Source organism: Sipha flava, unplaced genomic scaffold (genome assembly GCF_003268045.1).
Source record: "Sipha flava isolate LNK unplaced genomic scaffold, YSA_version1 258_pilon_pilon, whole genome shotgun sequence".
In the NCBI taxonomy this organism is placed as follows: Eukaryota; Metazoa; Arthropoda; class Insecta; order Hemiptera; family Aphididae; genus Sipha; species Sipha flava.
The window spans coordinates 111,790-183,878 of NW_020272917.1; the positions used below are offsets into that span (position 1 = coordinate 111,790).

The window sequence follows — 72,089 nt, forward strand, 5'->3', positions numbered from 1 at the left end:
TGTTTTTTTTTTTTTGTACCCGAACGAATTATCAAAGTGTTGTAACCGTTGGCCGACCGCAACACGTACTTTTAACAAATATTGTTTACAAGTACGTTGTGTGCCCCGCGACGACGACACTTTCTACACCTGCGACGAAAATGAGGGGGGGGGAAATGATTAGTGGTTAGAAGACTACTGGATCGCACGCGTATCCTTGCGTCAGAAGATAAGGATATCGGTACGGCTAAAACGGAGACAAACATACGTGCCTACATTTAACGACGGGTGCGAGTATTTCGCAACAGCATCCTTGAGCGTACGCAGTGACCAGTGTGTTTTTGCACGTGCAGGTCAGACGCTGTCCCGTTAAACAGTCGAGTGCATCGCGGGTACGACTCGTTAAAAGTTCGACGTCGCGTACACGTTTCGAGAAACAACATTTCCCCGTGCCGTTCGAAACTCCCGAGTGATGTGTTGCGCCCGAGCTGATCGCAATGTCGAGAATATTGCGCCATCGAATTACCGACTAAAGATCTACATGAATAATTAATTATTCGATAGTAAATGTTTCCATATATATGTATTTTTGAAAGCAGACAATAGACTTTGTGGCAAATGTTGTTGTATATGCTATTGAAAATATTTATTATCTTCGTGCAACAGCAAATAAAGTTATTTTTTTTAGGAAAAATAATAAACGATCACAGGCGTTTTACTTCACCGTGTGGATCGTTAGTAAAAAATTGTCCTACCCATTACACCCTGCACTACAATTCTCGATGAATACTAACGTAATTACGGTGCCCATAAAAATTTATCGTACGCGGTACCGAACAACTCCGCTTCCTGTTGTGCACTGGTGTACATGATATTATAATAATAATTGTGTTTATTTTTTTCCATTTGTACAACGACTGCAATCCCAATACGTCTCAGCGATCACCACATGTGTGCCACGTACAAAAATAATGACTGAACGGTTTAATTAGAAGCCCTCATACGCCGGTTACGTTTATAATTTATTCTTGAATAAAAGGTTTATGAGTGTAATATTTTTTACTTCGGCACCGCGGTAGAGAAAAACCCGTTTTTAAGAATCATAAATCATTTTTCGGCGACTACGCATAAGATTATAACCCTGCTGCTAAGATGACCAGAAAATGTACCCAAATATTATTGACAAAGAAACACGACGAAAGTGGAGATTAACAATATTGCAAAACGTTATTGTTTTAACCTCTGCGGATCACCAGCGAACGGATAACTAGTTATAAATGGCACAACGGGAAGCACGTGAACGTGTTTTATTTACAAATAAGTAGTTTTTTATGCATCGTTTTGTGATCAATTATCCGTATCGAGCTTAGGCTCTTGACGGAATGTGGAAAGTTTTGTTCTGATAATGTTTAGAAGCTTATTAAAATTGGATCAGTTATATTTTGAATCTTTGAGATGTGACATTTCTCGAATTTAAATTTTATGTGTATTGGAAAGAAGAGTTGGAGACTTTTAATTTCAAGTTTTCTGTTCATTCGAGTATCTATTTATTTGCGGGTAGGATCAATGTGGTTATACATTTTCAAATTTTCAAATCGCTAACAAACTATTCGGTAGGTACGTACCAGTTTTGAATATTTTTTATCGAACAATTTCTAGTTTGTTTATTTATTGAAGTTTCGGTGATGTTTAGTGACCCATATTGGTGACGCGTAAAGGAATATCGAGTGGCGGATATAGATTTTATAAATATAAAAAGGTTTTTTTTTTTTTTAATTATTATCAATACATATAATCCTGTAATGACGCGATTTACTGTTTGTTAAACAAATCATAATAAAACGCGTGAGGCATTTTTGTTATTGATCGGGTTAAACCATCATCAGATGAACCCGATGGAACGATGGCACAATATTATATCGTAATAGGCGTACGTTATTATCGGCGTATGGCAATGTGCGTACAAGTAAACTTGCATAAGAACATTCGTTTCCGGCGGTTTTTCAAGAATCCGCAATGTAAATGTACCTATTGTACGTACTAAATAGGTATACGACACGCGTATATATACGATATAGGTTTAATGTACGAGACAAACGTCGTTTCAAAACAATCGTGTTTACATATTATTCCGATTGCGTAGACACGTATAAATATACATACGTATTTATATAGATCCGTTTTTTAATTTTTTTTTACGTCATCTTTGCGGTTCTTCCGAAAGAACAATACGGTTTTTTTTTTCGGCCGTGCATATTATTATTATTGTTGTACACACACGTACGGATATTATTGTTTCAAGTGACTTTTGAAAGGCGGTGAAAGCGACCGCGCGTACCTTGCAGACACACATTATATGTATATATTGTATTATTGTTGTGTACTCCGTGCCGCAGAGACGTCTCCGCGCGGACGCGGAGGAAGAGCCGTGCGATTTATCCAACCTCAAATCCTGCGGCCGAGCACGCGACACGTTGAGCTTACGACCCATTTACTGTATTTGTTTTCTACCTCTCCGCATGCACATATATGCTATTGTCAGAGGTGGAACTAGGAATTCTTACGCACGGGGTAAACGTTAAAATTACGCCCTATCATAGACCAATAATCGAATACCCTTCTCGAGGATTTTTTTTCTAATCATTAATATACTTATAATAATTAATATACTTTGTAATCGTGCTTAATGAGTTTTAACCTAATATCAGTAGTATTTAACAAAGTTAAAAATATCAAATTAGCTGCTAATAATTACAAGAATTGTACGACCGGAGATGAACCCCCGTCGTCTTCCACCCTCTAGTTCCACCCCTTCCTTATTGTAATGCACGCGCGTCTTCTACGGTAAAGATCGTAAACCTCGTCCGTATAAACTTCTCCGGGCGAGTACCGCACCACAGTGCAACAGTTATGTTTCCTCGTAAAACTTACTGCGGATTATGTAACGGCACGCTCGTTGCAAAATTCAACGGAAGGTAAAATGCACTCGTCGTCATCCAACCACGGCTGATGTGTTACAGGGTTCTTCTATTGTACCAGAAAAATGTTAGAAGAAAGTCCTGCGTAATGTACGATTTACATGGTGCAGATCTGCAGAGATTACGAAGCGGGCGATAGCCGAACAATAAGTGCGTGGACGTAATGGTATTTAACCTTTATTCGGTCATTGTGTTTCCGCCTACCGTATGGATGTTAAGCTTTTGAAATGCAATTTTCGAGACACACGCGGATCCGTTACAATTCGTACATACGTACACGGTTTCGCTTGCGTTAAAATACTGTGGAAAACCAATTCTGCTACAGTTCTAATCCGCGGTTTCGTGCCGATGTAAAAAGTCGCGCATAACCCCTCTGCGAGTGTTACGTGCAGCCGTCAAATAAAACGAATGATCGAAAAACTCGAAGCGACTCCAACGCTGTTAACAGATCTGCGCTTGTGCGCGTGTCGTGCGCGAGCGAGAACGCGGTCGTCACCGGGGTCCAGGGCAAAAGAGTGGCTCGCACATCGAATCCGTTCAGAATTTGTTACGAAACCGTACAGGAAGTTATTCTTCAACACGAGCGTTTATCGTCCACCGCGCGCGTATAATAATGTCTTTGATTCGTAGCTCTCCGCGCGCGGTTCTCGGGTGTGCGTTTCGTGCACCTATACACGAATGAAACGCGCGCGTGTTTTATATTCGTTTACATTATACACCTTGTACACAGCGTGCGCAGGCCCAGGGGAAGGTCCTATTGTTCACGTGTGCATATAGACCACATGCATCGGTCTCGCGCGTGCGCGTGTGTGTCGATACACGCGTACACGCACGTCAAGTAGAATATAACAACGGAAAGAATAAAAACGAAATTAAAAAAAAAAAAAACAACAACACGACACCGTACAGCGACCGCGAAAAGAGCGTAGAAAAACAACAACAACAACGAACTCTATAATATTATTATGTGTACGACGCGCGTGCACAATGAAAGCTGAAACGCCCGTGTAAAGCACTCGGCCCGCAACAATGGTACGTGTTAATTAAATGTATCGCGCGCGCTTTTGTTTCAACGCGCGCGGTCGCTCCGGGTAAACCGCTCGAAAACGTACTACACGTAGTCCAGTACCCACTCGTCGTCGTCGTCGTCCTCGTCGGCGTATATTATATGGTAATTCAGTGTATTGTTATCATTAAATGTCCAGTCGAAAAGAAAACATCACGGCTCGCTGCTCTCCGCCGGTGTAGTAATATTTCGATTCGAAGACATGTAACACTGTACACAGTCGTGTTCATTCGAAACGCGCAACATTTTCTGCGGCCAAGATTCTCCGTCGAATTTTTCATTTCGGTTTTCGCGGTACCATTAAACCGTTCGGCCTTCTTCCACCACTACTGTCACCGAGTACACCCGACCGTACGTAAAATGTTTTTTTTTTTTTTTTCCGAGAGAGAGAAAGAACGTTATAACGTAATATTATGCAACATTTTTCCGTTTGGATTTCAGAGCTGTTAAAACGTGAACTCTCGAATCTCGACCTTTGTCGAATATTATTCGATGTTTTCAACCGACGTGCAGACACATGTCATGTTATGCGTGTACCGCCGAACGGCCGATAATTAATAACATCAGTACCGGTCCGGGCTCAGGCGGACGTATCGAAAACTGACATTATTACGTCCTGTGCAGGACGTCGTTTGACGTTATCGTAGCCGTGTCGGTTGAGGATTTCGTGTACGACCGTCGTCGTCATCGTTGCTCGCGCATTGCGTGCGTCGTCGCAACATACGTACATAACATAATAATAATAATAATATCATCGATCGAGGTCAAAGAATATTACACAGACACGCGCCGCCGACACACGGGAACAGAAAAAACAAATGAATATTCAATCGGAGGGTTCGCGCGCGTCGTTCGAATAATCGGATCGACGCGAACGCCGCGCGTGATTGGTTACGTGACGGACCGGCCGGCAGCGGAATCCGTCGCGGCGGCGGCACGTATCTACGTGTACGTAACATTGTAATTTACACCGTATCGGCTGTTGCTGCTGCATAACATTATGTGCCGTACGTACACGTCCGAGGCGTGGGCGAGTAGACTGTCGACGAAATAAGACGTTACGTTATGCGCGAGTGGAAACGACCGAACCATCGGCATTCTAGTCGTGCAACGATAAAGTTTAGTTCGACATCGCCGAAAACGGTGAAAACATGAGCTTTTTTCAACGCGGTGTACATCGTCATAGGTGAGGAACAACACGTACATATTTACACGGAGACCAGGGGCGATCGTCCACCCGTCCACCCTCCTGATACTCCTGATACCGTATTTAAGAAATAAACTACATGTCGGACACACGTTTCAGATTTTTTTTAACGTGCATAGTTTTATAACGAAATCGAATTACGCGTGGCTGCGAACACTGAATTGGGCTGTTTGTCGGGTCCATACTCAGTGAAAAATCAAATAAAACACAACCGTAACTTTCAAAACGCAGACTGGTGAAGAACTACACAAAAGTCGGCTCCAAGTCAACGTTTCCCAAACTCTTCTTTAGGCTGGTCCGGTAATTAACATTTTTCCCCTTCGTGACCTACCAAAATATTTTACATTTATCATTGTGTAAAAACTTTTTGTTTTATGTGTTGATATTATTATAATCTATTATAATTACTATAACCTATAACTTTTTTTATACATATCTAAGTTGAATGCTAATTATCGTACCTATTTATTTATTTGTTTAATTTTACTGATTTTATCTATACTTTTCTCGTGCCGAATATGTCAATATGCAAATAAATTGTGTAAAAAAAGCCAACAGAAAACACATTTGAATGTCCTCCACATAGAATTTTATAATAAAATTGAAGCGTTAATTTGTCACTATTATATTGTATTTATAGATACGACGTATGCCATACTATACGGGTTTTTCGTGAAGTCTAATTGATAATCTCAATAACTATTATTTATATTGTAAACAATAGTTATTTCGTATTAATTAATTTATTTTTACTAAAAAGTTCAAACTACCGAACGAAATGATAAATAACAAATTTAATATGAAAATTTTTTGTTAAATTCTGCGACCCGGTATTATATTTTCGTGGCTCGGTAATGGATCACGACCCACTATTTGGGAAACGCTGTTATAAGTGGATCCGGCATTAGATTAAAAAAAAAACTACAAATATTAAGGATTCACGAGATTCAAATATTACCAAAAATTTCACTTTTAAATTTTGATCCTGAATTAAAGAAACAATTTAAGTCCCCCCCCCCCCCCCCCTAGAAGTAAGTCTAAATACGCCTTTGACGAAGGCGTGTAGAAATGTACCCGAAGCAGTCGTATATCCATCACACATTACACGCACAAAGAGCGTATGTTGTACGGGCAAACTAGACAAATCTCGTACGTCGTCTGAAGGTAGGCGCATACATGTTTTTCATCGATTATCTGAAATCGTACACATTAAAATTATAATGTGGGTACTTTACCGATTACCGGGGATAACCGAACACGTATTATTTATTCGGGGGTATTGTAAAAGGAAGACAATGAACAATTTTCGGAGAGAAAAAAAAAATCAGTCATCTGTGTGCATATTATAACTGCTGTGTGCGTTAGATGCCCGCAGTCTTGAGCGTCTACAATTATTGACGTGCGTCGTCTGTCCCGGCTATCCTTGTCTCTTTTCGGGCTACACAACATCATACGTGCGCTCTACCTGCGACCGAATGCCGTATGCGGTACGAATCTGCGAGCTCGGAGACCCTTTCGTGTCGGGACGTCAAGAGTTCTCCAGTCGGAGAGGGCCGGGGATGGTTCACATTCAGTGCGTGCGCGAATGCTCGCGAAAACCTCTACGCTCTAGAGGTTCATACAAAACAATAACACGACGAGGAAGCCGTACACTTATAATGCACTGTGCTACCTGTTTACAGGGCACGTTTGTGTTTGTGCGCACTAGCGTGTGTGTTTTCGTTGCAGGTACAATAATAATTCTTCTTGAAATTATTTCTTTATCTTCGGTCGTATTTACAAAATGTGTACAACAACAAAAAAAAACCATCGGTATAAGCATTGAAACCAATGTACACAAAAACGTACGTTACAATATTGTTGAAACTACATTATATTCGGACTGCGAACCCACTTTTAGCGAATGATCCCTGGACACACATTAGTACTATCCTATGCGCAGTACCGCCGATGGTAATCGTACAAAAATCGTTGTGCACATCAACGCGTTATTCGACGGAACGTATACGAACTGGGATAACATCTAACCTACCGTGATGTATGGCAAAGAGAAGCGATGGGAATTGGTTTTGAGAAAAGGAAAAAAACCGTTTCCAAAAATTGACGATACTAACCTACGCGTAGTAACTAATTAGACTAGAAGCGTAGAACGATGTGCGTGCGTGAGTAATGGATACTAATAAGATATTGGCGATAACGATCGTTGACGAACATAATCAGGTTTACGGGCTCGCAGGACGCAGTGGTCCTCTTATCCGTAGAATTTTAGTGTACACTCCACAGTCTCCACGGGTGTACGTAATTTAATGTCGTAATGCTCTCCGTTTCGAATTAACGATACATGTACTTGAGGCGGTTTTTTTTTCTTTACTTTTTTACGTAAAATATCCGTACACGGTGTGTGATTACGACGGCATGCCGAAGCTCGTTACCATTACTACTAGGTCTCCCGGCTGCATTAGGCCTGCGAGGCGATCTTGATATAATAACGTGTATTATTGCGATAAGTTATCACTCCGCCGTAAAACGTGCGATAACCACTATATTACGTGATATCGTATAAAATTATGTTCGAGGAAATGCGGTGAAATTTCGTGTCCAAACGGTTCGAGTACACGTATACGCACGTAATATTCATAGGCGTGCGCAGAGTTTCAAGTCGGTGGCAGCGAATATTTTTACCAGCCCGTGAATGAGTATTAAGTTAACATTTTTAAGCTCAAATCTAAGCTTCAAAGCCTATTTAAAGTTTAAACACAGAAAAGATTAGGTTGGTAGCAATACACTTTTTGGATGATCAACTTATTTTGTATTAATCATTACCAGTGTGACGGCCCAACTTGGACCAGTTCGGCCCTTACAAATATATTCAAACCGTCCAGGGGCAGCAAGAGTACACCTTGCTGCCCCTGTGCGCACGCCTACGGTAATATTATGTGTATTACGCGCATCCGCATTATTTTATGTTGCGCGAACGGATAGAATGCGGTCAGACTTGCGCTTGTGACGATCGCGACGGTGACAAATTCCTACGCGGGATAAGGCGTTGCGCGCACGTCATGACGGTGTGTTGCGTACAACAGCGCTGCGGGTGAACCCTAATTTCAATGTGTCCAAACGGCGGCCGGATGTAGCAGGAGCGTAAAACACGATGTGCTCATAACGGGACGGCAGAGAAACCCCTCCGCAGACACACGGTGCACGTAGTATACCCCCCGCGACGGACACGTGTATATGACTTTATGGTCGTTCGGTACACGTCAAAGTCATCGTTCCCCCCCTCCCTACCTGTTGTTGTTATTATCGTTTCCGATGTAATGTATTATTCGTTTGTGTAGCACGCGGGCGCAACAAACATTCGTATAAAATATAATATTGTCCCGTAGCGATTTTAACGAACGCGTCCAAAACACGTCCGAAGCACCACATCGAAGGGCGGCCCAACGAGTTGATTAAAACGTTTGCGGACGACAGGTTGTCACCGGCGAGGACAAAGGTTCGCGAAAACACTGTACGTTACGTTTTACCGCTGCCATCGCAACGCGACAGAAATGCTAGCGGAGGGTTGTCTAGTAATAATCCAAAAAGTTATTTTCGAAAAATCGAAAAAAAGTAAAACAGATAAGAAGAAAAAAAAAGCTTCGTTTCGGGTTACGGTAGCATTACGTGCGTGCGTCGTTGAAATATGGTTATTTTCCCCCGACGACGATTGTTCTGATGACTATTTGTACGTCTGCAGCAGTCATGTATAGAAACGTCTTTTCACACGACCGCTTATTTATTTTTTTACCCCTCTTTTATATAAAAACCGAAACAGAAATATATTACACGCACACACAAATAAATGCGATTGGAACGGGGTGACACGCGGTAAACAACGAAACAGGATTACTATACTTGGAATCCGTGCATCCTGCTTAAAAAAACCAAATAAAAAGGTAAAGAATTATGGTCTTAAATTTCTTTTCGGTTCGTCTTCCGAATACACGCGCTTCGTCGTCGCCATCACCTGGCCGGCAGCGCACGCACGCACACGGGCCCCGTGCCGACTTCTTTACACGCATTGTGTACTATTTATGTAAATATTCGTATTTGTTTTCTTACTGTGTTCGCATCAAACATAAGTCATAACTGTCGCGTTTGTGCTGCAACGTACGCGAAGAGATGCATTACCGACTACCGTCGTGCGTGTGTGCAGTTCGCGTTGCTTGTGTTATCCTTGTGCACTTCACAGTAATACGAACCATATTATGGGCTGCCGCGTTAAATCTAATTACGCGGCCGGGGCAATCCGCCGAGCGATTCGCATCGTTGGATCCGAACAAAAAGCGTTTAATTGAAAACGTGACCGAACGCGCACCGATCGCCGACCGACTCATACGTTTTGTATGGTACTGCTACGCGTTACAGGTACAGCCGAGGTGCGTGTCGCGCTGTGTAGCTATGTTACGCGCGCGGTACGAAAAATGAAGGAAAAAATTTAATAATATTCAAAAAAAAAAATTGCACTGTGAAAATGTTAAATCTTTCAACTGGTACGTGTAACATGCGTGGTCTCCGTATTCGAACCAATAGAATGCAGGATAAATGTATAGACTTTTTTTTATTTTTTTTTTGTTTGGCTGCAGCACACGCTCGTACGTGCGAATATTGCAATCAGGTTAACGTGTTGTGCGCGTGTACTGAGTACAAGTGACGTTATACGTAACGGTAGGGCTGAGCGGGATTGAACTGCGGACTACCTCGTATCATGTATATCTTTGATCTTATACATAATGCGGACTCGTAGCAACAGTCATGATGGTATCCGTAACGGAGGACAACCGTTACCGAGACAATTCCTTCGTGTTTCTATAAAGGAAATAGCTGGAGTACATTTCGTTCCCCGATTTTCAAAGTTGTATTTCTCAGGAAGGAGTTGAGCACAAACGATTGGCATAATTTTGGATTTTAATTTCCAACATGGGGGGGGGGGGGGGGGGGGGGCGGGGACATGGAGTCCGATTAATATGTTCTTGTAAAATCGATTTTTTTTCAAAACCATAGCGGACGATTGTCATGAGTAATGGTTCAAATCACCTTCTTAAAACACCGTGTGCTCACTTTGAACCTACATACACTTACATACATACGTTAAACACGGCGGCGTTATTTTATACTTAACTATTATTTACGCGCAGATGTGTATTTATAGTAATGATGCGTTTCGTAGCATCAAACTATTACACCAACTCACGCGGGCAAAGGAAGCGTCGTTCTTCGGGAGACTAAAGGGTTCCTTTTGGCGGTCTACCAAGCCTATTTCGAGGTGTGTATTTGCACGACTCTTTCGACCTCAACTGCACGTAAAAAAATAAAAGTACAAACAGAAATTGACTGTCTGAAAACAACTGTTCGAGTGCCTATTAATATAATGTTTATTCTACCCTTATTCGTTCAAAAAAGACAGCATTAATGAAAATATATGAATTCAATCGACTAAAAATAAATAATACTCACATACAGCAGTATTATGATTCACAGAACGGTGTGTAAGCGCAGCAGGTGTGCAAGCTTTGGCGACGTGACTCATCCGTACGGAAACCATAATCTATGCCGCCGGGTTAACCGAGGCCTAATATTTTATATTTTGTGTATTAAACATTATATTTTAAATAAACCTTTGCAGGCTTTAAGCCGATGCGCACACGGTTGGACTACCTTTCTGAAATCAGTTTTCCTGTTTATTATCTATAAACTAATTTGTTGTTGATAAACGACCGTTTTCGTAATTCCGGTAAATAATGCATTTTGAACACACATTTTTATATACATATCTACTTGGTATATTCATCGAAACGTAAAACGCTTATTCGGACCAGCTAAACCCTAGGTGACTTCCATTCAATATATTTCGATAGTACCGGAATATGATTCCGAGTGGCATAGTGCGCGCTTCACTTTGTGTAGTTGCACACGAGCACACTCCGTTTTAGGCCCTGCGTTATAGCTGTGAGGAGGGGGGGAGAAGAATTTTCGGAAATTACCGCGCGAGACGGGGTACGTTGAGCGCTGGCGAACCGTCGTGACGCGGAAACGCGGACGAAAACGTTGTTTTAACGTTATTCTTATTATCGACAGCGGTACCAGGAAGAGCGATTGAAAAACAAAAATCAACAGTATAATTAACGCAGTACGCGTATAAGAAAAATAGGGGAACGGCGTAACGACGATTTCTGGAGAATCGCGGACGATCCGTATTGGAGTGAAAAAACGCGCGCGGGCGTGTTGTGACAGCGACTACCGGTACCGCGTGCTCGCTAGGCGATGTGCAATAAGGCGCGTGATTTCACGGCCGCGAGGTATATATTTTCAGGCGCGTGTTTCAGTTCATTTGGCGTTCGGACGTGTGCAACCGTTACAATCGTCGTCACACCGTACGCGACGGGTAGACGATGGCCGAGGTTAGGCGTTCGGAAAACGCATCGTCTCCGGGATAACCTTAAACCGTTTAGAAGCCTTTTACTGATGATGAATTTATAAAAGAGTGCATGGAGGTGGCCTCTGGAATTTTATGTCCACCACAAAAACAAATTTTTTCCAAATTAAGTTTATCAGGAGTAACTGTAGCAAGACGTATAGTAGAACTAGGAACTGATGTCGAGAGTACCCTAAGAGAACGAGTTTCTACATTTATTTTTTATTCGCTGGCTCTCGGCAAAAGTACAGATTTTTCGGATACTGCTCAGTTAGCACTAAAAATCAGACTAATCACATAAAAAATAAAAAAAATTGTAATTTATAATATAATTATAAGAATTGTAATAATAAAACTGAATTTTTGTATAAAATACATGTTTTTACAACGAACGCGGCCAGCAAGATTTTTAAAAAAACAATAAAAAGGTTGAAGACCCGTGGTTTATGAAACGGAGGAACGATTTGTCCCGCGACAAGAGGAGATCGAATACGACTGAACCTACGTACAATAATCACTACGAACCGATGCGGACATGGTGTCCCCACGAAATTTCTCGCCGCGTTCGCCGCGAGTTCGACGCAGATTTGCCTTGTTGACTTGTACCGTAACGAAACAACGCATGCGGGTGCAGCGACTAGATCGTATAATTTTACCCGCATGTGCATACCATATTAATACGTATGTACACATCGTGTCGGAAACGTTCGCTAATTATACCGAGCGACTATGACGGTTGTTCGGTGACCGCGAAAATCGGTCAAGTCCACAAGCGTTATTACTGCGGTCATCGTGCAAAACCAAGATATACCGTACATCTAGATATGTAGGTTTGTGCGGTAACCAGTGGCGGATCGAGAGATTTTTTTTTTTTTTGTGGGGAGCGTAATCCAAAACGCATTGATCGTTTTGGGGAGTTATTATGCGGAAATAATAATTGTTCGATTTAAACTTTGTTTATGGTTTTTATGTTTGTTTTAAAAACCTTTCAGCTTGCACATCACATGGATGAAGACTTCATTCGCTCGGTTACGCACTCGATTACTTTCTGCATGCACTGTTGAATTTTTTAAAACCTTATTTAGGGGGCCAACGAGGAACCTCGGGAACCTGTTAAATCCGCCACCGGTGGTAGTATGTTTAAGACCGCGTATACGTAATACATCGTATTCGACCCATTCTATAATTTAGAAAACCGAGAAGCAATACCTTAACATTTATTGATTTCGTATCGTCACCGAATCAGCTTATGTGTACATTTACCCGACTGCGAGTGCTATATAGACGACGATTTTTTTCGGTTGTTTTTTGCTCGTCCGTCCGTACCTCAATGCCGGTGGTTTCTAAAGGTAAACACAACCAATGCTTTTGTTCAAGATCGGTAAATTCGCGTTTGGATACGGCGGCAACGTTTTACACGCTCCGAACTCGATTCGCGCGACTGTCGCGACCGGACGTACCGTGACAACGACGACGACGCGTTTTAATTATAACATCACTGTTGTACATTAGGTGTTTACGCATTATAGGCACAAGTATGTTGTCTCTATCGGACGGTACGAGCGTCGAACGGATGACGGTAAAATGGTTGTTTTTTTTTTTTTTTAATTTTCATCCGCGAAATCCTATGTGCGGACGAGCAGTGATTTTTTTTCTTCCTTATTTCCCTTTTTTTCGAACCAATACCACCGGACGTGTATATATATATTGCTATATTTTTTTTATCACAAGCCAAGCGTTCAGCGCGTGCGCGCACGCATAGAATCTTCGAGCGGCTAATGACCGCTACTCGAGGCGACAGTAATAATAATAATAGTCGTCATCGTCGTCTCGACCGGTTACGACGAAAATAACAAGAACAATATTATATTATCACGAAGTCGCATGGTTAGGTGTAGTTAGTCGATGGTCGGTGCAACGTCGTAGCATCAACACGGATGACGAACAGACCAGCAGCAGACGGACAGAGACAATAATATTCGATCACCGGTGGTGTAATTACACATTTGCGGCTACGACTCGATAAACGATTGGCAGAGGTTTTCGAACCGCTTTTGTACACTCGTATGATACAATAAAAATTTGTAAAACGTCGAGATCGACCGACTTTTCTAGGAGAGCAATATTTCCCGGACATTCGCGTATCGCGTTTCGTCGTATCGTCGGCCTCGGAAACGCACACCCATCCGGCACTGTGTTTCCTATCTGCGTAATAATATAACGCAGGAAACCCTATAAAATGATTGAGATTCGCGCGTGCCCCTCTACGACGTACGTTGTAACGATATCAGAGAAAACCGATAAACCCTAATTAATGTACGGTAGTATCGAAATAGTAAATAGTTACGACAAAAAATAAATAAATAATAATACCGGTGACCTAAGTTTTGCTGCTCGCGCAAAACATAAAATAAAATAGTTCAATGTGTGATACCGGGTACATACGAGTGGCTCTGTTGAAAACTCTCGAGACAATCCATCAAAACGTGACCCTTTGCGGTGTTCGAAAAAAAAATTTCATAAATATATTTACACAGACGCACTTTAATGAGCAACACAACATGTTTGTTCGGCGGGAAGTCGTTTTCGTCCCTTTCCAAGGGTTATGAAAAGTCAATGGCACTAATGACTGTTCAAGAACCACGCGACGCGTATTGTTCGCTTAATGGAAAAAATATGTCCCCGCTTTATCGTTTTTACGCACTCGTGTACAAAAATCGTACACGATTTCAACTTGTCGGGGAATGATGACAACAAGAACGTTCGATAAAATACGTCGAGGAGAAAAAATAACAGAAAAAATGTAGCCGGGCTTGACCCAATTCTTCCACGTGCCGGTTTTACAAGCGAAATATGTGTACGATAAAATGATGCGATAATTGTTCTGGACCCTCAAATCGGTATAACAAACTTGTGCGTTGTATTTAGATACATTATCGTAACAATATTGCATTATAAATTGTTTTACGTTATAAATAGTGCGTGTATTGTTCACTTCAGTCGCCCAATAAAATGTTACACATTTCAATAATAATTGGAGTGCGTGAAATAATCGATTTAATTCGGCAATCGTTTCGTTATTTTTTCAACATACATAATGCGTTGATATATTAGATATTATTTATATACACATATATATATATATATTTGGTAAATACTGGTATAATATATATAAATGCGTATGTAATTATGGACAGTGTTTAGTTTCGCCAATAACATGAATTTCCTAAGGTTATCATAATTTTTAGTATTTTTGTTTTTTGTTTTTCGACAAAACCCGTATAGACTAATTATTAGGGTAATTTTATTAGATTTTAATTCGAGTCATCTTGTATTTTTGAAATAGCAGTAACAAAATAACATGTTACCTTTCACATACACCGTTGTACAAAAACGTATTGCAAAACGATAAGTACAAAACTATTTTATCTATATTATAAATGTGTTCGTTCTAGGAATGCAGTTGAATATTCACGCGACAACAGCGACGAAAAACTCCACGAAAAATAGTCAAGAAAAATATGTATATTATACATGTGAATTATCGAGACATTAAAATACATTATAATATTTCGTAAAACATTTCCTAAAAAAGTGCACGTTTTATTGTAATTTATTTTTTTGTTTCAAAATGTAAACCGTGTTAGCACACACGTAATAAAAAACGAGAACGTTTTTCGCCAAACGTAAGTGACGCGTTGTTTAAATGACAATCATTAACACGGATAATTCGTATAAATTATTGGAAATATTGTTGCAGCAAAGAGGTAAACCGTGCGGCCGAAAAAACCGCGAGATAATAATGAAAATCGTGATTACTGGGAAACACGCGTTGATAATGGCCTTGCGGATTGGAATCGATTAATAAAGAAATTCGGTCAACCATACCACAGCAGCTTACTACAATTACTACTACTACTTAAACAGGCATGTACTGCCCAAGAATCGGGTTTGTCGACCATAATCCGAGACGAAGCGTTTTTAATAATCGTGCCACACATGAAAATAAAGCGCACATGTAAATAATCTTTGTGCCGGGACTCGGTAAATTAGTGAATTGTTTAAACCCAATAACGCGTAGGACGGTTAACGAGCAATATTCATACGCGTCGAAAGTCAATGTTTGAATTCTGTAGCGCACGCGGCAAGCGTTAACGAACGTATTGAACCAAATGTATCGCGGGAGGCCGCGTAAAATCGAACTGGATGTAAAAACAAAAAGGAAAAAACAATCTGAATCACATATGCGTCTCGTACAGCTATCGAACGAAAATGTTTCGATGAACGATGTTTTTGCATTGGAACGTTTGATTTTGGATTTTCGAAACCGACACGTTTCGGTAACATCATGTTGTAGCGGGAAATCGGAATGGTAGAACCGCGGATTTTTGGGGTGGGCTGCGGGCCAAAGGTCGGCGGGCAAACCATTAACCGCTGCGTACGTGATTCCACCGACCGCGGGCACAGGGATAGGCGCATTAGGGGCTTTAGCACTTCTGAGTTCAATCTCGTAGCACTCCTGTTTTTTCCTGATCTATATAATCTACAGTAATTACAGTGAAATACCGTTCAATTTTATTTATTCAGCTCTAGTTGCGCCTGTGGGTACGGGTCGTACAAATCGACTTCGGCGGCGGTGTGGTCGTCGTGACAATAATAACAACAACAACAACAACAACGCCGGACCGGAGAGACAATGAAAAACGAACAGAAATAACGACAACAGTGTACCGCGTTACATCGCTGCACCGGTGTGGCGACGAAACACAACGCGAACACAACACCGCCAGCGCTACCTGTCGTCGGTTGTCGGAACCCGCGCGCGTGTACCTGTCTCTCGGAAGCGCGCACTCGCAATCGGCCGTTCAGTTTAGTTGTCACACTTGACCTGTGTGCACGTCTGTCGTCTCTTTGCTGTTGTTGTCGTCGTCGTGCAACTGTCGTCCGATGTAAATATCCGTCGCCGCTCGAGTGGATAATTTTTTTGGTTTTTATTCGTTTCCGTGTGCGACTTATCGAATGCGACGTGCGACATTTTAATATACTCGTATATTTTTTTTTTTTCTTATCGATATAATTTTTTCAACCCCCCGCGGCCGTTACCATTGACAACTCGGGTAGTTTTTTTTTTCACTCGTCTAAACATAACCGTCTTCGGACACGCTAACCTTTGAGTCTATGTTTATGTCGTGATGTCGTAAACGTATTCCTCCGACTCCGTTTTGACGAACAGTGACACCTAGCGGATTTCCGAGTACGCGTTTCGAAACTTAAGTGTTCCGCGCGCCCGGGAACAGAAATTTAAATCTTACATCAAAAATGAGAACATTTGTGCTTTTTGCGACGACGCTTGTATGCGTCGTTGCGTCCGTCGTGGGCTCCGCCGTCTTCCAGTCAGGCGCCTACGACAACGTAGTCGTATCTATCAAGGATTCCGTTTCGGCGGAAAACTGCAAAACCATCATTAATAACGTAGAGGTAAGTCCAAAGATCCACTGTATTATAACGTATAATTTGCGTGCAACTGATTCTCAATAAATTAAAGTACAATACGCGTTCTGCAGCAATACTTATATATCACTTTTAACGATTGTAATCGAAAATATCGTCCGGTGACTTCCGTGCATTTTTCGTGACATGACTTTTATATATCCACTTCAAATTTAAGAAAAATATCTCTGTTCTACCAATTTTTTTTTAAAACGATCATCCCAAGGATTATCCTCAAATCAATACAATATTAATTAGGTACCTTTGTAAATGCAGCGACGACGGAAGGCAGCTGTCTAAGGTCCCGCGTCTTTCATGGAATTTAATCATTTTTAAGCCTATAATTTTTTTTTTAAATTAAATAACAAGTGCTCCTTATCATATGAATTTGTGTATGGTGTTTTAATCTTGAACTTCAATATTATGTTCGGTATATACCTACATATATTGTGGTATAAATAGTATGATTATAATAAATTAATAACTTATTAATAATAAGCAAATACTTTGTAGTATATTTCTAACATTTTGATGATAAAATATAATATCCAACACTAAAGAATAATGTTTTTACATAAGTTATGTAAAATAACAAATAAGTCATTCGGGTACTAGGACGTCCAAGAATATTTTTTTTAAATTCTCGAAAAAAAATGTTAAGGCCCCGTGAAAAAATCTGACCTGGTATCAACTAAATCTCCCGCTGGCCCTGGCGTAAGTGATACTTAATATTAATTCACCTATTTATATACTCCCAATATGGTTTTTTTTTTGTTAATATTTTACTACTGGCAAGAGAAATAGGTTCCCTTGATTTTTTTTTTTTTCGTCTTTCTTGTAAACGGTGAAAATCTATCGTGTGCGCATAGTAATCGTCCTATCTATATAAATGTACAGAATATTATAAAACAGGTACAATGAAAAATCGAGGAGTGCGATAGTCTTGCGTAATAACAATTTTACCGCCCGTCCGTGACTTTGGTCGGCATACGTGCAATTATTACTGTTATTGTTGTTGCAGTGTTTATTATTTTATCTTCTTTTAACTGCAGCGGTGATTCCGTCGAGCAATTTATAGAATAATTTTACTGTAGGCCTCTGGGTAATTTTTTTTACGCTTATTTTTACTGTCTATTGTATTGAGATGTGCACGTTAGTGTACGCGAGGTGTGCCGTGTGCATTTTATTAGTTTGTATGCGTGTATATATATATATATATAAATGAAATGGTGGGGTAGGTTTACCTTCGTCAACGACACGCGATTATAATATCAATAAGACCCTTGGATGGAAATAATAATGTATAATATAAAATCATGTAGGTCACCACCACAGTGAATTTTAATTTTCATTCCACTAGTCTCTTAATTTTAATTATTAATCTTCAAAATTTTTTTAGCGGAATTTTCTGTCTGCCGGTAAACACGATGTTATATTTTATGTTGTTCAAACCGATTAACCTCCTATGGCGGTTGTGCCCGCGTTCATTCCGTTTTGGTCTGATTTCGATATTAAACGCCACCGCAGCACTCTCAGGTGAAATAAAAAATATAATAAATTATTCGCGTTGTTTGCGCGGCAATCGGACCGCGTACTGGGATTGCACCGCCCTCGTAATTCATAATTTTATCATATTTTTAAACGTATATCTGCATAAACGATAGTAGTAATATTGAATGGTGATGGCGTTTAAATTTATTTTGTTTTTATTTTTAATGTCGAAGTTGTATATCATAATTTACCGGTAACGTTTTTATGGTGTTCCTCTTCGTGCAACGACTAGCGTTTCATAAAAATGTCAATAGTAATGAAAATCGAACTGACTGAAAACTGGATTTTCATCGAGAATTTTCGCTTTCACTATTTCGTAGCTATATCGATTCTTAGCAAAATTTCGTTTGTTGGTCGGTCAAACCGCGAGCCTCCGCCGCCACCACCACGTGCTACGGCGTAGGTATTGCAATCGATTATTGTCACAGACAAAAACATTCACTCACATAAACACACACCAAATATTGTATCTTATATTTCCTTCTCTGAAATCGTTCATTTAGATAACTACCTAATGGTTGGGTACGAGACCGGAACAATCTACAATTTTTATATGCATATGATACATGCTGAATGAAGTATAGCACACAAATAATTTTTTTCTTTTTTGTTATAAATACTTAAATGTTTTCATTGTAAGTATAGGTACTATAAAATATTTTTTATCGTTAAGTATATTATTGTTTTTATTTGAATAATGTCGTCTTGTCATAAGAGGAATCACATACGGGTCGTTGGTCAAAACTTGTTGAAAATATCATATTATTAAAAATAATTATAGTTGTAAATCAGCCGAACATAGTCCATTGAATATATTCATCGTAGTCGTATACGATTAGCAAGAGGTCCCGCTTACTTTTTAACAACCGGCACACGTGTAATGGTTTGATAAAAATGATTTGTCGTTTTTTATTTTTATATGTTGGTATTATTAAACTGGAGAGTTCTAACTCTGGGAAAGTGTAGTATAAAATAAAGTTTTCTATTCGTTTTAACACATGCGCGGGTAGAAAATTAAATCAAATTTATATGTATTATGAATGAAATTAAATTTTACGATTGCTATGTGTGGAGATTATTAAATAATCTAAATGCACTAAAATGTTCGAAAAAAAAACCTTTGGTTGTTAGATGCTTAAACGCACGCATATGTCACCTATAACATGAAAATAAACATCCTGAAAACCCCGCAATAACTAATCGGATACCTGTAATTATTTAAAACACTGTCCGTAAAAAGTGAAAAAAAAAATGTAACTCCTATTATAATACATACGACTCGATATAAAGATTATTTATTGAACTTGAACTCGAGACCATTAAATAACGCGCTTATAAAATAATCATGGTTATAATTGGTTCGATCGGAACTACTACATGTATATAACACGAAATTTATATATATAAAATAAGCGCGCGCGCGTGTGCATGTATATGGCGCAGTATGTAATCACTATAAACATCGTCGAAAACCGGTTAACCGGTTTCCAATACGATGATACCAATGAGGTTACCGGACGGGCAATGTAACGGATTTACCACAAAGTCTTCACCTCCATAAAAAAAACGAAAATAAATACTCGTTTACGAGTAAATATTTCCGAAATTTCAACGTAGGAGCTTTTTATTGTTGTAATGTTATCTAAACATTATACTTCTCAGCCAAGTTCAGCAGTTTGGAATGTTGCGCGTTTGCGGGTTGTTGTAATCGTTTTAGAAGTATTCTTCACTGAAATATACTCAGTGGTTCAGAGTCAACTAAGAGATGCCTTCATTTTTATTCATCTCATATATTATAGCAACGTTTCCTAACATTGGGTCGCAAAATATATTTGATGGGTTAACTATATAACTATACGTATTAGAATTCAGTTTTGTGATTGGTGTTTACATTTTCTTATCAGCATAAAATTATAAGAAATTACATTTAGATTTATTAGATCTAGACGTCAAGTAATCCAATTTAAATAAGATAAAAATACTTGTTAATTATCAGAAAGAAAAATTGTATTATTGTAAAACTAATTACTAAAAACTACCAATATATATCAATAATCTTTGTATAATAATAAGAAGGATGTATTATTTTGGATAAAATGAGTGAAGGGATGACAAATTTAGATTACAATAAGTAGAGGGATGCAGTCCCCCTGTATCTCTTCCACCACTTCGACCACTGAGTATACTTCGTATCAAACACACCGCGGCGTATTATTGCGTTTTTCTGTGTATATCCTTCAAATATAGTCAAGAAACGACAACTGTGTAGTATAAGCGATCACCGGTGTAATGGACTCGTCGAAGTCGTGAAAAGCGATTTTAAAAAGCAGCGAAAAATATCTCATTATACCGTTGATATAATATAACATTATCTCGATAAGTTGGGCAATAGAGACGAATCGAGAGACCGAAATCGTGACGATGTTCGGATTCGTTGCAGTCGTGTATTCGTGTACACGGATAGAAAGATATCAAGGAAGAGAAGTCCGAGTGCATCGTCTGATCGTATTCAAATTTGTATACCATATGTAATATAAGGTACACGAGCAACTACAATTTGGTGTGCGAGGCGCGCGGGTTGCGGTTGCGAGAAGACTGCTTGTCGTCACCGCGGCTAACACCGGTAGCAGCCGGTCAGCTCCGAGTCCCGCCCCACGCCGCGCTAATTGTTGTTGCGCATCGGACACCTCGTTCGCCTGCGTGTCCTCTCCGTCTTCTGCTCGTTGAAAACACGACCGTGCACGAAAAACCGGTCGGCCGGCCGATAATCGCCGTCCGTGGAATTCGTCGGGACGAACGCCGCCGCCGAACGATTTTCTCGACCGTAAGACTAATGGTTATTATACTATTATTATTATTATGGTTTTATCTTTGTCCGCTGTTCCTTTACATTGCTCACGGGTAATATCCATTCCGATAAACCGGAATCGAGAAAAATTTAAGCTCAACCGAAAATATTAACTCTACTACATACACACGTCTGCTGCGCATTGAAGTTTTATTCTTCATTATGCTTTCTCATTTACTTATTCTCTACGATTATACCAAAATCTCCATTTCTGTACAAAGCAAAGATAAATACGCGTTTACGATTAGATATTTTCGAAATTTCAACGCATGAGCTTTTTTTTTTTTATTATTATTGTTATTTAAACATTATTTTTCTCGGTTGAGTGCGATTTAAAATGCCGCGCTTTTGCAGTTTTTACAGTCGTTTTCGACGTATTCATCGTTCCAATACATTCCCTATCCAATCATCATGATTTATGAAAATATTACGTTTTCCTATGCATGTCCTGCGTTGCATAAACAATAACTGTAGTACAAGTAACAACCAGTATAGCATACTCGTCGTAGGTGTAAAAATTGTACCATTCACCAATGTCTTTTCACTCGGTTATACCTATTTCTACAGCCGGTAAAACGCCGAAGGTCGCCGCCGTCCGTCGTCTCGTTTCCACATGATTTGACGCCGAGCGGATACGCTGGTGCAAATGCTCGACTAAGATGACACAATCTTACTTTTTGCTTTACAATTAAACGTAATACAGCTCACCCGGGTTTTTCTATGTATATTGTATTTGTACGTAAACACTTCTAATAAGAGTACTTTTCCTTCGGTTGGCCGACCGTTCGTCACGACTACGCGAACACACAACCCGGTCGCGTGTGACCTTGAGCATAACCCATATAATATATTTCACGTCGTCCGTAAGACGGTAGGATAGAAAAGTATCTTCCTCTTCGTTTATATTGTAAACCACCGGAGAGTAAATTATAAATACATATTATTTTTTTAACATACGAGTAGCTTGTAGAGAGGCGGCTGCTACTAAACAACACAACTATTCTGTATCCTATACAATGCTTAATATAAGCATGCCGCCTTTTGATTCCGTCACATTAACCAACCGACTCCGCTGGCGGGCGCCGCATACGCGTCGATTAAAACCGCGGCGATACACATTACACAAGAGATGACGTATAGGAGAAAATAGACGTCCGAGGATTTCTGGTTATTTATTATTAATCAAACGGTGCGTCCCCCTTCTTACTGCTCAACATCCGAGACCGTTTCGTTGGTTTTAAACGCTCGCGCGCGCCATACTGACAGATTTCTTTCAAGTAACGAAACGCACACGAACAATGATGATGATAACAATAACGGTTATAGTTAATACGAGGAGGTTATATATTTTAAATATCGCCAGCGCGGGCGCCCAGCGTTTTTTCGTAAACGAAATGATAAATGATCGCGACGTCACGTATAGATCTGCACTTGTATAATACTCTCGACTATTTGTGCGCGCGCGCTCGCGCTCAAACACTCACACACGCACAAATGCACATACATACATACGCACACTAGATACGACTTGACCGCAGTTAATTACGTCGAAAGAGTTGTGCATGTGTTGTCATGTGCACTGCACATTTTAAGTATTTTATAGTACCGTTTTGTTTTGTTGTTATTTTTTTTTTTTTTATCATTCAACGTCGAGAGCAGAGTCGTTTACCGATCCGGTTAACTACGTATATGATATAACGATATACGTATATTACATTGTGTACAGTATACGTTCATGTGCGCGTTCTTGGAGCTCAACAATTAGGTACGTTTCTATGATATAGTCGTGCCGCCGCGGTCAGGTTTTGCGGAAAACTGCAGTCGGTCGGCGCCACTGGTCGCACGCGGTCGACTCGCATTCTTCGTCCGCGTGACGCCGCCATCGTTTCTCGCTATACGCGAGCTGAATAACTTGTACGTGGCACGAGGTGGTCGCAGGATTTGGTATTTTTATGAACGATGTGGTGTTTAGACGATGGAGTGGAGATTTCAATTGCGGTTTTCGTGTGATCCAAACGATCATTCATGCGCGTATTTAAGATCACTTCGCAAGGTCGCGGATTGATATAAAACCGCCGGATTCTTTAAGGGGGGTAGCGAACCGGTAGCCAAACAATAACAGATGATACTTATGCCACCGCTTTCGCAAGTTAAGTATAATACGCTTGGCTTCGACGCGCGTACAACAGCGAAATAATACATATGCGTGTATATTATTATCATTGATTAAATATGCATATTTTATCAATGATAATATATACGTTATATCATGTACGATGAGAATAAATTTCATTTAATTTCCAAACAAAAGTCGCAGCCGATATAATTTTTGGTTTAATACACGCTTAATTATGTAGTATTTGTACAACAGCAGTGTTTTACAAAATCACTGGACCACGCAGGGTATTGCATGAAGAGAAAAAGAAACAATAATAACATGCCGGCTTTGTATAAAATCAGGACGTCCGCTGATAGAAAAAAAAAAATCGAATATTAAAAGCGATAACAATGTGTATATTTTAATTCATATTATTGACCAAATAAATTAGAATAATTACGTAACTTGTGCTGAAAATAGTATGCCTCAATCGTAATTCAGCAGTGTGCAACAATGGATGACAGTGATGAGGTACGTGTGCGTATATTAAGTGCACTAATATATTCAGTAGTTGGTGTTTAACGGCTATATTTATTAATGTCTTTGTTGATGAAAAAAAAAAAAAACAAAAGTTTTTTTTTACAGGACTACATCGTGTTGCAGTAATTTTATATGTATTTTGTGCGCTCGCGTAACAGTTTGCGTATATCAACGGATAACGTTTCAAAACGGAAGAAACGCGTATTGGTTCGGTTTCCATACATACTTCATATTGAGGTATATACGTTTATATACTATTTAGAATCTGCGTAACCCAATATATGCGTCGTCTGTCGGTTTAGTCATTTAACTTGCTCGGGTCTTGCGGTAGCGTCTGACTCTGCTCTTTCTCTTTCTCTCTTTATCGGCTTGAAGTTGTGTCAGTCCGGTCCATTCGATACTCCATTAAACGCATTTACAGCCGATTACACTGACGGTAAATAAGTACACATGCACACCATACAATACACGTACGCGCTACACGATGAGGCTTCTTCGGTGCTGCATGCACCATTATCTTATATATATATATATATATATATATATAAATGTCCTGATGGTCTACAGGACTTTCACTTCACGAGACGTCGGTATCGAAGGAAATCATACGTGTATTATTTTTTTTTGTTTCGTTCGCGTTTCTTACCCCGAAACCGCCATAGTTGCTCGCGGAAGTCCGGCCGTGTGACGACATATGGCCCAACAAATCGAGGTGCGCGCGTGCACCCCAGGAACTTTTTTTTTTATAATATGTAGTGTACGCAAAGGAAACCCCAGAAACGAAAACCACAAATTGTGGCTATATCGATTTTCGAGATAATTTATTTATTACATCATAATTTAAAAATATTAGGCAAAGCGTCGGTTATAATATCTATTATCGAGACATTGGCGGCGGCCATATGTTGTATCTTTCCCCCTTTCCCTCCGGAAAAGGATTACGTCCGAAACAAGAATTAAAACACTTCTCGTCGTCCCCGTCTAGTATACTACCGAAACGAATTCTACGCCGTTCCTTCGGTCCATTGTGTTGCCGTCGTAAAGTATTTGACGATTAATAATTATTATTGCGGCGGCTCTGTCGTCGTGTAATCACTGCGGCAGTGGTTTATAACGAAACCAACCGACCGTATACCTACGATTGACGTTTTTTACCTAGTCTTATTATCCATCAGACAAGTCGTCGTTGCCACTTGCTGCCGCTTGCCGCCGTTGTTATTAAGTTATATTATAATAAGACCTCGTGGTTTTTAGTCAACCCACCTAGACAAAACACAATGATATATAATATATCAAAGTACTTATACCTGATGCCAGACAAATTATAAAATATTATTATTCGCCGCGTGAAAATTTAACGGTTTTTAATCGCACCAATGTGGAATGGATGCGAAAGGGAGAGCACGACAGTTCTGAAATTGCTACTAATAAATAGCATTTATAAACGGAATCGAAGAAAATCATTATGCTCATACATGATATGTATAAATTATGTATAAAAATGTCCCTATGTAATATTTATATATTAGAGTATATACAATTTCTCGAGTGTGCGTGCTCACCACAGAGCATGTATGCTCGCACTTATATGGGAGACGAAATGGCAAACGAAGTCTATATAAAAAAATACCGTCGACCGGTCGTGCACAGAATTACTCTTATTTTTATCCGTTCAAGGAGATACAGAAAGGAAGAGAGAGAGAGAGAGAGATGGTTGATGTCGACTTTATATCATTATATTTTTACAGATATACTCGGCACAGTCTTGCTGGATGACGGTCGTCGAGGCGGCGTCGTGCATCCACGTTTCGGTCGTGACCAACGCTGCCGCCGCCGCCGCATAATTTATCCTACGGGGCTAATCGACGACCGATTGTGTGATGTCTGACCGTTTTCCTTCTCTTTTAGCCCCCCCTCTTTTTCCGATCGGTTTTTATGTTTTTTTTTTCCATTCGCTTCCACCTCTTATTCAGTTCGCCTACCAAATGAGAGTACCTATATAACCAGTATGTGTGTGCATTCGTGTACTCTAAGAAATCATAAATCCCCATGCAAATATAACATAATATACATATATATATATATAGGTATGTATGTGTTTTATGCAGCAACATAGAGAGTGTCGTGGGTGGAATTCGTTTTAAATATTATATCCTTCGTCTGTCGGGTGGGAATAGCCATACCTGTACTTCGTCGTGAGCGCGCGTGCGTCGTACACATACACATATAATACACATATATATATAACGTGTGTGATGTGGAATACGATCGAGTTAAGATTTTTTTTCCGACTGAATATTTTATAATATAATATATTGTAATACAGGCCGAACCGGTCGCGAGCTATATAATGGTTGTGTTTCGCGCGAGCATGCTGTTCTCTGCAGTCGTAAACGTGTGCTAATCTCGGAAAAAAATAGAACCGACATACGTTAAAATAAAAAAAAAAACCGCTGCAAATATTGTTACAGCCCGCACACGGCTGTTACAATATATATGCCGTATACTTATTATGTGTCTACTCACGCGTCCAATGGACATTAATTTATTTTGTGAAAATCGTGAAAACGTTGCAGTCTACGTGTTTCATGTATAGAGGGACTATTCGTGTGCAGCAGTATCAAGATCCTTGTGAAGTAAATTATTAATCACAATTTATGTGGTCGTCTCGAGTACAAGATAATAATAATTTTACACGCACGAGTTCTATATATGTAACTGGAGCTTTTTATCCGCTGGTATTTATAAACGTCTTGTTGCATTTTTAACCCGAATAAGAATAATTATATTTTAATACTATCGTCTTGCGACTTTTCTTCACCCTAAACTCACCATTTATGTACTTTTTGAAGTATATACACCATAAACATATTTTACACGCTTGTTTTCAGTTACCTTCGCAGTTACCTTTTATTGTGTTGTAATGCTTGTCTATAATACCATACGATAATAATAATAATAGTTACCTAAATCTAAATCTAAATAAAAATAAGCATACGAGTATGAAGGATTTATATTAATCAAACATTGAACCAGCAAAATAATCTCAAGAACGTTTCCGACCAATATAACTACAAGAGGTTGTGACAATCGCGGTAAACAAATTAAAAATACAACAGATGCGTCGATAAAAGTGATAAATAAAAATGAACTAGGGAACTGCTAATTTAAATATTAAATACCAAAACGTTGTTCACTGAAACCGTCATAATTACAATCGTTAAATATTTATCGTTGTCAAAGAAATTATTTTTTTTTTTTGTAAAGAAGTCACAAGTATCAAGGCATCGCGTCTTTTTAGACGTTTAAAAATATTTAGTACGCTTTTTGTAAATTTTTTGAGAATAAATCATTAAAAAAAGCAACATCAGTTCTGAATGGTGTGTACTATAAGTAATTTAAACATCGATCCATTTTAAGCATCGTACCTATATGAACCTTTAAGTATAACATATATATAACCTATATAAATACATATTCCATTAAACAAACTCATAATATATACAACTAACTATATAACTCAACTACGATTGTTATTAATTATTAAGAATAAATATGTTACTGCAGTGCTACCTTACTAAATTTATACTTAAACATTTTAATAATTAAAACTAATATTAGTCTGGCGCGTAGTAGTCATTGATAATATTAAATTTAGATATCTGTTGTTAAAAAAATGTGTCTATAGTAGTTGATTTTATTGTTCAATTAGTAGTTTATTGTCACTTCATCGAGAACGTAGTAATTTTCTCGTTTTTGCCAGTGAGTATTATAAAAGTGCAAACACTTATGGAGAGACGGATTTATGGTGTCAGAGTTTGAACACCTTCACACCACTGTATATTTTTTAAATATTCTGACTTGGTCTAATAATTTCGACTCTTATTTCAACCTGAATAATTTCCGGTCTTAAATAATTTGAACTTGGAGTAATTTTAATTAAAATAACCTCCGTATTTATAACTTCAAATCCCGTAACCCATATATTTAAGAGATATATTTGCTGGTCTACTGACTTCTGCAGCACTCCGAAATCAGGTGCGCAACACAACATAATAAACATTAATGAATTTTTTCGCCCATACAAATTATCATAATCATCATCATCACTATCATTACCATCTCTACTGTTGTCGTCGATTAACAAATATGAATATATTGTAATATTATGATCATCGACATTTCCCACGTGCTGCCGTAGATGTATACGTTTAGTAGTAATGCATTTAAATCAACGAATTATCATTTCTGGCGCGTTTATACCAATGATATTATATAACAGGTGATTACTAAGTAGCCTAGATTTTCCAGCTGTAATAAACAATTTTTGAAATGTTTTCATCGTTTCAAAATCGTCTCGTTCACCTTCATTTTTTGAAAAATTACCCGCGTATACAATAGTAGTCATATATATTTACTCTTTGGTCACATGATTTTGGAAAGTCAAACGTATTTTACGTGTGTAAAGAAAAATACTCAAACACACACAGGTATACGCCCGCATACACGTACGCTTGTATAATAATTTGTACACGTGTAAAGTGTGAATATCGATTGAAAATCGATTGTGGTGTACAACTCAAAAAACCGCAAGACGGACGAGATCGAGAGAGACATGGTGGTAAATCCCATTTTCGACGTTTATCGTATCCTACGCGTGTATACACACATATTATATACGTAATGTCGACGTTCCCTGTATTTTATTTTTTTTTTGTTTCCACGGCCCAACAGGTAAGAGGCGTGTCAGCCGTTAATGGATCAGGTTTTCGAGAAAGACAGAGAGAACGCGACGTGCAACTATGGGGATATATATATATATACATAAACAATACTAATAATAATAATAATAACCGGTACTTATGGTATAGAGTGCATTATGAGATATTTTCCCGGGCGACATATTATATTTCATATATATATATATATATATATATAAATACATACGTACAATATATTGAACGCACACATCCTCTGGTGTACACGGGCGACCGTAATAATCATTTCCATTATCCTACGTGATGGAACACCTATCATCCACCCCCCCCCTCTGCAGTGTGTTTCGTCCGTACGGATTAATTTTTTGTTTTTGTTCTCTTCTCGTGTTTTTAATGCGCACATCCTCTATTCGGTGGATAGTTTGTTAGATAGCTAGATTTGGGACTGCACAACGAGACAATAATTGCACAGCGCAGCTCTACGTCAGGGATTTTTTCGTGTACAATTATTAAGGTTTTCTCTCGTTTTTCAATTCTTACGATAAACGGCGATAGAACACTAGGTTAACCATTCCAAAATCGGTCGTTTTTCACGATGACCAATCAGTGTTAACGCGTTTTGAAATTAGTCCTCCGTACCCACATCCCGAAAAACGTCGGCCCGCATCCTCCTCGCACGTACCTACGCGCGCAGTAACCTGAACACTAATTAGTCGCCGCCTTCTACAATACCGAAAGCGTCTCGCACGAGTATTTTTGATTGAACGTTCTTGTCACACACACACACACACACACACACACACACACACACACACAAACGTATAGTTCATGATCGAGCGGTGTTATTACGTCGGCGTTGTTTTTTTATTTTGGTTTTTTTTTTTTTACCTCTAATTTGCCAACGTCGGCATGCGGCTTTCAGAGAGTAATAATATTCGTCGTCTTGGTCATTCAAAGTGCAACTCATCCGGTTTACTTTGTATCCCGGCAGCTCCTCGCGCGTCATCAGGACGCTAATTAGACAAAACAGACTCCGTGTCGAGGTACACGGTGCCGCTATCTTACTTGATATATTACATGTTGTTACATCCTTGCGTCTAAGTACATTTACACGTGTACTTGGCGGACACCGTCAAATCTGCGATGTGTGTACCCTTGTCGACCAATTCGAATCCCTAAAATCTCGTCAACCAAAATGAACAATATAAATTATGGGATACAATAAAATAATGTCGCGCTATAGTAACCAATATAGACGGTGTGTATAGTAACGTTGCTCGCAGTGGTGAGGTGCCTTCAACAGTTTATTAACAGAATACTTATTATAATAAGACGTCAATGGTGCGTCGATTGTGTCTACTTTTTCTCCGTGTATTAAATCGTTATACGATAGGCGAAAAGAAAGGAAATAAAAACTCTTCTTCCATACACGAGTTGCTCAACAGCAGTAGCACATAATAATAATAGTAATAATATATAACCCGTGTCCGATCGATAGTCTACGGATTTCCCGAGAGCAGATTGAATAAAAATAATGATAAGAAAAAAAAATCGTCCTAGTCATTTTGTGGACACGGTGCACGTTTTTTATTTTTTTTTTTAATGTAAATCGGACAGGCGGCGGTAGAGGTGTCAACCCATGTCTAATCGTAGCGCGTGCAGTTTTGTTGCCACCGCCGCGTATATTGGCACCGCGCGTGGGGCTACGTGTCTTATGATTGGAAAATTTAGTGTTTTATATTGGCATAAAAGTTATTACAAAGCTATACACGAATGACTAGTGTGTGCGAAACTGGACGACGTCGTTGTACAAGAGTTAATTTTAAGTTTTTTTTGCGCTTTAAATTTAAAACAAAAATTTTGACTCCCCCCGGGGTAATACATCGACGTGAGGTTAACCGTAGCAGCATCACCGTTTTACTTATCGGTAAAAAGATGTCAATGATATTTCCTCGATATAAAAAAAAAGAAAACTGGTCGCACAATATAAATGGAAGCGACATCATTCGATTTCCGATACGACGCCGTGTGCGTGTGTATTGTGTAATCGGCGCGCCGAGCATGTAATGCGTTGTGGACAATGCGCGAGAATTCCTACTCTGCTGCCGTATGCCGATTATCCGTGAGAGTGTATAAGAGAGAGACGGAGTGAGTGTGGTGTGTGTCGGAGAAAATATACCTCGTGAGAAAAACATTCGGAGACTTCGGTCTTTGCAGAAAGTTTTGTCTTCTCTTCTTCGTATTTCAGTTATTTCGAAATGAAAAAAAATCAAAATAAATTCCTTCGACGATATCTTCACTATTATATATTACTTACTGGTATATTATTTTATTTGCCCGTTACACACACATTGAGCGAAAAAAAGTATATAATAGTCGTGCCGGGGTTGTGTCGAAATCCGATTCGATTTTTCAATACTTCGATACATGTCACGCGCGCGCCGATTACCTTATGACGTATAGATTATTTTTTAAATCGTCATTGATTGTGACATGTATGTATATGATATAGCTGTGCACATATGCTACGCATGTTTAATGTACATGTCCAAAATAATATAATAACACGGTGGTATAACGTATACTTTCTCCGTGGCCGATAATTATATCGCATAACATTGTAAGCCTGCGCATATATTGAAAACTGCAGTTTTTTCCGCGATAGATTTCACTGTTACTATATTTTCATCGTTATTATGCGTAATATGTATTGTAGTAATACGTTGCAGAAAGTGTATGTATGAGTTGTTGGCGACGACGTACCTTAAAATAAACGGCGGCGGAGCCGGCGATTTCAATAGTCGTGTCGATCGTAACCGATTCGTTTAGTGTTTTCTTTTTTCCGACTGATGCGCGCGCTCTACATTCAAATACCCATCGTCATCGCGGATGCGAATTCCTATCTTGTGCAGTGAACAAACTAACATACACACACGCCTTTCTATTGTCCGATGGATTTTCGAGTAAAATTAATGACATCAACAGTCTTCTTTGAAGTCTCGACCCCTCAGTCGTTCTAACAATAATTATTACGGAAACTCGGTCGGAAATTTTACCGTTTAGTACGCGTAATGCAATTAATTTCATGAATCGAACTATCTGCCGGTGTGTATTTCGCTTCCGTTTTCTCGCCGAGTAAATCTGTTACGAACTACCATCATCTCGTTACGCGCGCGTTCGCTCTCCTCGTGATGTCTCGGCATCAATCACACGGAGGCCACCGCCGCGGTTGCCCGTGTATTACATTATTCCACATTTCCACGTGCAGTCTCGTTATATATATTTTTATATTCGTGCGGCGGTAAACGTGCAAAGTAGTAGTAGTCGTCGGTCGTCATTAAAAAAGGTGCTGTTATAATGATTATTATAACCGGTCGGGCGCGAACGTGGAAAATCACAGCTCGCTAAATCTCCGCAGATTTACCGCACATTTTCACTGCGTATTCTGGTTAAGTTATTTCTTAACGCGTTCTCCCGCATCGTAGATTGATTCGCGATGACGAAACCTCCTCCCGATTGCAGTACAAATAAAAACGATGCGTTAGCAATATCATTTTTGTTAGTAGAGTAGAAATATTCTGCGTTCAGCTGCTATTGTAACTATATTTTTATTTTAAAAACTACCATGATCCCATCAAAAGCTAACCATTCGACAACGTCTGTTTCCAGAGTCTATCTATATTATGCACTTTTACCGCGCGCCATTGCGTTTTAGAAATCCTCCGTAGCTATAGCGTTGTGTGTATTAGACAACGAGGAAGTGATTTTCCCGCGGTCGTGAGTAGGCAATTATTATATCGAAAACGAAAATCGATAAGCGAAGCAATCGACTCGATTCGACCGAGCGGACACGAATCGCAATCGGACTGTGGGTCGTAATTGTTTCTAGTTCGGTTGGTCATACTATTTATACGCATTACATATCGTATTAATATATATATGTTACACGTGCGCACGAGTTTACTGTAATAGTATTTGCATAATACTTGTCGATTTTCGTATAACGATCGATGCGTTCATACACACGTGTTTTATTTTTTTATTTTTGGACATTCCGATCGAAACTAATGGACTTTTTCGTTTACGAGCGACTGCAGTGCGTCTCGTCTTCGTTATTATTTTTCTTATTTTTTTTCTATCTGTTTCGGTGCCGAAGAAACCACTGACGGATGGACGAATTAGCTGCTGGGTGATTTATAACGTGTTCAAAATCACGACCGGTTCGACTGGCAATCAATTCTCGCCCAGGGCGCGCATGCTCGCAGTATACGCGCTTGTGATAAATATGTTGTACCGCCGCATTGTGTACCTTCTTCTCCTTTACAGCCCGTGTATATGTATAAGTTGTATACGTGTATCACTGTCGACAAGGTTTTTCTCTTTTATTTTATTTTATTAATACACTTTTTATCAACATCGCCGTTTTCACGCAGCGCGTCTGATTGTTTTGCCGTCCGCCGACAGGGTAGTTCGAGGTAGTTACCCGATGACGATGAAGCCCTATACAGTAGTGTATACGGCGGCGCACACGTAAGGTTTGACATGACACCGGCCGAAAATATTATATAGTGAATATTCAGCTGTATAGGTACAGTCTGGGGTCGCCAAGTAATTTCTATCAGATTACCGGAGATTAAAATAGTAAAATGTATAAACGAGGTCTAGAGGAAAATAATTTATTTATAATATTTTATAATATAGGTAGTTATAATATAATCAAATCTTTCTTAAAAAATTACGATATTTATTATGAGACAACCATTATCCACAATTAAAATGTAATTACATTTTTTCCATATTAATTATTTAAAATACTATTCCATAGATAAAATCAATGAATTGAAAATGTAAGATATTTTAATGGTTCAGTTATCTCGGTCAAAATTTGGACTGCGGTCTACGAGTCGTCGACTATTGCTATTTTACATGTGTATTCTCTGAGTAGTGGCCTTTAGAACTATGGTAGATTGGTGTACGTTGTTGACGGTTTTTAAAAAAATTTTCATTTTGTGTTCACAGGCGGCGTTTACCGGTGGATCGAAATCCCTGCACGAAGCGCTCGGAGGCAAGGCTTATTTTCGGTCGGTGACTGTGATGCTGCCGCTCAACTGGCCGGACCACTGTGTTGGTCACCTCCGCGTCATCACCAGCAGCCAAGGAGAAACGCCAGACGTACACATTGGACTTCCGCATCCCGTCCACGGGGACGCGCTGTGGACGCAACAGTCGCAAGGCTGCGGTCGTCCCGGTGACGCTATTTTCGCCAGCTACCGGCTATTCCAAGAACCGCGGGACCTGAGCAAAGAGCTGACCAAACAGTGGTCCAAGTATCGGTACGGAGTTTTCGATGAAATTGGTTACGTCGGTGACGCGGTCTACCCATCGTGTTATGCGTCCGAAACGTCTCGCAGCGACGTCAATGGATGTTCCGACAAACCCATTTCCCAGACCAGGTACGTGGTGTTCCATTAGAACTTGCACATTGTTGTAGATCTTATGTAGTATACTGTACTAGTCATCAACGATGATGACGACCACCGTTTGCAGAAATCTAATGTACAATATTTTGTTTCAGAATATGCGATTCCATAAACACGACCAGCCTGGTCCATCTAGAAGCCAAAACATCACTTATGTTTTCCACGGCCTCCCAAGTGACAAAGTTCTGCGATGCTTCTAGCCACGACCGTTATGCGCCGACCAAACAAAACGCGCTATGCGGACGTCGAAGTATCATGGAAGTCATAAACGTTCATCCGGACTTCACCAAAGGGTAAGAATTTTGCGTGTAATCATATTACGAACTATGAGCGATTTATTGACATTTGGTTTTTCTCCGTCGATTTTTTCAGAGTTAACCTGTTTGCGAATCAAAACCTGACACCTACGTTCATTTTCAAAAAAGAAATGCTCACCAGATACGTTGTGGTCATCGAGGACACAAAAGATATGATGGAAAGGGTACGCCTCGCAGCAGCATATTGACGTTTGCATATTCACATATTAATTATTGTTTGTTTATCACATTACATAGGAGTCTTGGAGTTTCTTGCGGTTGGCTATTCGTAAATGGGCTGTGCATGATTTGCCTGCCAACACGGAGGTTGGATTAGTTTCGACCAATGACTCATCGGCCAATCGTTTGCACGATTTAAGCAGGTTGCATACATCGGATGCAAGAGATCAAGTGGCTTCGAACATCCCTTATTCTACGGGCGATTCGAGACTGCCAGCGTGTTTGGCTTGCGCGCTCAAAGAAGCTATACAGGTGAATAAATCGTACTTGCTAGGCAATAACTATACAATTATGTACCTATAGGAAATGAAACACGATACTCATAATCGTTGTTTTTTTTTTTTTTAAATATATAGATGTTAGAAACTCGCGCTAGTCTCCTTGGACCAGCCAGTTCGGTCATTGTAGTAATTGCTCCAGGAACGTCGGCGTACACGCCAGATTTAGTCAAACAAGTGGGCGAAGCTAAAGGAAAGAATATACGCATTGCGACCGTTACCTATCCGATGCTGAAGAGAAGCAAGTCTCTAGACTGGATGGCTGACAAGACTGGTGGCATATCGTTTACAGTCACCGAAAACCGGTACAACATGGCTCTGTCGTATCTGTCCACTTATTTCAAACTGACCAACGTCATGCGCAACATAATGGAAACATATTACCAAGGAAACAAAGGCGATTTGCCCATAGAGATTCATAGGCGTGAACTGACGGACGATGGTCGGACAGTGGTAACCGGCAGCTTTGTCTTAGAAGACAACATGGGTGAACCGGCAAAATTCACGGTTTACACGCACAACACTGAAAATCCCCTAATCAAGGCCATCACCTTGACCAGCCCATCACAGCGAGTCTACTCGACTCGATCTGATTCATTATTATCACTCAAAATGCTCAGCGTGCCAGCAGTTATAAATGAGGTAAATATTGTCACAATGATTTCAGTATTTTTTTTTTATTTAATTTTTTTTTAATTATTATTTTAATACGAAACCAATGTTAACCATTATAATAATCGTGTGAATTCGTCGTTTTACAGACTGGAACGTGGACATACCACATCGAACGATTCCAAGGAAGTCCGCAACCGCATTATGTGCAAGTAATGGCAAAACCGTTATGGAAAAACTTGCCGGTGGTCAATGCTAGAGCTTGGACAAGTGGCACAACCAATCCACTGGCCATTTACGCCGAAGTCAAACGTGGAAACTTTCCTGTACTCGGTGCCAAAGTCGAAGTGTTTGTCACTCGGCCGGGCTTAAATGGTTCGAATTCACATCGCGAAAAATTCGATCTCTTGGACACTGGAAGTGGTGGTCAGTAAAATTTGATATTAATTTTTAATATGGCGATTATTTGTTGCCAAAAAATTGTTGCCGTTCTTACTTCGCCAATACCGTGAACCGTGTTTTTACTACTATTTTTTGATATCTTATAGATCCGGATCTCATGAAAGGTGATGGAATTTATTCTCGATATTTCAACCCAATGATCGGTGGACCAGGAATTTACACTTTCGAGATTACTGTTTCGGATAGCAGCAGCAACGCATACACTTGGCAAAACAGTTTACCCAGGAATATCGAAAAAAATCCCATCAATATTGGTAAGTAAAAATGAATGATAATTATTTATCTTTTGGATTTAAAGTATCTCTTAAGGCTTTATTTAATATTTTCTTATCATTTTTAGAATCGCATTGTTGTGGATCGTTCATGACGTCGCCGTCTGTGGAACAGTTAAATCCGTTTCAACGGATCATCGCTCCACTATCTGTCACCTACACTTCGGAGGACCTGTCGTCATCGATAAACGTTGGCCGAGTAGGCGATTTACGAGCTGATATAATAAAACCTGACCTGAAAGCCAGGCTCACGTGGACATCTCCAGATATGGGTGGAAATTCTGTAGCCCGATACGAAATCCGTTACTCACAGTCACTTCGGTCGTTACTCAATGATTTCGATTCGGCTCCAGTGTGGACACACGGTTCTCCGCTACCGTTAGCGCCGGGTTCCGAGACGGCTTTCTCCATGGACATGAACAAAATGCCTGAGCTTTTAGACCAGTCGCTGTTCGTAGCCGTTAAAGGATACGATCGGGTTGAGTCGGGTTCTGTACCCGGACCAATATCAAATTGGGTTAGAGTGTTTGTACCGTCGCCACCACCTCCTCCGTCGCTGACCACTCACTCATCGGTTTCGTCTGCCGACCCGTCGTGGACAGCTGCCGATCAAAACATAATACCCAGTATTACTCGGGATATCGGGATGAACTATGACCTAGTTGTACCGATCGCAGGCGTTCTGATGCTCCTGAGTCTGTTGTTGCTGATGTACTGTGTTTTTTGCGTAATGAAACGCAGTCGGAAGCCTGAGAAACAATCTCCCAAACAGGAAAAACCGCTCAACGTGTCCGTTATACCTAATGGCAATGGAGGCGCTTTGAACATATCATCTCCCATAAATGCAATCAAGACTGAATTGGAATCGCATTTCGAACCTTGCCTAATCGATACGTCCGATTCGAAGAAACGGTACAGCGTGGCGCAGTACGGGCCGGCGCTGACCAACGAGCTAATCTACAACCACCAGCAGCAACAGCAGCAGCAGCAGCAGCAGCAGCACCAGCAGCAGCATCAGCACCAACAGCAACAACAGCCGCATCCATACCATCACCAGAGTAACGGTCATCTGAGCGTCATCAGTGGCGCAACATTGACCCGAGCACCGAAACCATTGAGTCCGTACCAGTCGTGGACCGCATCGCAACTATTGCACGAACACGAGCGCAGAACTAGTCCCTACGGTCAGATCGGCGACTTCGACACGCAATATCCACCACCAGTGCCTCCTCTTCCGGCGTACCAGCAACAACAACTCCAACAACAACAGCAACAGCAGCAGCAGCAAGGAAACACGGAAAACATTTACGGAACGGCCCCTGGGCATTATCAGCCACAACAAAACGGACTTCCGCCTCCTGGCCAGTACAACAACTATCACCGGAATAACATGATTCTATTCAACCAGAGCCTGCAGGGTTCATTGAGCTCGGTCAGCAGTGGTGACAAGAAAAAACGAAACATAACCATGGTATAACGAGAGAAGAGAACGAAGAAAACTATGACGATGACGCGTCAAAGTATTAAGACTGACTACTTATTTCTGCGACTTCGGTCCTTCTCCGACGGCAGCCACGTGTTTGTACGGCACTGGTTAGGCGTGATTAACTTGATTTTTTAATAAAATATATATATTTTGGTTTCTAGTCAATTCACTAACGTCGTAGACTATAAACCACAACACGTACAACCAAGTTATATTTTGTTTTTTGTTATGATCTCACTTGTTTCTTGTAAAATACTTTTGTAACTATATTTAAATAATTCCTCTATATAAAATAATATTAATTATTATTATTGTTACTACTACTACTACAACTACTAGTAATACAATTGTTTTGACCCTTTTTGTGGGCCATATATATTTATCATTATGTAACTGCCTTAAAACCCTAAATAGATATTATACGGACGTAAATCATTTATCATTATTATTATGAATATTATTATTATTACATTAGTAAGTCGAGTGTTATGCACTGTTTTGTGCCTTTTTTTTTATTATTATTATTATGAAAAACGTACATTGTATACACAACTGAAAATATTTTAGTATGTATAGCTTATGACGAGCTTTCGGTTATACTTAAGACAACAGTATATATTTTTTTTTGTGTCTATAAAATTCTATATTTTTGTACCTAGATTTAAGTTTGTTGTAAACTACTTAGCAAGTAAATAATTATGTACATATTGATGAATATAAACCATTTATTGTATTGAATTAATATTGATTGAACACGTTACATAAAACTTTTATTTTTCTTAATGTTCTAGATAAAAAAAAATAAATACATATTTAGTGCAACGTGTTTCGATGATAACACGTAATAAAAGTCGTTCAAAGTATAATTATGCGTGCAAATTTAATAATAACGTAACGAACGCAGTCGAACGTATTATTGTGTCTAAAATAACAATTCAAAAGCACAGTGTATAGTCGAGGAGTGATGTAGGCCGTTCGTCCATCGCAATTCGCTGATCGTTGCTATCCGAGGTTTGTGACAATGTCCTCACTTATCATTTTAAACTTTTCAAAGAAGTCCATGAAATGACCTGTTAAAACACAGACATTAATGAAATCAACGTATTATTAGAATATTGAGCGCAGAGCGACAATAGAGGCATTGATTAACTTCCGAGGACTCGATTACACACGACTATGAGCGCTCATTCGGGACGAGACATTTTCCCTTCCCCCAGGAAAAATAATATTTGTACTTGCTATTTAACAAATATCGTTATTATTAATATTATAAGTGTATGAAACAAATCAATTTGCAGTATTACTCATTCACCGCTAATAAAAATTTGCAGTATTACTCATTAACCTAATAATAAATTATATCTAATATTATTCAGGCACAATTTCATATTTTTTTCTGTTCTCATTAAAATTTACATGTTAAGAAATTCGTCCTCCCTTTAATGAATTTTTCCTTTGAGCGTTATCCCGTCCGTGCACATGACCGTTTGGTAGAACGCTTACCGATAATCGATTGAAAAATATCTTCTCCTCCATCATCCTGTTTGCCTAGAGCGCTTGGATTCGCTGTTCGGGTTTTGGAGTTTTGTTTGTCTCCCGAGCTCTCCGCGTCCACCTAAAAACACCGGTTTCAAATCGAATCGTTTTAAAAAGCTTAATACGTGCATAAAGGTGAAATCCTTATCAAGGGCCCGGGTGCAGTAAGTTAACTGGGTTAATATTAGCGAACAATAATATTATCTTCGGAAGAAGTATCCACGTCGTACTGTTTTTTTTTTCAATGTTAACTGCTTGTTATGAAACGATAAATGAAAATAATTATTAGTTAATTAACAGACGTACAAAGTGAAAAGAAAATCCAGTTTTCTACTGTAAAAAACCTATCGCATCTGACCTTCCGTGAATTATTATTATTTGAATTATTCCACCGATTGTAACCGGGTATTGAAACGTATGGTTTGGTAATTTACTGTTTACATAGGACATCATAATTGTTAGTTATCTGAAAAAAGTCTTGGAAACTTTCAAAGTAAGGCCAAGGCCACGCTTTGCTCTGCGTATGCCGCGCGTCAAGAGACAGTCTACCGGAAATCACCGAAAAGTGATAATCATAATACTTAGTAATCACTAATTTATACTGGCAATTAATCGGTACACGTATGAAAATCGTACACACGTTTTACTCGTCGAACAGTAAAAATGGTAAAAAGAAAGCGCTGCATTAGAACAGAACGTAGCGGTGCGCACGTGCGTGTATTTGGTTTTTTGATTGCGACTGTGCGTGTGCACTTATAACCGGCTCGAACTGGGAACGTTTCGCGACGAACGCGATAAACGTCGTAAAATGCAAATGCGACGCACCCCAGCCGTGACAGCCAACGACCGAAACGATTTGATGATCGAAACGGCGCCGCGTTCCATTTTTCATCAAACCGGTAACGGGGTCGTGGTCCGTCTCGTGTTTGGCAGGCGATTTATCTCCGGCGCGGCGGTCGTAAAGCCCAAACGATCCGTTTTCTCGTGTTGATCACTCGGTTTACCGACGAACGGACCGTGGTGCGCAAGCGTTCAGAACACGGTTTAGTTTCGCCGCCGCGATTTCCGGTAGGTACGGACGGGTTGGTTCGCCCTAAAGGCTGTGCCGTATTTCCCAGTAAACACTATGTGCTGTGGGTGGCGAATCAATTTTAATATTACATTTTCGTTACACGTGACTAGAACTAAAATAAATGCAACTGATCATAAAATGTTTAATCTTATTAAATCCGACGGGCACTAGGCACTAACTATTTAATTTTGAATGATAATTTAAATATTTAAGCATTTTTTACTACCATGTTTTTTATCATTATATTTTATATCATATTTCTATAGTAAAGTTTTTCATATGAATGTATGTACGCATTTTTATAATAGCTGTACATTTTTATTTTACATCATTAAAATTTTAAGTAATAAAGGAAACAACTACAATTATACGCTTTAATAACATTTTTTTAGACAGGAAAAAATATTCATGGTGGCAATTTGTTTAGTGCTTAAAGCGACACAATAGTTAACTGCCAAAATGTACGTCCACACCCCAGTGCGTTTTGGCTTGCGGTTAGAGCGTGCGACGGCCAGCGACGTAGCAAGGATATGACGAACTGTGCCTACGCCAAGGGCGCGAATTGCAAAGGGCGCAACATTTTGCAAAAGTCGTATTTTTATCCTACGATCAAATCGAAATTCTTCCATTATAGTTTTCGAAATACGTAGATGTTGTCTATTTGTACACACTACGTGTGAATTTAATGATGAAATTATGAAAATAGTACAAGGTCATTTAAATAAAACATTTCGTATGAAGAAATTATCGATGAATTTGCTAATCATAAAGCGAGAAAAGAAAATGTTAAAAGTTTAAAATTAACACTGTTATAATAACTTATAAGTATAAAATATCGTAACATCAAAATTTAATTGAGATTAATTTTTTTTCTAAGTTTGCCAGGGGCACTATCGAGTCTTCCTGCGCCACTGGCGACGGCGGACGAAGCGCATTCGATAATGCGCCCATCTCGAGTCGAACGGAAAGAAGTTTTGCGAAGCACGTGCTCCCACTCAAGCCTAGTGGATTTTTCGTTGCGATTTTTTTCGCTACGTCCGTAATTGTTTACTGCTATTGTTATTATTTATATGGGCGTTTGCATTTGTATCGTTTTTCGGGTTACATCGTTTGTGTTGCTCGTGATAAACGAAGGAAATCAAAAGTTACAACTCCTTAAAGCACGTAAAGCCCCGAAACTCTTACTGCTGAACACTGAAATGTCGTTAACAATTTTTTGAACTCGACGTTCTGTTTTTTACGATTTCAGACTCGATCGGTTTCAAAAAAGAAACTCGTCGTGGACGTTCGCGTAATGTTCCCGAACAGGAAACCTTGGTCCAACTGCGAACCTTTGAAAACACCGTGACTACATCGTAGGTAAGCTGCAGGTATAGGTACTGTGAATTAGTGGATTAGTCATGTTAACATGTGTTATCGCGTATCGGAAAACGATTGCTGTTGTAGACACAAGTGCGGACCAGAAGAAAACCGTGCACCCAAAGCATTCAACATTAACCGCGTGCGGTCGTCGAACGAAGCTGAAACGGAAGTGCGAACGGTTGCCGAAAACGAAAAACGCACTGACAATACGTGCTCGGAAACTCGCTCTGTGAAAAGTAAAAAAAAAAAAAACAACGATCGCCTGGTACACCTACCTTATCGCGTGCTTTCGGTGATCGCTTCCATCGGTTTCGCACGCCTTGCGACGACCATTCGTCCGCGGACTGAGCGTTTTTCGGTTCCAGCGTATCGTTACCTGGATCCGTGCAAACATCGCAATCGCATTATCGAAACAAACACACACATATATATGTGTAAACAAACTGCCGTCTTCTCGTGTCCAGACGAAAACGATTCTACGATTAAACTTTAAACGACCACTGTTTTGGTCGGGTTTGACTGGTGGACGTGTTTGAGAACATTTTCAAGAGGGGGTGGGCAAAATCTGTACATTTGACGTTGACGGTGTTAACGATAGTTGATTTTTATTTTTTGTCTACGATCATAACGCAGAACGTGGTGCCGATGGTAGAAACCGTTTCTATTGTAATTACAAAGTTGGATACCGCATTTGGTCGGAACGCATGATAGGCGAATAGTCATAACCAGGGCTCGAGACTTTGTAGCATTTGCATATTTTTTTGTAGTTTATGAAAAGATAGTAGAGTAAGCAATAAATCCATTTCAGACAAAAATGAACTCAATACTAAAAGTTTTTAGTGCATATTTTTGTATATTCTAGAGGTTTTGCTATTTTTTTGACTATTCTGCTATTTATTGCTAATTAATGTAAAAATCGAAAACTCAGTCCTGCAAAAATACATATTTCGATCACTCATCAGTGATCAACAATTTTGGGACGTTATAAAACTCATTGTCGATTGAAAAAAATATTCCTAAAATATCCCAATGCAAGTTAATATTGTGTTTATCGTATCTTTTATCTTAATGTTGTTGTTGTACAAAACATTATTTAGCAATAACAGATCTTTCAAGTTTGAAAATATTCAGAAACACATAATAATACAGTGCAATTATGAAGGTACAAACTGTAAGTTACTTTTTAATGATTTATTGATTTGAAATAATTATATTTTACAGATTGACAAAATTCGACACATACAAATTAATGAGAACAGGAAAGATTTTTTAGTCATTATTTGTAGAAAATTATAACTGTAAAATTATATAAAAATTTTTCTTTAAATTTTAATAATTATAAATTCATAAATGTCTAAATAAAAATTTTAAATAAATTATTTTTAAAGCATATTTTCATATTTTTAGTGCATATTATAACACATATTTTACATTTTTTCGGTGCATATAATAGCGCATATTTCAGATTTATTAGTTCTATAAGTCTCGAGCCCTAGTCATAACAATGGAAATTAACTTGTACAGCTTCCGCGAAACAGTAAATATAAAAAAAATTCGGGAAACGGTTAACACCCCTTAAAAACGCCATTGAATACGACATCCGGTATACGAGGTATACATAAGCTTTATACCGTTGTAATATCTTACAGGCTTAAGATCAACATTTTACCAAATCGCGCTAAGGCTAAGGCTAAGGCGCTACAGTGAAGCAACTATAGATGCACACGTGCAACTCAAGAAGACTATTTTTAATATTTACGAGTTTACCAGTTTCGCTATTATCGTTATCAATTCTGATTATTCAGAAGACCGTCCTTCCGGACGTTGTGTCATGGATTAGAGTTCGTGAATAAATATTAGCCGGTATCATTGCTCTCAGGGGAAATTATTCGACCGACAAAGAAAAAGACCGTTGCTTCGGTGGTGCACAACTAGCATTGTTAAAATGGTAAATGGCACGTTAGAACTCCGCCAGGGCCGTAGCAAGGGGGTGTTGAGAGGTGTCTACGCCCCGGGTGCATTTCCTAAGGGAGCGCAGTAATTAAAATGTTGCATTTAATGTTAAAAATTACAATGGTCAATGTCGTATATATGTGTTTACAAAATGTTTAACATCTTTCGTATCAATTAAAGCAATCATTGAAAATAATATCTAATGAGCAGCAATATTTTTAAATTAAAAATACGTAAGGGCGCATTTTGAAGTTTAGCCCCTCGCGCAATGTTTGTTCGCTACACTACTGGAGCTCCGTGTTGCGCGATGCCGCGGTGATTACATCCCTCGATCATTACAAATGGGTTTTAGGTACCGTCAATCTCAATAATTACAAACGGTGTAGGTTTTTAATTTTTTTTTTTTCGAAACGTTTACCAGTTACCCAGCTGCGTGCGGTCGCGTTTGGTTATGTCCCCTTGACTCGTGAAAACCGATATAGCGTTTAGCGTGGGACTAAAAATCGAGAATCGTCTTCATGTGGATATCGTCATCCGTGGGAATAAATCACCTATGTGAAAAATTACCAAATTGAAGTTTTGGCATCTCTAAAATCAGAAAAAAATTATCTTGAGTATGAATAAAACTCCTGTGTGCTATCTTATTTCCGTGTTTAATGAAATATAAATTTAATAATCTCCCTTGTGTAGGGCTAATCATAAACGTTTCTGGAATATCTCAAATGTAAATACTTGAGCTCTTATGTGTAAAACGTTTTTAGAAAAATTTATAAATACGTTAAATACGTCCTACGTGAACAAAAATATAAATGGCGATCGCATTGGATCCAATACTAACTTCGAGGTATTGTCGTTTGTTTATAGGTTAGTGTCGTGGAGTGACATAACTAACTATTTTGTCTGTACTGAAAAGTAGCGTTTTTTCACAAAGGAGATTTATTCCCGCAGACGACGATATGCTAAACGACCGGCACGGCCATTTCGTCCGATCCGATCGAACAATAACCGATGCTGCGAACGTATCTCGAACAAAACGTGTGTTATTTACCACGAGGAAATGTCGAAAGACTAACCGGAACAACGTGCCCTTCGCACCGCACTTACCGACTCTGAACACCCACGAACCGTCGGTGATCTGATTTTTGAAGCCCCACGTCATGTTGCCCTGGACCGGCACCACCGAATCCATCCACCAGCTGTCCGGTGGCGAAGCGAACGATGTGTACTTCCATTTGATCGGTCCGTCCGCTTTGATCCTGTACCACCTGACGGACGCCAATTCATTCTCGTACTGGTCGGAGTACGTGAACCCGCCGCCGATGATCTCTAAACGAACAAATGTTTGGAGATTATACGTCAGCACTCCTGTTGGTATTTATCATGCCCGCGCAGGAGTCGTGTAAGACGGGAAAAGTAGTGCAAAAGCGCAAGTTCTAAAACCCTACACATCCTAGTCGTCGGTAACGTATTCGAAAATCATGTGTTCGAAAGGTCATATGATCGAAAAAAATATATAAATTATATTTAAAAAGAAATTACTCCAATTGCACCAATATCAAATAATATTATAATTTTATTTCATTGATATACACTTGAATACGATATTGTACTTAAGTTAATAATTATTGACAATTTTTACTACGTATTTATTTTGTCTTCCATAGTACGCTCAATTACATCAACAATCTCATTACTTATACATACACTGTACATACCTAACAAGTAATTTTCAGATATGATACTATAAGTATACGTATACATAATACATATTATATCTTTATTGATTTTGTGTTTAGATATCATTTACGCACGAAATGTTGTAAACGTACTGAAGTCTGTCGTTTCACGTTTGTACGCTCATCTAATTCAACCAAACGTGTTCAGTCATATGAAGCACTTTTCCTAATTTTATTTAATTAATAATGAACGGGTAAGAACCCTTTGGTAAAATGTGAGTACACTAAATCTTTGTAATACAATAATAAAATGAAAATGCATTCATTTTATAATTATTTTAATAATCCTTTAATATTTTATACGATTTTAATAACTTTCATATAATTTTTAGATTTATAACTCATTTTTTAATAATGTATTAAATAATTAACAAAAAGATTATTAACAGATAAAAAAAATTAAAAACACTTTTTTTTTTTCAAACATGTGACTTTTCGTACATATATCTTTCGTATAGACGACTTTCGAACACATGGTTTTCGAACATCTGATCCCTTTCCATCCTCGTCCTAAGCCCTTCTACCAACGCAGAAAAAAATAATAATAACTTAACTAAAATGAAGTAAGAAACCAATAAATTATTTTTAACGTGTATTATGTTACGAATTGTGATGATATGAGCAATTTCGTTTGCGTTTACTGTAATTCATTATTAAACAGCTGTAAAACAAATAATTTTCTTTTTTGTTTAACAGATTTTGCATAAGCTGTAGGCGTTGCACGAGTATATTTTGTATATTATTTACTGATAATGGTATAAAATACAGCAATAAATAAGCACGAACACGCTATACTCAGTTTTCGAGTAATGTAATCGCGTTACGCTTGTAACTTATGTGCTAACACATCGTTATATGTAACTCGTAAGTACTTAGCTTTAGGGGGTTTGAGGGCTTCCAGACGTTCCAATAATACGGTCGAGTAAAAATGAAAATTTTTTTTACAAAAGTTCAAAGTTCCGATACTTCAAGTGGAAGGGGTGTTACTGTTGGACACGTGGACGTGAACGGTTTGCTTTTGGATATTTCTATACGAAATGTAAACGCATGGATTATAATTATTACATACTTGTGTATGCAAAACAAATTAAAAATACTTGATAAAAATCAATCGCATTTTATGCAAATATACATTAGTTAACAGCAATTGTACAGTATTGTAGTACATTATACACGTTTCGTGCATTAATTCAGTTAGTACTTGGTAATAACTATTAACAAATAATAATTATTATTGCGAACGGAGTCTACGAAAACTACTTCGGAGCACGGCATCGATGTCGCCGAACCCCGAACACTGAATAGCCAATGTTCCGTTAGTGCTCTGCAATCGACAGACGCCGGACCTTGGCCTAACTCGAAAGCCGTCCGAAAATAATGGTTATGTAAATATTTATGGTGTTCCACCGGGAATTCGAAACCGTTTTATCGCATAGGATACAGTTTTCTGACCGTATAAGCTTATAAAAATTATTCTTGTAAACCTTGTTATCACAACAATTCTTACTGTAAACGAAGGGTTGGGGTTTTTTTCAGTATCTTTAGTATTGTACATTTTTCCGCGGTTTAGCAAAAAAAAAAAAAAACTTGGTATTATTTGCACCCAACCAGTTTTAGATTGTATAGGGTCCACACTATGAGCATTATTTCTAGGCCCTCGGAAGAGGGTAACGATAACATAGGTAATGAAATGTTCATTCATAATGGTTCAGGTTGGTCAGATATGATCAAAGGCTAATAAGGAAAAACTTTTGTTTCAATTGTTTTAACAAATAAAAAAAAATGTATTTACTTAAAAATATATTTTCATTGCACAACGTATACTATAATTATTGGTTCAATAATTAGAAAAATATTTGAAATTATAAGACTTAAACTAATAAAAAGATAGTTGGCTCGAATTAGAATTTTTTTAAAAAGGGATCAAGAAGCAAGGAGCAATATTTTAATTTACAATATTTTTTTTACTCCCCGAAAACTTAAGATGTATAAAACATTTATTTTCTATGTTAAAATGCATTAGTCCGAGTTACAGTAATTAACCTAATACCAACATGGCATGGAATGCATATGCACACCAAGGATGAAGGTAGCATTTAATTTTAGAGGGATTTAATTTTTTAAAAAAGGCTTTCGTTTAAAAATCCGACGAAGTCGCGTTATACATAAATTTTATATATAATTATATTTTTTTTTTTAGAGAACCTAGAAAATATTTGAGAGGGTCAAAACTCCCATAAGCCACCCTGATTTTCGCCCACGATAAATATTACTACAATATTATTATTCCATAATTGTTCCGTCGTAATACAGTCCGATAAGACGGAATTGCTTGGGATTTAAAACGAAAACGGATTCGGATTTGAAAGCAATATAATCATAAAAAAAAGCATTTAAAATGTGAAAAAAGGGTAAAAAAAGCATTTAAAATAAATAAAAAGCAATTAAAAAAATTACTTCAAAATTAAAGAGACTATAGTCTAAACTAGTTATGACTAGTTAGTAATAAAAAAAATTCATTATCATATTCTTAGCTTAGATTTGATTATCTTCACTAAAACGTTGATGGTTTGGGTTTAAAGTAATTTTGTACATAAAAATGATCTTTCGGCGTCCGCCGAAGTTATTGGGGAGTACTTACATAAACAATTATCTAAATTAAGATTATTAACGATTTCTTAAATAAATTGATTTAATTTTAATTTTAATTCAATATTTTTAATCAATTGAAAATCAACACAGAAAAAAAGGTATTTATAAGTAAAAAAAGGCAACGAAAAAAAAAAGCAAAAAAGTTTTGCTTTTCCTCGTAAGCGTGCTGTTTGCGTACGCGCGTAATGCCATCGCCGCCGGCGAGTTGAACGTCCGCGGATGGGTGGCCGACGACGAATCCGTCTTTTCACCGCACGTTTGGACAACAACGACCGCGTCGAACGTGCACTTTTACGCGAACGAATTTACGGTCGGCAAATCAAAAATAACGTTGCAATAATCACGCGCGCACGCTCACAAGGTGATTTATTTCCATTGCGTTCTCGGTACAACAACCTTGTGAAAATAAAATGGTTTTCGGACGAAATCGTTCGACCGATCGGTACACGCAAGACGGTTCGGCGAAAAATCTAACCTATTTTTTTTTGAATTTTAAATTTTATCGCCATTGAACTTTTCACCTGTTACCGACCGCAATACCTCCGTATGTTCGGTGGCATATTATTTGGACTGTGAATACTGAATTCGGCTTTTTGTCGGGTTCATCCTTTATGAAAAATCAAATAAAAACGTAACTTTGAAAACACAGACAAGTGTTAAAAAAGAACTACACAAAAGTCGATTCAGTGGATCGAAAAGTGGATCCGACGTTAGATTAAAAAGAAAAACCTCGAATATTAAGGACTCACCAGATTTAAATATTACCAAACATTTTGAGCCTGAATTAAAGAAAAAATTTGAGTCGCCTCACCACCTCCCCTCCAGAAGTAAATCAAAATACGCCCCTGCAGCGTGCATTACGAATCGTGCGAATTTTTAAAATCTTCGAAATCGGTACAAACGTACTTTGCACAAATAACGACGATGGAAAACTGTTCGTTGTGTACAATTTGTCCGCGAATATACTGCGAGCAACGATGTTTTCCACTAAACAGTTTGGCCGAACGTTTTTTCGTCAACATTTATAGACATTGATCGGAGAAATCTGCGTATTCTGAAAATATTGCCCGTGCGTGTACAATGGTTTTGTGTACGGTCCGTGCAGAGGCGTCTTGATCATGCATTTCGTGGTTCACTGAAGTATCAAAAAGTTTGGGATGGGTGTCATTTTAATAGGTGAATACTTGGCATCTGGTATACATATGGGTTCTATAAAATTGGTAGTTCAATAAAAATTAGGTAAGATTTTGTACCTAATATGACTTTTCAATAGCTGGGTGGGTGGTATTTACTACGCTCGAACCACTGACTGATAAATGTCAAACCGCCTATGAGTTCGTATCGTTATCGTTACTGTTCGCGTAGTAAGCAATTCGTATTTCTGTGACCGAGAAAAGTTATGATTTTTTCGTGATGCCGCATGGATATAACAATCGGTCATTATTCGGTGATTATCTAAGCTACGTGATGGCGTTTCACGTTTAAACGCACCGAATAATGTACTCGTAATCAATTATTTCAGATGAATGTTCGAATTAAATGTTCCGTTTCGTATGCGCAAAACGCATTTGTCTTAACGAAGTACGATATTTTAGAATATAATCGGATATTGTGTTCGGATGAATACGAGTATATTGTAACGAGTGTAATCCGGCTGCTACGAAATATTATTCTTTTGTTCAAAATCGTTTTTTAATACTACATAATATGTTATATTATAACAGTATAACGTAGTGCGTACAGTATAATTTCAATTCGATTGAATTGAAACGCGTTCATTGGTTACGAGAATCCAAGATTCGAATACGTTCCGAAACGAACGGAAAACTGGGTTTAGGGATAGATGTAGTGAATATCAGAATATGTCGTTTAATTATATTCTAATCGAGCTCGACTGCGGGTTACGAATGTTTCGATCGCAAAAGGTGATATCGCTTTCAGACGAGAACGTATAATATGACGGGTTAACTCGAAGATTATTTGAATTTCAATCGTATAGCAAAATATCCAGATATTATGTTTTCGGTACGTCCGTGAGACTGATTTCGTCCGAAAAACTGCAAGCCTATGTCCATTATCTGGGTAACGTTTTGTCGTTCGTAGGCGTTAAGGATTGTATGTCGACACATTTCGAAGGATAGACACATCATACTGATAGATAGCGCGCTCGTCCGGCTGCATGCGCCGCCCAAAGGAACAAGGATAATGTTTTTAGAATTTCAAATTTTAGTGAGAGAGAAGAAAGGCGAATAGATTTTATGCACGTTTTAACGGGTACATTTTTTATTATTTTACTACTGTGTAGGTGTATTATAAATAAATAGGACAAACAGTTGTTATATGTTACACCGGCAAATCAGTACTTAATCTAAAACTGATGAGTTGAATCACGGAAAATTATTATTTTTCCGTTTTTTTTCTTTTTTTTTTCGCACGGATGAATTCTATTAAGCAGACCGTTTTGCGCTCCATTTCGTCGTTGCCTCTTTCGTACGTCTCATGGTCTCCGCGAAACGTAAATATAATAAGCTCTTCCGGACAAACGCGCCGTGCCGCTACGTGCACATAATATACGCGTGTGTGTACTTGTAGTATCCACCGCTCGCGAAGGAATAAACACGGTCAGGAACGATGAGGATCTCGGAGAGCTCTGTGCTGTGACGGATGTCGAGCGTGTAGTGTACTCCGATGGTTAGGATCAAGGAAACCGTCCAGGACTACTGTTCAGCAACCTGCGATGAACAAATCGAAATGCTGTCGAAGAACGCGGACGACCCGTGATAGTAACGTATAGTGAATCGGTCCGGTATTCGAAAACGCCGACACGAGAGAAAAAAAAAAGCGCCGACTCCGCCGTTCGTTCCGGAATATTACTCGTTTTTAATTATATTGTAACATTACGTTATTTCCATTCGTGTTTGGTCGTATACTTGATCTATACGATTTTGATTAATTAACACTTTCTGTTCATTGGTAATTGTAGGCAACCTATTAATAATTCCTAAAAATGTCTGTATACATATATATTTCGTATAACGTTTGTTATATATATATACCTGCATGTATAAATTTAAATATAATTTAAATGTTATTCGAGTTCTTCGGTCGGAAGGTACGTTAATTGTAATACAGCACAGCCTTGAAATCCCTATTACGAAATGTAATATAGGCGGCACGGCCTTGGTTTTCGCACGTTATTCCCGTTTACCATACAAACATGATCATATCGTGAACATATAACATCCAGATAACGAATCACAGATGTTCGCGTTGGCAATAAAACGAGTTGTAACAATACGGTTTTGAATTTCCACCGTACAATAAAGGCATGATAAAAAATATGGAATAATAACCGTACGATAATGTGAAATACCAAGTGTTCATAATGATTATTTAGCGATAGTACGTTGTAGCTATGGTCCATTGTAACACAGTTGCGTATCATATATTGTTGTCACAATATATTGTTTTGGGGAAAAAAAGTTATCGCCGTGGATAGTTTGTACGTTTACAACCCCACCACATCAATATTCGCTAGCGCTGGACCTGTGTATATACGTACATGATTATAATAAAATTAGTCAGAACCGTACAAATACATATTACATTCAAACCGTATACGTTATACAAACAATACATAATTACGTTAACGAAAATGTTTAACATAATAAAGATTATGATGTCTCGGGAGGAGGAGGCACGGCCTTTATTATCCCCCGAAAAGCCGCTACTGACTGTAGGGCATTAAGATCATACGTTGCCGAATACGTACGCTATGTAATATGTTTGTTTTGTGACTTATTACCACAGTTTGAATATCTAATCTTTAAACCAATATTGGCTTTTCAAGTAAGCCGTCAACTGTCGTGTTAGTAATCACTAATCATGCAATATACAAATAGGTGAGCGTACCTTTAGGTTAGCGAATCTACACCGTGGTTGTTCTTCCGTGTTACGATTATCTAATTATGATTACTGAATCATGTATAAATATAAGACGCATAATGCTTAAACATATGCTTGGATTTTAATTCGTACCGATGAAAATGTTAATTCCTCAGTACAGCAATGATAAATAGTTGGTAGCCGAAAAAGTAATTTTTAGTTTGTAACCTCAAACCATATACATTAAATATGTCCTTAAAAATATAAAATAAGATTACAATTAGATAAACGGAAACTATTATTATTGATGTCCCATTGTCTGGATATATTTTATCAATTGCTGTATTTACTGGCATGAATCATTACGGAGAAAAAAAAATAAGATGCCATCGGTTCCGTCAAATTAGTATTTATTAATTTTAATTCAACCATTGTTTTTATCGAACGTATAATTGTATGTTTCCTAATGAATACGACTGATAGTAAATATAAAATAATTTCCAGCATTAGAAGCGCAATACCGAGCAACTAGATATTGTATCAAGTCTTAACATTTTAATATATAAAATATATTTAAACAATAATTGTACAGTTTAATACACATATGGTAAGTTGTTCCATGAAAATGTATATATTTTATTTAAATAGAGTTTTCAATTTTAAAATGAATATCTATTTTGTTTTCATTTGATTTATAATAATTTATAGAATTCGATTATTTGAACATTTACCGTTTCGTTATTGACAAACTTTATAACATACAATGGATTATCATATTCGTTTAAAACAGTTCGGTGGATCGAAGTCGTTTAAATCGCTTTCATACGGAAGTAGTTAAAACAAAAACAAAAGTTTTTCTTCTTTATTTATTTATTATAAGATAAAAAACCGTTTTTTATTTTATAACTACTTCCGTATTAAGGTAATTTAAATTTCCTGTAGTTATAAAAGTTATGCTTATATTCGCCCCTTTCAGAATCTGAACATAGATTAGATCCAAGATATACAAAGTTTATATTACAAACAAGATGGTTAAAATTACAACTTGTGATCTGGGGTCCTGGAGGTTCCTATTGTAAGATCCTAAAATTTAGTTCAGCATATTATATATATTATAATTATATATATAAGTTCTGTTAAGCCTGGAAAATGTTCAGGAATACAAATAAAAAACAAAATTTATTTCGTATTATAAAAGATGTGAAAAAAAAAACATTTAACGTATAAAATATTATTTGAAAAATCTGAATCTAAATAATAGTATGATGAATAATTATATTGATTACCGTTATCTAAAAATAAAGAAACGATATCTTATAAAATATAATTACTTAAAGATTTTCCATTCAAATATACATTTTTTAAAAATCAAATAATATCTAAAAAATATTATAATTAATAAAAAACCATAATTTTTACTTAACTAATACATTTGACGAATAACTATTTGTCGGTGTATGACTGTTTTTTGTTGTACATTATTTTTAATAAGACTGATGTACTCTTATTATATTTTCTACGATTAAATGCATTGTGTACAATAATTGTTATCGAATTACTCGATTTACTTTTGGCACATATCAAATCTCATCTCCTAACCTAACCTTATGCTTTCACGGTGGGCAACTATCATAAACATTTTTGGGAAACGACTCGTGTAGTATACTATACCATCTGACCGCGGGAGGCAATTAGACGTATAATATTGACCTTTTCATTAATGATTAAAAAAATTATGTGGAAACTCGAATATTTGGTTGTGCAACTTTTATAGTACGCGCCGCTTTTATCACACGACATTTTTTAATTTTGATCATAATTTTCTGTATTGTTGATAAGGTATGTATTATTATTTTTTTATTATTTCTTTTACGTTTCCAGCACATGAACTCTGTTGGTCCTGTTATTATTACTCATCTCAATACATTTTTAGTGGCTATTTTCAAAGTGCATGTTATCAGGGTTAATACACTCAATAAATATACTTAAAAATGGAAAAAACAAAAAATTCATAAACTACAAAATCACACCAAACGCGCGTTTGATAATGATTTTACGAATGTTGTGGCGTTCGCACACGTGAAATAAATTATTTCAGCGGAAATTATTTTATTACGACTGAAATAAAAAACCGTATATATTATAGTGTGTTTTATTTTTTTCATTTCGTACACCATATTTGCGCGTACAATTATTCCGTTCGCCGTTGCAGCCATAATAGCATTAACTACTACATAATTATTGCACGTGCATTATTATAATGGCGATGTCGTGTATTTAGCCGTTTTCGAGCGCGTTAGGATTTATTTTCTAGGGCTGGTCAATCGCGTAGCGCACGGGCGAAACCTCCCCTTCCCCAAAGACCATAACGATATTTTTGATTTTAAATAAACGATTTACGAACGAGGTTGGTAAAAAAAAATTTTAAAAATATTAAATATGGGTATATTTTATTCGAAATCAAACTTTTTCCGCGCAACGTGTTCTTCGCAAAATGACCGTGTTTTGGCCGTGAAGAATTGTATAAGATTCATTTTTTTGTTATTGTCATTATTACATTCTTCTTTTATCCCACTAAAAATATATTCACGGCGGTCAGTTCGAAGACCACTGGTACACAACCCCTTATGACCTCTATCTTCGAGGCCAGTGCCGCATTAAGCTACGTAGCCACCCCGGGGCAAATTAAAATATGCCACCCTTAAGAAAATTACAATTCAAAATATAAAATATTATGTGTAACAGAAGTAATATGTATTATAGTTGTACAGTCATAGAAGAAAAATTATAATTATATATTTTTTATTTTATGTTGATCCTCAAAAATGTACCAACCCCGGGGAAATTGCCCCCTTTAAACGCGGCTCTGATCGGGGCCGGACGTATCATGTCGCTTCGCGATCACAACGAAATGTACTAAACGATCCGCTTACCTTCTTTGTCCATCGTCACTCTTATCCTGGTATCCCAAAAGCCGCCGGACGAGTCCGTCCAAGTCCATCGGGCCAACATGTACGAATTGGACACGGTGTTGTTGTAGAACGACACGGCGCTGCTACCCGGATCGGCTCTTTTCAGCACCCACGGAGGCGTCTGCAACAAGCGTTCACGTTTTACAGAACAACACGACGACGGACTACAACATGGAGTTGTACACCCGTTGCGCCGGTCTTTTACATACGAGCACACCTGTTACGCGTGCATGTACCTAATACCCCGTACATGGTAACGGGGTGTGAACGTACGGCGGTATCTTTCAAATCGTACGCGACCACCAATATTTTATAACCGTGAGATACTTGGTCGAACCTCTCTGCGCGACAATTCTCGGTGCGAATTCGTTCATAAACAAAAAATACCATTTCTTCCGCTTTAAGACACGGTTCTACCTGAACGTACGATTCGAAAACCGTTCCGAAACTTTATCCGACTATACTCGGCTGAAGGCTACGGATTAAAAATATTACTGTATAAAGTTAATTCGTTGGACGGACAGAAACGGTATTTTTTTTATGTTACTAGAAAATATCATGGTCTTAACAGAAGTACGGTAAACTCTAAAAGGTTCGTGTGCAATTACACATGCTCCTCGCTGCGCGTGCAAACATCGCGGACCAACCGACACGATATTGTTGATGTTGACGTTGAAACATGTACTGGCATTTTTATAAACGGTCGCGCACGATTTGAACGACGACGCTGTAAGGCGTAGTAAGGTAAACAGGCGTATACGTACGTCGCAACCGAAAACGATTTCGATTACAATGAATAACGCCAGAACCCGTGATGTTACCGTCATCGTGGTCGAATCGACTCTAAAATCGCATCGCTGTGTTCATTGCACCACGATTATTTTCATTATTATTATCATCGTCGTTATTGTACTATTAGCGGAGTGGGTATAATTACAGAGCACAGGTACATACGAGAGTACTACATGACCGCCGGCAGTCGTTAAGTTTTCTAGGAGGGAATTGGACCTTGGAACGGTCGTTTGCGTTTCCACGTGATTCTGTTGGTTATGTTGCCGAAAGGAAGCGTATGCGCGCGCCAGGATCGGGCCCTTGTAGACGGTGTAGATCCATCGATCCGATAGCGTCCTGTTTACCAATCGCGTTGTTATTACCGTTATTGTTATGGTTGTGACCGGCAATCGTGTTCCGCTGAAATCGCAGTACCGAAACGATTCGCGTTATCAGCGCTGTTATCACGCGTGTAACGTGTACCCGGTGTACGGATCGCAATGAGCAGCCTCGGCGAAAAGTGTATCCACCGCAATATTGTGTTCGTATGTGCTAACAGTCGCGCGGTGTTATCAGGGTCGTGGCAAAACTTCAAAATGCGGCTTTAAGTATTTTGATCTATAAGAAAAACTCGCGAAAAACTGAATATTTATTATAAACGCAATATAAATAAATATTTTTCCTTATAATTAATTATATAAGCGTTTGTTATTTTTATTTAAATCAATAACTTATTAAAATATAAATACACATAATAATAATAATTATAAGTAAATTCACAGATATAACATAATAATTTTTATAAATCATTTAAATAACAATTAAATTGAAATGTTTTCATTTTTGCGCCCTACCAGGAATTGCGCCCGAGGCGTAGGTTCCTCTAGTTACGCCTCCTCCCCTTATTACCGCCCTAGGTGTTATTCACGGTGTAGGTGCTCGTAGTGACGATTTTGATAAAGCATCAAAAGGAGGAGGCTATTTTCAATTTGTTGCTCCCCCTCATAATTACATATATCAAATAAAGAATACAATTTGTTTACTATTGTAAATGACTTAGCTTTAATTTTTTATTTCATAATTTAAATATTTTCATTTTATTTCCATATACGAGTATAGTAAAAAGTTCGTATATTTTACGAGTATTTACTACAATCTGAAAAAACCCAATCAAACCCGACAAGCTTAACCTTATTGATTCTAGTTGTAGGTCTGTATTTTTTGATAACGTATATTTGTCTATTGCTATCAATTCAATTTTTCATGCTGGTGCAAAAAAAAATAAAAACTTTTTTTTTAAAAAAAAAGTTTGAACATATAACATGCAAAACATAACAAAGGATATAAAAAAATCCAAGGGGGGGAGGCGAGCACCCTAAAAACGAGCGCAGAGTGCTCGTCGGGCTATTGTTGTGACTTTCGAAACACGACGAAGTTCGACGAACTTGATACGATGCCTAGAGTTGCCCCCACGGTCCGGCAATTTCAGCCTATCAAAAGTGTTACAAGGAAATGGTGGTAAATGGTCAACTCTCATTGTTGAACTTTGACAAGTTTAAAAGTTACTTTTGACCAAGGTACTAGACGCGAATTAAGCGTTTAGTAAAAGTAGCGATTTACATTTTGTTTCCATTACATACAGCTATCGACGTGATAGCGTTTTTATTGATTATTATAATATTAAATCTAATTCTGTTTGTTACAAGATCAAGAGCAATATCTGAGCACACGGTATTGCGCCGGTCTAGTTCCAGCAATGCCAGTGTATCTTTACACGAACCAATTCGCCCGGTTATTCTAACCCGGTATTCGTCAATTGCACCGAATTTAGGACACTACTTCTTTAGTCTATATCTATTACGCCGGTATAAAAAGGGTATATTTAAAATGTATACACCAATTTCACCGGTATAATAACTATACAGTACAATTAAAAATCATAATGGCTAAAAACAAAAATTTAAATTAAAATCAAATTTATCATTATACTTGGCATTTACACTAATAGTATATTATACATATATATATTTACATTAATCCTACAAATTTTGAAAAGTTCTTAGATCTAATATTAAAATTAGTTTTGTCTATTTTACTATTTATTTTCTTGTCATAAATTTAGAGTTTGGTTTATTTGTGATAACTATGAGAACACGTATTATGATTGTTGCGTTACATTATTTTTAAAACTTCATAAAAAAACAAAAATATTTGGATGGGGTCAATAAAAATATTTCCCAAACGCTGAGTGAAATGCCTTACAGACATTTGTTGTTATTTCGCCTTATATGTTACACGATGACCAAAGATACAGGGGAAAAGTTGCATTTTCATCAATATATGTATCAATTAGGTAATCGCATAATATATTAACTCGAATATTGATGGGCGCAATAAATGTATACCTTTTTTCCATCCCATAATTTTTCTTTCTTTACCAGCGATTTGCGGCGCAATCGATATTTAGCCTTCTAACCCTTCTATTTCCTCTTAAGATAAACTTTTGAAATTTAAAACACATATTAGCTTAGAGTAGAATAGTAGAAATAGAGTAGAACGTTATAAGAAAATGAGCCCTTAATATTTTACCATTTCAAAATGGGAGAATTTCATAATTTGTAATTTTTTTACTGACTCACTGATCAAGTTTGTTTGAAAACAAACGAAAACCGATTCGGTTCAACCTAATAAAATATCTATTTCAAATGAGAACCAATTCAGTTAATTTTAGTAAAATACCTTTTTCAAACTGGATCCGATCCGATTACTCCCCTGTCGCGATGAGTATGTTATCCGTTATCTGTTTCATCAAAATTCATTTCACGTATTGTAATCGTTTCTGCTTATATATCATAATATTTACAAAGTCATATCGAAGCACACTTCCGAGTGTCAATTTACTGTTGTTTAATCAAATGTTTGTATTAAAAGCCCGTCTTACGAGCTGATTGTTTAACAGTGATGGGTGTGTTAAGAAATTATCCTCACATTATAGTTTATCGGAGATTTTACCATAACTAAATAAATATTTGTTTTTTGCCTACTAATGGGTATTCAAATATTAACGTTTTTGTTCTGTTGGTCGGTGTGATGATGCAAAATATTAAACAGTAAAAATACATAAAATAATCATAAAGGGAAGACACATTTTTTTTCCTACAGAACACCCGACGGTCAACACATAAATGAGAATTATGAACACTTAATATTTAAACATACTATTCAATAATTAATGTTTTCACTTTCACTACAGAATATCGTATTATTATTCAATCCTCTCTTATAAATGATACAACTGAACCTAAATATATCACATTTACAAAGTTTTCATCAAACATATTTGTGAAATTATATTGTTTGACTTACAAATAAAACCTAACCTCTTAACTCGTCAGTCATTCAAAGTTTCCTCAGCTCACACCCGATCAACTAACATATTCTATTTAAAATCTCAAACTACAAATTATGCAACTAATATACCACTCTTGAGAATCATGAACTCTGTAAATAATTATAATAGTGATCCGTTTTTTTCTACTTCCTTCTACTCTTATAAAAATCATGTTTCCGCTAAACTAGCAGTACATGTAACTTGGTATGTTTATTTAATATTAAATTGTATTTTTATTTTTTTAAATTTAAATTTAATTCTGTATTTTTTTAATATTTTCGAATGCTATTTAAATTTAATTCATGTAATTGGGTCCTAACCCGTATATTATTACAATAAATAAATAAATAATTTCTGAATCAGGGGATTTAAATAGATTTTTAACGATTTTGATATTTAAAATGTTCTGAAATTATACATAATAACTGTTGACATTATTAATCCAAGATAATCACAAATTTATTATAGTTGCATAATACAACAATTTAAAGTATATGTTTAGAACGGATTTGGGTTGATACACGATATATTATAAAATATACATTATATTATGTTGATATTATTTATATTTTAATATCATATATTTATCTTCAATGTTATCGAGTGACATCAACCATGCTAATTGAATATATTTTAGAATTTTTCCCCATCGACTCATGGAGATGGCTCATGAGAATACCAGAAGCAGTGATTTGGTTTTGAATATTATTTCAGTTGTAATAGTTACCTACATAATTCTATGAAATTGCTTTTATCATGGTGAAATTAGTTATTAATATAATTATTAGTTATTTGTCGATAATTTATTTTCAATATAATATTTATGTTATTAAAACTGATTTATATCAATTATATCGATTATTATTAAAATATTAATTAGGAATTTGACTGTATACACTTTTCCATGATAAAAAATAAACTAAAAAACTCAATTGTAAGCAATTAGATGAATCAATTCAATTTCAAAATGGAGCATACAGTAAGTTAATTCGAACAATTTTTCTAGTATAATAGTCAAACCACCAATAATACATTTCTGCCCTAGTGTGAGAAAGAAGTTATTGAATTTGTTTCTGGTTATAATATAACGTTGAGGACAGTATGTTGCATAGATGTTTATGGGTATGTTATTTAGTGTTAATGATATGCCTACAGCTTGGATATGATCTATTTGATATGGTGGTAGAAGGTAGAATAACAGAGAGGACCTTATTATAATTGCAACACCAGCATGAGTTGTGCCATCTGGGTGATTTGTTCTGAAGATTTGGAAGCCAAGTAGATTAAAACGTGAAGAATTGGTGAAGTGGGTTTCTGAAATAAGTCTAATGTCGGTTCTATTATTTTGTAATGTAGCCAGTAATTCATTTTTGTGTTTAGTTAGTCCGATTGAGTTCCATGTAAGGATGAGGAGGTACTTTGAAGTAGAGGTATTAATTGACATTTTTAGTTTTAAAGAGAGTTAAGAGGACTGTGATGAGTAAGGAAATGAGCGGGTATATGATTGATTTAAAGTCATCAAAAAATTTAATTAGTAATATTTTGTTATTGGTTGTAGAAGAAGGATTTGGGTTAGAAGAAGGAAGACCCTCAGTTACATTGGCATATGAATGTGGGTTATCGTAGTTTTCCGTGGCAGGTTGTTGATGGCGGTGTTCAGGGTTGTGACTTGGTTTTGTTGGAGGAAGCTGCTGATGTTTATTACTTGAGATTTTGTGTTTTCGACTTAGTAAATAAGACTTAATTGTTTGTAGATGGTGCATCCTTTGTAGTTGGCTGGGTGAGGTCCATTGCAGAGGGTACATTTGGCTAGTAGGTCAGTTGATTTTGTGCAGGTAGAAAAGGGGTGGTTGCCTCATAACACACATGGCTCGATGTGCACAGTATGTGCGGGTATGGCCATGGTTTTGGCAGTTTTGGCAGTTTTGACATTGTAGAATTTGTCTTTTTTATGGGGTTCTTCGATTTTGACCTTTGTGTGTAAGAGGGAGTAGTTATCAAAGATGTAACTGTTATTTCAAATAGAGTCAATGTCGACAAAGAAGAGAGGCAGAGAAATTTTTGTTTGTTGGTGTATAACATAAGTGACGTTTTTCACGGTGTAACCTATATCTTTTAGTGCTGAGGCAATGTCAGATATAGGGATAGATGGATGTAAGTTCCTGATAACAATTCTTAGAACTTTATCAGATTGTAGTTGATAGGTATGAAACTGGGCTTCGATGTTTTTTAGAATGTTGATTAGGTTCCTGTAGTTGTCCGGGGTATCAGTTTGAATTTTAAGATGAAGTAAAATGGATTTACAAGAGAAAGAGTTTAGTCCAATGGTTACAATGATACTGTTTCGGAGTCCTATATAGTCTTTGACTCCTTTAACAAATACGGGTGGAGGTAGAATACTTTTTAATGTATTATAAATGGTATCCAGGTGCTCCTGGTTCGAGTCGAATACTTCATAATTTACATTTGATTCTTCGACGGATAGGGTAGAGTAGCGCTTTACAATATATATAGCGGTATGACAAATAATTTTGCTTTTTTTATATTTAAGACGGGCAGCGATTGTGGTGTAGTAGAGGAGAATGAGAATCCGCGTTTGGCAACATGATGTAGTTCTATTTATAAATATGTTTATAGATTACTATTACCTATTACTAAACATAATCTATAATTTTATAAAATTAATTATTAGAACAGGTCATATTTTGTAAAATACTGAAATTATAACAATCATTCTTAGTTGAGATTATTATTTTTACAGATAAACCAGATATAATAGAAGTAAAATAGCAGTTCAGTTTGACTAACAAATTCCCAATGTAATTAAGTCATTTATAAACACTATTAGAACTCTTTAATAATAATCCTCTATTTTTTTACATCAATTAATATGGAATAAAAATATTTATGACTATAGTTTAGTTCACTTTATGTAATAAAGAATATTATCTTTCAGTAGCATAGCCAGGATTTTAAAATGGAGGGGACCAAACTCAAAATACTAAAAAAACAATCAAAAATTAACAATAAGTTAGTTAATACAGTCATTTTTATATTAAGCTTATCGTATTTAATATATTTTATTTCATTATAATTACATTTCAATTTATTAGTTTAATTATATTGACTAATATAACAAAAAAAGACGCTGATGAGATTTTGAAAAAAATGTATTTATTATTTATTTCTGCCAAAAATCAAAACAAATAATTGGTTTTAGTTAACGTAAGCTTCTATTTTTGTTCATATCAGTTTTCAATCATGAAGGCTTCGGTGCGTTGCACCTACTGCACCACTGCTACGTCGCTGTGTAACACAATTATTGATTGTGATTATTGATTAAAATAATTTAACGATAAAACAATTAGTGTTAGTATACAACTTACTAAGTCAAGTTCTTTTTCCAATTTGTGTAAACATTCTTTTTGATTGACCACTAAAGTGCCATGATATTTTTCATTGATTTCCACATGTTCTTCGATGACATTACCAATATCGGTTATCATAACTTCAAATTTTGCTTTTGCTATATTAACATTTTCTTTTTTACCAACAATAGTTATATATTCATTAGTGGAATCAGTTTCAGGCGGGAAAATTATTCTTGTATTCGTTAAATCTCTGATCTGGAATCCAAGTATAAAACCATAAATGAACACATTGTACCCTTATATTAAATTATTTTAACAACATACCTTTTTAACATTGACTCCATTTGTTCCAATTAAATATTTGTGAAACTTCGGATTTACTTTCAAATCAAACACATATTTATAAACTTCATCAACCATTGTTTGAATTTGTGTAATAACATTTTTAACATCATCTTCAGGTCCTTTGATAACTATAGTCTATGAATAAAAGTTTAGCTTTAAAATAACTGTTTACTATTTTTTTAATGGATTTTAGTATTTGGGAAATTTTCTTGAAAGTTTACTTATTGTATTAGGGGAGTAGAAGCAGTTTCATCTCTTGAGACAATCGTTTCCTGCTCAAAGAGAGAAACTGCCAAAGGCCAGGTTCGAATCGATGTCTGAGCGTATATCACGCATATAATAACTTATAAAATTGGTTAAATTGTCATTTTAATTTATAAGTTTAATAAATAAGTTTATTCTTACATTATCTCCTTTAACAGTTGGTAAATTCAATGTCACATTATCCCCACAATCTTCTTTTATAGATTGAATGAATTTATTCCCAAGATTTACAATGACATTTCTAACTTTTACATTTCCCAACACCATTTCCTTTGTTATTATGTCTCCCTAAAAATACAAGATTGATAAATCAATAATAAAATTGAATTATGATTAATCTTTATAAAAAAACCAACTATTTCATTTTGTATTTCTTTAATCATATCATAAGCGATTAAAACTTTTCTTTTATTTCCAATGACTTTAATAACATCACTATTGTCTCCTTCACGAGGTAAAAAAAATTCTCGTATCAGTCTCTTCTCTAATCTAGAATATTAAATTATATAAATAACAATATTTCTAAAGGTTGAATAACAAAAGTTAATAAATAATAATTACCTTTTTAATTACTACTGCTCTCTTTCCAGCACTAAGTTTGTGAAATTGTTTAAAAATAGGAATTTCCAACACATAGTTGTTTTCATCCAATACTTCGGCCAATTTAGCTAATGATTTAAATGCTTTATTTACATCATCGTTCAAACCTCGTATTTTAACTAAATTATTTTTAGCCTCGACTAAAATATCGAACCAAATATTATTTATTAACGGTCAAAATACAAAAAAACAAACATATTAATACTATTAATACTATTAATTACCTGGACTGGGGAATATAATTTGAACATTAAATATTTTCTGAAGTTCTCGAACTTTTTCACCCTTAACTCCAATTATCGCTCCGTGGTGACGTTGATCAATTGTTATTTCCTTTTCAATTTTACTTTTCAACTTCAATATAATTTCTTCCAATTCCTAACAAAAATTTTAATTTTTACAAAATTACGAAAGAAACTATTTGATGGAAATTTGTTAAAATATCCGATTTCGTTAATACATAATACTTGTAATTTTTTTTCTAAAAAAAAAAATCGGAAATTTTTTAAAAATGTTTAAACTTATAATATGAAAATTAAAAGTTCATTGAGTTTGTATAGAGTTCAAAATTCAATATTAAAATCCTCATTAATTTGTTTTTTACTATAAAAGTATACTAAAAATTATCGGCATTTTATTTAGAAATCATGAAATTTTCAAATATTTATTAAAAGATTTAATTTTAATTTAATTAATAAAATAAATAAACTAGAACGGTCACAATTAATCACTTTAAAAATAGGCTTTATCTATTTTGTTAATTTTTCTCTTACCTATTCATTCTATCCATTCTTTTCGAAAATTAATTTACTTTAATGTGTTAAACTTAAATTCCGATTCATTAAAACATATTTTTGATACATACTTGAACTACTTTTTTCGTGGAATTCTTTGTTCCAGTTATATAAATTATGTCAGCTGAATTTTTTATACACGGTATTTGAACACGTGCTCCTGTACGTTTTTCAATATTCTTAAGATTAAGTCCTTGTTTGCCCAATAACGTACTTCGATGTTCTTTTGGAAACGGTGTAGTAGTAGTTTTAATCTAAAATTTTAATGTTTTAGTTAAAATTGCTAAAAAAAATATTTTTTTATTTATTTATCCGTAATAAAACTATAAAATAACAAATGATTCATCAAACATTTTAAATTATTATGCACATTTATGTATTACAATATTAAAAAAAATAATAATAATAATTATAATAATAAATTATTCATAATTTGTACATAGCAATATAATATATATATATATATATATAATAAATATTATTTTTATCAGTTTATCTTATTAATTCCAACTTAATTAAAATTTATTTACTTGAGTTTGGTCGATTGTGATAATCTTTTGTTTTGCTCGTTCAACATTAACTCTATTGCCGCTGATTAATAAAGTCAGATCCATGGTTTTTGAAATACAAATCTCTATTCCTACATTATACTCTTTCCCAATTTTTATATATACTTCCTTACATTTTTCATGCTCTAATTGACTATTCCTGTCCCAATTTCGGTCTTGGGCAGGTATAGTAATTATCTAAAAATTTTACAAAATAAAAATTAATTATATTAATTAATATTTAACAAAAACTTTCTAAACTATTACTATTTATACAGAAAAAATGTTTTTTAAAATCATAATAATGATGTTCTTTAATATGTAAATTATTATTCTATAATTTTTATGTTATTTTTTATTTTTTATTTAACTTTTGACACAAAGTTATTATAGCTCAACAATTAAATCATGTAAGATAACTAAGTATGCATTTTAACATTAATATACAATAATCATTATCATAAAATAATATTAGTAAAATATAATAATTTGAGATAATTATAAAATAAGAGTTAATTTTGATTGACTGATTAAAATTTACAAGTAACGGATAACATATCAGGTGATCATTTAAATGAATAAGATAGAAAACAATTTGGGCTTAGGAGTAAGGTGATTGCGTAGAAGAGCTGTAATAATAAAATAAGAGAAAATATTAGATTTATTAATGCCAGAATACCTGAGATAAATTGGGAAAACGGTAAATCGTCCATATGGCTATTAGGTAATAGGATATTATTAGAACCAGTGATGGAGGGGCAAGAAGCTTTGGAAAGAGGTTTGATAAGAGGAGACGCGAGTATAATATTTTTATTTTGATGAAAAAGTATATAAGTGGGTTGTTTTGCGACATTTAAGAAGTAATTTGTGTTTAGGACAACCTGTATATTTGGAAGTATGAACACCCGTGCAAAAGCCGCACTTTATTGAACTGCCTTTCTCTTTGATGTAACTGTTTCAGGAGTGATTTCCCCCACATTTAACACAGCGTGAAGGATGAAGGGTCACCATCATTTCTGGTATGGTGATGGTAATAGTTAACATTGTGACCGTAGCTATGTCATTTTAGACACTAAGGCGATTCACTATAAGTCTTATTGGGTAATTCAAATTAAATTTTTTGTGTGTAACATTAATGATTCATTAAAAATTTTTTTATCATTTGGATTTATTTCAACAAAGAACAGCGGAATCATATGGTCATTTTGAATGACATTCGTAATTCTTTTGCGGGAATCTAATTCCAATCGGGCATCTGATATATATATATAGTGACCTGATGTTTTTATATTGATGGTAAACAATAGATTCTTTGGTTATATTATGAACGTCACAAGAGGTGTCGAGTTTGATTTTTTTGTCCACTTCTCTCGAAAAGACAGCGAAACGATTAGGCGAAACTAATGGTTTAGTGTTTTTCCCCGTGCGGATAGGAGAATTAGGTTATGATAGCAGTGACCGTTTGGGTTTGATAGTAACCGGAGAAGGTATGTTGTCCATCTTGAAAGTGAAGTCGCATAAATAGAATACCGTGAACTAAACTAACTAAAATAAACTAATAAAGTTACTTAACTAAAATTGCGGCAACGGAACGGGCAATTTATAATCGCACTGTCATGCGACCGTGTTACAAGTCAATATCAGACTGATCGTTCTAATACTTATTAATTACTATTAAAATAACTTGATAAATTACTTCGTTCACCGTTGAAGATTTAATAATATTCCGTTTTTTTAATGGTACAGTCCCAATTGTGTTTGATGCCTTCGAAACTGGCAAAGCTGGAAATATAAGATCGTAGCTGTTGCCATTATTCTTAGGATCTCCTGAACTAAGTTGGCCAGACACCATTGACATATTTTTCATCATTGTAATTGTTGTTCTGAACAGGTACTAAATTACTTTCCCGAAACAAAATCTAAAAACTCTAAAATCAAAATGCGAATGAATAAAAAAATTTAATTCATTCGAATTCGATATCAATGTTCAACCAGTATTATGCTTCAGAAAGTGATTTGATACGTCATGTAAATCAACTAAATGTTCTTCTATACATATAAACAACTAACAAACTAAATCACCAATAGTTACAAATATGCAAAATATAATTTTATATCGATTAATAACGACTGCAATTTTTTTAAGTCTGTATTATCAAACGATAATCGATTGAAAAAATAAAATGTTCATATAAAAATCAAAAATGTATTTAAATATTAAAAAACTATTAAATACCATAAAAATGGTATCATAAGCCCTTAGTTTTAGTTTTGAGTCGCTATGAATAATATATTTTATAAAATAACAGCATAATGACTAATATCGTACAAGTATAACTGCTATTTATTAAAATGTCCGATTCCGTCAATATATAATTTTTTTTAAGTTTATAACACTGTTTTGTGGCTTTCCACTGTTTTTGTTTTAATGTGTTAAAAAATGTTATGAAAAATCTTGTACTTAAATTTCAACTTTTAATTATAACATTTTATTAAGCTTTTTTAAATAGAAAAATGTAGCGAATTTTTGTGATTTTTGTTGAGTTTTATCAACATGAAATCACGCTCAATTGTTTTACTCCTATTTATTAATTAGAAGATATATAAGAAAAACTTTTTATTAAATTTTTAAGACTATTTTTTCAGAATTTACCATAGTTATTTTATCTTTGACGAAATAATTACGAAAGTTTGAAATATTGAAACATAACATATATTTATAGAATAAAAAAAAGGCTATATCTTTGGAAAATGTTACTAGTAATTAAAATATTCAGAAAAAATTTCAAGGTCTGGCAATTACTATTTTTTGGGTTACGATAAAACAAAAATGTAATGTTATCAAAACGCTGTTTTCCATAAATATTGTCGCTTATTTTTTTATAATTCTTCGGTGGGTTTTCGTAATTATTAATAAAACTGTTTGAAAATTCGTAAATTTACCTCCCCTTAATGTAATAACTAAGATAATGAAATTTTAATTTTTTCCTATAATTGTAATTTCTCTTTCTTCACAAATGTAATTTGTGCTAACTTATAACGTTAAACTAACTATAACTTATAAAATTAACTAACTTCACTTAACTTAACTTTTAATTAATAGCTTTTAACTTATAACATTTAAGTCGTATCTATATACATATAATACAATACAATATAATTTAATACGCTTTATTCAACAAAGAAAATATATTACAATGAAATTTATATGTTAAAACCTCTTATGCCACAATGTCTTGTTGCAATTTCTTGCATGGTAGACTTGCTTGCAATATACATCATGTCAGAATACGTATGGTAATACGCAAGTTCATGTTCACATATAGAGCTCTTAATATACGTGAATTCACGTATCACGTGTAAAAATACGTATATGTTTGATGTTTTTGTTGACTTACGACCTCACATTTATACATATTGTCGGTTTTGATTTTTCGTATAAAAAATCGAAAAAAAAGAACTCTATATATCTATAACTCTATTATATTTCCACCGATTGCACATCGTTATTGCGTCAACTATCCACAGTTCAAACACAACGATCCAATCATACCCGTTCGGTCTGTGCGCATTGTGCGAAGGGATCGTGCCTTTTCGGTAATCGTTGCCGGAACTCCCATGACCTGGGCAGCCCCACTCAAAACCGTAAATACCGCATCACAATACACGTGTTCTATTTACATGGCACACACTACCCGTTAATTATACGCGACATATTGTAATTCTTCTTTTACGATCATTATAAATATTGGTTTGTATCGAAAATTCTAAATTAGATATAATTTATTGTTTTGCAGATGACGAAGTCACTATACCCGCACGCGTTACTGGATCGGAGCTAACTTCAGTTCCAATACAGTCATCGAGTTCACCGACCTGCATTTCCATCTATTGTCCGATCAGGTCCGGCTGATACTTTTACATTACATTGGAACCTGACATGTATTGTTTTTCCGATGACTTTTATACAAATTAATCATATTGTTAAACGGTTTTAAAAAATATTTCTACATTGATTAAGAAAAAAAGAAAATGTTAATTAACTATAATTCATTGTGCATTGGCATTGGAATTATTATTTGACTAACATGCATTGATCTATACAGATGATGAAGAGACTCCCTCTACGATTTTGACTGGAATGGACTTTACTTCGATTCATATATATATATACATATAAATATACCTACAATTCGTTTTGTATTGAAAATTCTAATTTAATTATCAACTATTGTTCTGTAAATGATGAAGAGACATATCTTATTAAGATTGACTTATCTTCACTTCAGATACGTTCACTTACTAATAGCACACCAAGAACCAGACCGAGACGTCCATCATTCCCTGGTTTAGTAGAATTGAGTCTAAAAAGTAGAAATGGTCTTATATTTCTAATTTTTTGATTATGTGTACTATTTTAATAATATTTTCCATTGACCGCAAAACGATACTAAAGATGAACCTAAACATTTAAGTAATTCATAAGGTAAAATTTATTTATTTGGTTTGATTATTTGCTTACGTTAATTTAAAAATTATACTTTTGTTTAATTGAAGAAACAACCACAGACGTCATGGTAACAAAAACAGCTCACATATTACAGGAAGATAGTGGTCTGTGCAGTACACTTATTCAAATATTGGCTAGTGAAAACGACGGAAAAAATGAGTCTATGGTCAAATATCAAATGAGCCAATTTATAAAAAATATTGATACAGAACTACGATACAATATTTGTTTTGACATTATTACTAAATTAATATATTAATTATTATTTTTTAGTTTTTATAGCAATTATTAGTATCCTACAGTTTTTAAATTTAAAAAATTAATAGTAAAAAATGTATCATAAAATATTTTTTTATACATTTATTTAAGATTATTAACAATTTTAGTAACGCGAATTTTAATTTTTATAATTACAAAACTAATTCAAATGTTTGTTAGTTTTTACCCGCTGCAATGCTTTTATGCTTTAAGTATAACAATACAACTGAAATAAACTACTTACATTACAGGATCAAAACATTTTATTCATCGAACTACTACAGATTTATAAAATATTATTTTTTTTCCGCAGCCAATAGTTCTTAACTGTTCTCACGTGTTTTGTTATCAATGTATTGAATCATAGACCAAAGGAGTTAACAAATGCCCATTGCATCATAAACTAGTAACAAATAAAACTTACTATCTACCATTAGATACATTTTTAAACAAAATAACACCTTGTTACTGTTTACTAAATGAAATCAAATGCAATACACATGAACCATTGAAAGCAGAATTATAAGTAATATTTAATATTACTAATACAAACATAAGAGGAATTAATGAGAATAATATGTTGCACCGAACATTATTAGATTGACGTGAAGATACAGAGTAAAATAATATGCCGTAGAAACAGAGCAACAAGTGTAATATTTTGTTTTAATTCTTTTGTACCTATATACCAACGAATTTTTTATAAGTTCATCGGTAAAAACTGTTTTGTTTTTTTTTTTTTTTGTTACAGTTCTAACCTATTATAATATCGCAACTTATTTTATTTTTATTTATTTTTTTAATACTGTAATACTTTTTATGATTATCCATTTTTTTTTCTTCAATAAACATTTTGTGTTATTCTTTTAAATATGCTGTTGTTATTTATTATGAGTACGATTTTCTATAAAATATTCATACATTACTGATGCCTCAGTTACAAAAGTAACAGTTATTTAATAGGTTGTTGTTGGATTAGGCCTCTATTATTTGAATTGTGTTGTCTGTGCCCGAATCGAAAAAATCTTTATTTATTGGTTTTTACATTTTTTTAGGTAGTATACATTATTAAAATTTATTATTGACATAATATACATTCGTATGATGCACATCATTGCAATACGTTTATCTGTATTGATGTGTACAACTAACAAACTAACACATTATCTACACAAAATTGATATTAATAAAAAAAAAACCCGTCGTAAATACTAATTTGAAGAGCGATGTTAATCTAGAGACTTTATAGTAGAGTAATTTTTTTAGGTAATGTGAAAAACCACGAAAAAAACTTTAGAAGATTGTCAGATTATTTATAATTAAAGGTTACGTTAGGCACCTCGTAATTAATTAACGGTAAAAATAATCAATATAACGGATAACCAACGAATACAGAATATTGAATAGTATTCATTTTATTCCTCCAGTCACGGCATAGTTAATGAGATGTACTATTTTATTTTTATCGTTTCCAAAATTTCGGAAATCAAAGTTACTTGACGTTACGCTATATGTTTTTCAACTGTTTAAGTTTCTCTTAAGTTGTTTGTTTTAATAACAATTTTAACGGAACGAAATTTTCGAAATATTACTGTTTAGTAACCCTAGTAAAATATCGCTTATATGAGATTTCTGATGAATCGATACTAATGATTAAAAATACTATGTAATAACTTTTAAAACGTTATTGTATCGAAAATAAAACCAACAGTTTTAAAAAACTTGAAATAAAAAAGAACATTTACAAACGTTACGATAAAACCAGTACTTCCGTTCCTTCATTTGGATCGAAATCTCTAAAACAATATATTCAAATAATGTCGAATTTTCTCGTGAACAATTTATATCCAAAAGTTATCGATTTATAACCGATTAATTCTAATACCATCCCCAGTGTGTAGGTTAGAAGGATAAAATATTTGGTATATAACCAATGGTGAATAAGTTTTAAAATGGATTCCAATAGGTGGAAATACAAACTCGTTTTATCCTTAGTAACGAGTCCTAACCA

At 36.2% G+C, this 72,089-nt stretch overlaps 2 protein-coding genes across 2 annotated transcripts; one reads left to right on the forward strand and one right to left on the reverse strand.

Annotated features, from left to right (window-relative positions):
• The first annotated feature begins 16,542 nt into the window (after positions 1-16,542).
• On the forward strand, positions 16,543-38,796 carry LOC112684907 (calcium-activated chloride channel regulator 1-like). The gene is made up of 9 exons (XM_025556640.1): positions 16,543-17,165; positions 33,952-34,385; positions 34,508-34,705; positions 34,785-34,893; positions 34,967-35,200; positions 35,305-35,868; positions 35,988-36,264; positions 36,387-36,554; positions 36,641-38,796. The coding sequence occupies exons 1-9, from the start codon at positions 17,007-17,009 to the stop codon at positions 38,047-38,049; spliced, it is 3,552 nt and encodes a 1,183-aa protein (XP_025412425.1). The 5' UTR covers positions 16,543-17,006; the 3' UTR covers positions 38,050-38,796.
• A 6-nt stretch (positions 38,797-38,802) lies between these two features.
• On the reverse strand, positions 38,803-56,099 carry LOC112684908. The gene is made up of 6 exons (XM_025556641.1): positions 55,991-56,099; positions 55,188-55,347; positions 45,086-45,307; positions 42,304-42,404; positions 39,562-39,673; positions 38,803-39,128 (listed from the first exon to the last, which is right to left on the reverse strand). Exons 1-6 carry the CDS (start codon positions 56,051-56,053, stop codon positions 39,061-39,063), a joined length of 726 nt encoding a protein of 241 aa, XP_025412426.1. The 5' UTR covers positions 56,054-56,099; the 3' UTR covers positions 38,803-39,060.
• Between the last annotated feature and the right edge of the window lie 15,990 nt (positions 56,100-72,089).

What these genes read in the sequence shown, in the direction of transcription:
- LOC112684908 (XM_025556641.1), bottom strand. Translation starts at nt 56,053, where the DNA reads ATGACGGTAACATCACGGGTTCTGGCGTTATTCATTGTAATCGAAATC. An exon ending in TTCGTGGGTGTTCAGAGTCG is followed by an intron (nt 42,405 to 45,085) that starts GTAAGTGCGGTG and finishes GCACGGATCCAG; the next exon opens with GTAACGATACGCTGGAACCG. An exon ending in CACCGAAAGCACGCGATAAG is followed by an intron (nt 39,674 to 42,303) that starts GTAGGTGTACCA and finishes CGGTGTTTTTAG; the next exon opens with GTGGACGCGGAGAGCTCGGG.
- LOC112684907 (XM_025556640.1), top strand. Translation starts at nt 17,007, where the DNA reads ATGAGAACATTTGTGCTTTTTGCGACGACGCTTGTATGCGTCGTTGCG. An exon ending in CATCCGGACTTCACCAAAGG is followed by an intron (nt 34,706 to 34,784) that starts GTAAGAATTTTG and finishes CGATTTTTTCAG; the next exon opens with AGTTAACCTGTTTGCGAATC. An exon ending in CGCTCAAAGAAGCTATACAG is followed by an intron (nt 35,201 to 35,304) that starts GTGAATAAATCG and finishes TTAAATATATAG; the next exon opens with ATGTTAGAAACTCGCGCTAG.